The 60,948-nt window shown below is 44.9% G+C and overlaps 2 protein-coding genes across 4 annotated transcripts; both read right to left on the bottom strand.

The window, feature by feature from the left end:
- Positions 1 to 20,113: 20,113 nt before the first annotated feature.
- On the bottom strand, positions 20,114 to 25,148 carry LOC125137483 (uncharacterized). Its single transcript, XM_047798144.1, has 3 exons — positions 25,127 to 25,148; positions 22,891 to 23,647; positions 20,114 to 20,795 (listed from the first exon to the last, which is right to left on the bottom strand). The coding sequence occupies exons 1-3, from the start codon at positions 25,146 to 25,148 to the stop codon at positions 20,408 to 20,410; spliced, it is 1,167 nt and encodes a 388-aa protein (XP_047654100.1). The 3' UTR covers positions 20,114 to 20,407.
- PITX2 (paired like homeodomain 2) lies at positions 25,020 to 45,020 on the bottom strand. Of its 3 annotated transcripts, none has more exons than XM_047799016.1 (4): positions 44,466 to 45,020; positions 40,560 to 40,615; positions 28,698 to 28,903; positions 25,020 to 26,271 (listed from the first exon to the last, which is right to left on the bottom strand). In XM_047799016.1, exons 2-4 carry the CDS (start codon positions 40,603 to 40,605, stop codon positions 25,708 to 25,710), a joined length of 816 nt encoding a protein of 271 aa, XP_047654972.1. In that variant the 5' UTR covers positions 40,606 to 40,615; positions 44,466 to 45,020; the 3' UTR covers positions 25,020 to 25,707. The 3 variants fall into 3 exon arrangements, with proteins under 3 accessions (XP_047654972.1, XP_047654973.1, XP_047654971.1); XM_047799017.1 differs by lacking the exon at positions 44,466 to 45,020 and adding an exon at positions 40,691 to 40,802; XM_047799015.1 differs by lacking the exons at positions 40,560 to 40,615; positions 44,466 to 45,020 and adding an exon at positions 29,732 to 30,576.
- Between the last annotated feature and the right edge of the window lie 15,928 nt (positions 45,021 to 60,948).

Below are 60,948 nucleotides of genomic sequence, written 5' to 3'. Positions count from 1 at the left end.
AATGTTAATGTTCAATGATTTAGATCATTGAAATAAAATAACTGAGTTATTGTCATTGAATTAATGCCAAGCTTTATACCAAAGATGCTAAAAATGTTTAAATGATAGTTTTATTTTATTTGTAAAATAATTCATTCGATTCATATTTAGTGATTTTCTACCTATCCTGGATAGTTTCAGGATCTGAGGTTACAAAGATATTAAGATCCAATGTAGCTCATAATTTAGAAAATTTCCCCAATAATTTAATTATATTTATGCTTAAAAACCCAACTATGTATTTTTCAATTCAATGACTTGTATTATATTTATAGTTGTCAACCGTCATCACAACCTACTTTTAGAACATTTCCATCCCAAATCCCCTTCTTCAAATCCTTTACTGAAAGGAGTAGCATTTTTGCTTTTTTCTTTCTTTTTCTTTTCTTTCTTTTTTCTTTTTTTCTTTAATCACTGGGAAACTGTCTTAACAGCTCAGAGCTAGAGAAAAATTTTAGAGTCTTTCAGTTTAAGAGCCATGCTTAGAATATAAATGGTCAATTCTGGCAATTCCAAGTCAGGTATTTACTACTATTTATTTGTATGTGGATGGGCCAGATGTTCTCCAAACTTCATTCCCTAAACTCTTGCCTAAAACGTTTTTTAAAGAAATGCAGTCTGAATACTTGTGCTAGTGAATTGATAGTTGATCCTTATTTTTACTTAAAAATGAATAAAGAAGAGAGGTGACTCATGAATCTCAGGTAATGGTCAGTGTATTCCATACTGAATCTCTCTCTTCTTTCTTATTAGACCATCTAAAATAGTATGTATTTATTTCTACAGCTTTTATCTACTATAATAATGTATCAAAGTCTCTATGACTAAAATATGAAGATGCCTAACCTTTGTTGCACTGGTAGTGTCATTTCAAATATTATCTTGCTATGAATTGACGTGTAAATATAAGAGCCACAAAGGAAGAACCATAATTAATATACTAAGGCTAAGGATTGCACAAGTTGAGGATGGATTAATTTTCTTTGAGGTCAAACACTGAAAACTTACTTTAAGCTATGACTTAAAGAAAAGGAATATTGAACTTTCATAAATGTTCTATATATCAGTAATTCTGCAATCTCTTGATATTAGCATATGATTTATAGAGACAGCTGAAAAAATAGAAATCCATTCATTCTACATTAAAATGTTTATTTTCTTTTAAAATCATGAAGTTAAAAATGTAAATAATCTATACTTCAATTTAAAAAAAACAAAATGATGTGAAGTGAGACTAGCCTCCATTATAGGAAATAAGTACATAGCAATAAAAAATTATACTCCATGTTCAAAGACATTCAACCTTACAGTTATTTATACTAGAATGTTCTTAAAACTAAATCTTCAAACATAATGTAACAGTGCCTTTAGAATTAAAAAGCCCTCAGTCTTTCTAAGAAGGGAACTAAATGTAATAATTTTTCAGTATTTTAAATAGTTAACATTGTCACACATAAATAACCAACCAATATGAAAAGTGGGTACTCCTATCATTATGAGAAATATACTTTCTTAGGCATTTTTCGAAAAGATTATAAACCCGGTTCAACTCAATTTTTAAAGAAATTGAATTTAATTGCAGTATATGCTGAAAATGAGTGAGTGTTCTCTAGTCTCCTTAATGATAATTAAGATTACCTCATTTACTATCACAGGAAAAGCAAGTTTATACCTATTTGGAAAGCCTTGGCCCTTGGCTCTTTGTGTATTTGCAACTTATAAATGTTAATCCCAGTGGATCCCAAGGACTGGTGAAGGCTCATAGGCTAGGAACAATTTTGTAAAAAGTGAAAAAAGCAGACATCCTCCCTTAGTTTTAAAGCAAAGAACTGAAGAACTTTGAAATAAAATCTAAAAATCTTGGCATATTAACTAAGACTTTGAAAGGCAAGTATCCATGTTTAAATGTTGATGTATTTATGAATACTCTGCCGTATATATTTTTCTACTTAATCTATACTGGTAATATAAAATAAAAATAATGATGATGGAAAAATAACTTGGGAGGCTAAGCCTGGCGGATCAATGATAAGAAAAGATCTCGAACATGAGATTTTTCTAAGACAGCAACCTGAGAAGGGGCTTTCACATTCCCTGGGAAGATCTCAGGACCCCAAGCCTGCGTAACATCAAAAAAAAAAAAAAATGTTTACTTCAGACTTAAGGTTGGCATTTTAATGTGCATTATTCAGTGAACATAGATCACTGTCTTAATAAATTTGAGAAATGAAACTATTTTTAAAGTATTTCACAATTATCATAATCTTCATCTTCAAAGCACAAAAGATAAATCAGAGTTTGTATAACATTCATATATGCTCTGTATAAATATTAATCCCAATTTATAGACAGTAAAACTGAGAAAAATTCTTTAATAACTTCAGAGACAACTGGAAAAAAGTATAGTTTTGTTTTCCACAATTTTGTTTATAGAAATATTGTTACATTAGACAAAATTACCTAATAAATAAAGTATTACAGGCATGTTGTTGTTTTTATAATTGCAAATATTTTCCTAGCAATAATTCTTAAGATATCTTTTAAAGATGACATCAACTCATATTCTAATTTTTTTGCTTTTTTTGTTTTATTGAAGGATAGTTGATTTACAATATTATGTTAGTTTCAGGTATACAACATAGTGATTCAATATTTTTATAATTATACCCCATTTAAGATTATTATAAAATATTGGCTGTATTCCTTGTGCCGTACAATATATTCCTGTAGCTTATTTACTTTATACATAATAATTTGTACCTCCTTTGTAGTTTTTTTATTTTTATTATCTAGAAAAAATAATACAGTTCTTAAGAGATGTCAAAAATATATTACTTTAAGAATTAAGAATCCCCAGATCTTTTCCTGACTCTGTCATCAACAATTATATGACTTTGCTTGGTTGATTGAAAGCTTAACTCTTACATGTGTGGCGCATAATGGATCCTGCAGATGTTTCTCAAATAGCAGAGAATGAAATGACTCTCATAGAAGAAAATGAATTATGCTTACCGTCTTTGCACTTTGATATGCAAGTTGTCTTTAAATCTTACAAATCAATCTAATCCACAACATTCTTCTTTAAAATGAGGCCAAAACTGAATCAGAATCTTAGCTTTAGAAAATACATCTACCCCAGAAAAGTTTGGTTGTTTTTTTTTTTTTAATCTTCAGAACAAGGGAATAAGTGGTATCTTCCTTCTGTAGTTGTCTTTCTGCTTTGTTTCTTAGATGCGCACGTAATTGGGAAAATACTAATTACATTTCAAGGATCTGCAAAATATCTATTGTGTTGTCTGATGAAACTTCTACAAGACTTTGAAGGTTTGTGTAAGGGAGTTCCTAGAAATTTGCTGTTTATTGAAGGTAACTGAATAAATATATCTTAGATCAGATTGGAAAGCAGCCTAGTGACATTTTGCGAAATTTATCCAACATCCTAGTCCAGAATTTTTCAGTATTACATTTTTTATAGGTGATAATCTAGCCTGTGTTTCAACTCTTCCAATGAAGAAATCATTCTTTTGTTAGATAACTGGAAGCCTCAAAAAATACTTCTGTGTTATTTAAAATCTACTGTTATATAACTTGTAGCCTTTTCTTCGTTTCTCCCCTTGGAAGGAACAGAGGCTATGCCATTACATGTTTCTTGTGCTAATGCTTTAAACACATGTACAGATGTCATGTCATCCCTAAGTCTACTCAGATTTTCACCAGGTGTTCTCATGTACTCTTCATGTTATAGTTTGTTAAGTCTTCGCTATCCTGATAGTCCTTAGTGCTCTCATTGTGTTTGCCAGTGTCTTTCAAAGTATATGACTCAAACTACATACAATATCTTAAATTGTTATAAGTCTAGAAGTGAACTATTACCATCTCTGACATGGAACCTTTGTTCAATTGATGCAGTCAAAAACCATAACATTTTAAAGCAGTCATTTCAACTTTTGCCTTATAATGAGATTGTAGTTTACTGTTTTAGTTGTCTGTTGCTTTATAAAAAAAAAAAAAATACCCCCAAATCTAGTGGCTGAAAACAACAACAAACAGTTATTATCTTTCACAGTTTCTGTGGCTCAGGAATTTAAGGGCAGCTTAGCTGGGTAATCCTGGTTTAGTGTCTCTTACGAGGTTATGGGTAAAATCTCAGCTATATCTACAGTCCTCTGAAAGCTTGACTGGAGCCGCCTCCAGGATTTGCCTCTAGGATGGCTCACTTAGATGGCAGTCAAGTTCATGCTGGCTCAGATCATTACCACATGGCTCTGTCATTAGGGCAGCTGGAGTGTCCTCATGAAATGACATGATCTCTGACTTCCTCAAGAGTGAGTTGTCCAAGAGAGAGCAAGGCAGAAGCCGCAATATCTTTTATGTCCTGGTGTTAGAAACCATGTATTGTCATTTCCATAATATGCTATTGATTATACAAGCCAATGTGGGGAAGGAAGGACTACACAGGGGCGTGAATACCAAGAAGCAAGAATTACTTGAGCACCATATTGAAGGTTGACCCAGGAGTCTATCCTCTATCTCTCATTGACTAATATCTCCCTCCCACAGCTAAATGATACTCACACCTCAAAGCCACCAAAAGTTTCAACCCATTACAGCATCATTTCAAAGGCTAGAATCTTGTCATCTCAACCAGACTCAGATGTGGATGAAGCTTTCTAGGTGCAGTTCCTTGAGCATAGCTCCTTGAGAACAGTCCTTTGAGCTGAAGACTTGTGAATTAAAGAGAAACGATCTCTGTCCACCCACTGCCAACCCACAGACACACACCCAACATTCAGTGGTAGAGCAGGAATAGGATAACCGCTATAGACTTTACTGTTCAAAGGACAGAAAACAAGAGGAATACAGGAATCACCAATCCAAGGTAATTCTGTAGTCCAGCTAGACAAATATTGGAAGTTCTTTCACTAGAACTTATTTCTACTGCTTCTTGGGATGATTTGCCATGACCCTTGGCTCTGATCTTTAAACTCTTGGTGTCTGCCTTCTGGTCAACTTATTTTTCAGTGAAAGGTAGCCTGTGTTTGAAGCTGTGTAGTTTTCTCAGCCTGATTCCTGCCTTTAGGTCCAAAGGCATCTTTTCCTTTTGTTTTTATCTCTGTTCTTTTTAGTCCATGCAGGTGATGTTTCTAACAATTAAATATTTTAAAATCTGTATAGGTCTCCTGTGAATCTTCCTGGGGTTTACTCCATTATACAAAAGCCACACCTACAAATCTGTTTGAGATAATCCCTTATCTATTTAGAGTTTCTACTGGGATTACTGATAGACAGTACCCTTAAGCTTCTTGGAAGTCCTAATGTCTGACTGAATAGCTCTCTTGAGTCATAATCTTAGATATCACCAAGATCTTAACAAAAGATTTGACAATCGTATCCTCAGCTTTATTTTTATACTATGATAGCCTAACAGTGCCTGGATTTGATCTTCGTTCAGAAGCCATTTCTTTGTTTTTGCAATGTCTCCCATCTTGAGAGGATGGCAAGTTTCAAGACGAACAAGTCTTGGCTTTTTTGGTTTAGCAATTCTTCCTTTAGCTTACCTTCCTCTTCTCTCATTTGACCATAACCAGCAAGAAGAAGTCATGCAGAACCTTTAACACTCTGACTGAAAAACTCCTTTACTAGGTCATTCATTTTGTTAGATACATTTTCCAGTTCCCCCATCACTGCAGATGACAGTGTTGCCCAACCTTCTGCCATTCTATTAAAACTATCCTCTTTGCCTCCAGTTTCCAGTAATATTTTCCTCAGCAGCAGCCTCCTCAAAGTCCATCGGGCTTATGGAAACAATCTGTTCTTCGACTTCCACTAACACTTTCTTCAGTGTTTTGTAGATTCTGCCACTGCTTAATTCTAATACCGCTCCCATTCTTTTAAGATTTGTTATGGCAGCAACCTAACTACAAATGCAGTATCTACTACTATGTAGCAAATTACGGCAAAATTTAGTCGCTGAGAAAAACAAGAAACCTTTGATATCTCAGTTTATGTGAATCAGGAATTTGGGAGCAGCTTAGCTTAGTGGTCCTAGTTCAAGGTCTATCATGGAGTTGGTTTCAAGAGAGTAGCTGGTAGGTTCTGCTTCAGAGACGTCCCTCACATGGCTGAAAAGTTCATACTGGCTGTTGGAAAGCAGCCTCAGTTCCTTATTGCGTGAATTTCTTCATAGGGCTGCTTGAGTGTCCTAATGACAGGGCAGCTAATTTTCCCCCAGAGAAAGTGATCCAAAAGAAAGCATAGCAGAAGCTGCTCTTTTTGTCCTAGCCTTAGACGCCACACATCATCACTTCCACAAATCCCATTAGCTACATAGGTTAACCTTATTTATTATGAAAGGGAACTGCAAGATGTGAATTACACAATCCTGCCACAGTAGCTTACTAAAGCGCAGCATCTCTCCATTCCTTATGCTGCTCAAAAACCTCACTCCCATCCACTCAGTGTTGGTACAAGTTTAGCTTTCAATGATTGCCACATTCTAGCCACAGTTTAGCTCGTCAGCCTTATCATCCACTACTTCCTCAGACTGGATTATTCTTGGTTCATCAGACTCATCCCACAGCTGCTAAGTCCTTTTTAAAAATTAATTTATTTTTAAATGATTTTTATATTTTCCATTATAGCTGCTTTACAGTGTTGTCAATTTTCTGCTGTACAGCAAAGTGACCCAGTCACACATACATATATACATTCTTTTTCTCACATTATCCTGCATCATGCTGCATCATAAGTGACTGGATATAGTTCCCAGTGCTATACAGCAGGATCTCATTGCTTATCCATTCCAAAGGCAATAGTTTGCATCCTATTAATCCCAGAGTCTTTATTGTGCTTTTTCCTCTGCCTGAAATGATCTCCCTCCACTTCTATTAAAACCCTACCCATCGTTCAAAGTCAAAATCAAAAGGAATCTCAAATATGATGACTTCATCCTCCCAACCAGAAGTATGCTCACTCTCTCCCAAAAGTCCAGGGTACTCTGTACAACTCCTAAGGTACTTACTGAATTCTAACTTAGGTTTCAGTTATATGTTTACATGATTTATCTCTTCTTGTAAATCCTCAGCTTTCCACCTACATAGTTGGTATCATTCTAATGGGTAGGAGTTAGCACATCTGTGTTACTTAGAGGTGGTTGTTTCTGAGGTGGAACCATCCTGGAATGGGTTGGGTGAGTATTACATGTTGGTTTTGTTGATGAATAGAAACACAATACAGTGTGGCTGAGAGAAAAACCTTTGGAGGGCAAACAATCCCGGATTTAAATTGAGTTTTACCAGTTTCAAGTTCAGGCAAATTAATCTCTTGGCACCTCAGATTTCTCACCTGTAGAATGGGAATAGCAGGACCTCTTTCGTAGCATAGATGTATTATCAAAATTAAGTGAGGTGTTGGATATGGAATGCTTTTTTTTTTCTTTGCTTTTTAGGGCTGCACCTTAGGCATATGGAAGTTACCAGGCTAGGAGTCGATTCAGAGCTACAGCAGCTGGCCTGTGCCACAGCCACAGCAACATCAGATCCAAGCCGCATCTGTGACCTACACCACAGCTCACAGCAATGCCACACATCCTTAACCCACTGAGAAATCGAGAAATCGAACCTGCATCCTCATGGATACTAGTCAGGTTTGTAATCTACTGAGCCACAAAGGGAACTCCCTAGAATATTTATCTTGATAAATGGTTATTAGCTTCCTACCCTCTGTTGTTTCTAGCACAGTCTTATAACAGTGTTCAATAACTTTTTATTAAATAAATGAATTATTTAGAAAACAAAAACATATTATGAATTGTATTTTAAATATACCTGTACACTTACAATTAAGAAAAACATTAGAGGAGTTCCCATCATGGCGCAGTGGAAACGAATCCAACTGGGAACCATGAGGTTGCAGGTTCGATCCCTGCCCTTGCTCAGTGGGTTAAGGATCCGGCGTTGCCATGAGCTGTGGTGTAGGTCGCAGAAGTGGCTCGGATCTGGTGTTGCTGTGGCTGTGGTGTAGGCTGGCAGCTACAGCTCCGATTAGACCCCTAGCCTGGAAAACTCCATATGCCGTGCAGGTGTGGCCCTCAAAAGACCAAAAAACAAAACAAAAATTAGTATAGAATACAGGATAAAAAACAGAAAAGCAAAGTGAGGAATCAAGATATTACTTTTTTTTACAAAATGGGCAAGAAGAAATTTAATTTTCAACACAGACTTATAGTCTTAACTATAGAATATGCTGGGAATTCCTTACAGTTTTCAATGGGAAAAATCTAATTACCCATTTTTAATTATAACAGTTCACATCTTAAATTACATATAAAAATGTTTGAATACTGTAACTTATGGGAGGCCCAGCCAAGCTCCAGAATCTTAGCCACTGGGGAATTTCTGTTCTGGACCACCCACTGTGAAAGTGAAAAGTTGGTACCTTTGCCAGTGTGGAAATTTCTTCAGAAGAGAGCTCTAAGCTGTCACAACCATTTCCCCCCAGGAAGACTGAGGGGGAAAAAATGCAAGAGAAATTACTGGACAAACACTACTTGTCCAAGTTTCAAAGTAATAATCAAAGTTGGAATTAATGCCTTTAACACTGCAGCTCTCCAAAACTTAAGTCTGTTTATATAGATTTGGGCTGACTTGTTTCAGTCCGCTTCTTTGGAGGACACAGTCTTACATGAACAAAGCTAGAATTTCAAGGCAAGTCACGCTATTTAGTTATAGTTTCATTCGGATTTTTGTTCATTTTTTGTAGTCTTTCTCAAAATGTCTTTAGAAACAAGTCATTCAGATAGTAATAGTGAAATGGCATTTGCATTTGAAATCTTCTTTCAAGTTTCTTGGAATACCTTTATTTCGAAAGCAAAAGAGACACCCCCATGGTATGAAACCTGGAGAAGGTACAGAAAAGTGCACAGAATGAGAGTCCTTGCTCATTAATTTTCTCATTTCAAAAAGACTAATATTTAACACCTTTTATGTTAAAGACATTATTTCATCTATAACTAAGAACAGTCTGAAAATTGAGTTTCTTGGACTAATGCAGAACAGATGTATGCGAAAATGCTTGAAATATAATATACCTTCAATAAATAATTATTGTGTTGGCAAAAAAGTGGGGCAGGTGTGTGTGTGTTTGTGAACACAACCCTCCTTCACCCCCTCAATATTTCCAAGGCAGTGTTAGCAGAAGGCCACTAGAAGATGAGATTTTTCTACTTACACTGCAGTCTCTGAGGACTCCAAAAGTCTATCACAAATCCTGGCTCCAAAGGCACTTGCTTCTGCTCTCCTCAGGAGAAGACTACTTATGGAGATAGGGAAGGGGACACTCTATTGAAGCAAGAATTCTTTGGGTTGCAAGTAGCAGAAACCCAATTTGAACCACTGTGGGCCAAACGGTAAACATTTTGACTCGAGTAGCAAAATCTCAGGAAGGGCTTGGCTTTAGCTGGACCTCCAGGATTATAGGAACAGGGACATGGCTGGACTTTCTCCAGCTAGCTCTCCTTTATACTCCTCTGAGTAAGTTTTCTGTCTTACTAGATACTGCAACCTTCCACCCTGAGAGCCTGACTTTTGACATCTCATCTCTTCATCATGGAAAGGACTCCTTCTCTTCTCTAAATCTCATTTGAAAATTCTCAGGGAGGGACCACAGATGCCAGCTTAGGTCGTATGTCTCCTCTTATGAACAGGGTGACCAGTTCTATCATTGGCATCCTCCACTAGAACAACGTAGTTTGAGGAAAGAGAAGAGTAGTTCCTCCAAAAGGAAGACAGTTCTGTTCCCAGAATAAGGAGTGTGATGCTGGACAGACAAAAATGTATTCTTAAAATTATACTTTTGAAAATCAGGATTATATTGACTAAATCTGAAACAAAAATCTTTTTCAGTTGCTTATTTTCTATAAAAGTATTTTTTCTGTTTATCTCATATTTTTGTCTCAAATGTTTTTCTTGGGAGTTCCCATTGTGGCTCAGCAGTAACGAACCCGACTAGTATCCATGAGGATGCGTGTTTGGTTCCTGGCCTCGTTCAGTGGGTTAAAGATCAGGTGTTGCCTTTAGCTCCAGTGTAGGTCACAGACCAGGCTCAGATCTGGTGTTGCTGTTGCTATGGCTGTGGCGTAGGCCAGCAGCTGCAGCTCGGATTCGACCCCTAGCCTGGGAACTTTCATATGCCATGGATGCAGCCCTAAAAAGACAAAAATTAAGGTTTTCTTACATAGCACCATTAAGTCCTACCCTTTCCCTCCTTCAAATCTGTGCTTCAGAGTCAATTCCTCGGATTTCTGATAAAATGAGGAGAATTGACTACATTTGTTTGTCTTTATTTTCCCCAAAATGCAATTAAAATGGCAGCAAAAAAACAAAAAACAAAAAACCCAGTGCAAAGAAAGGGAGAGACGATAACAGATGAAAAGTTGCAAAAACTTTCTCAGAAAATAGGAGATAGGTATGGTATGTCTCAGTTATCTATTGCAATGTAACATATTACTCCAAAACTTAGCATCTTAAAATAATAAATATTTATTACCTCACACAGTTTTGAGGGTCAGGAATCTGGAAGCAGCTTATGTTGCGGTCAAGTTTTCAGCCAGGGCTGCAGACATTTGAAGAGCTAGAGAATCTGTTTCCAAGCTCACACACATGGCTGTTGGCAAGAGCTTCAGTTCCTCACTATAAAGCTACTCATGAAATAATAACTATAATGAGGAAAAATGTAATAATGTGATAGAGAAGCTAACAGATACCGCCATATTCAAGTGATCAGTGTAACATCACCTAATCCCAGATTCTGTCTAAGCTGACACTGTGTGCCTACAAACCCAGCATCGCTTCTGGGCTATTCCTGAATATCACAGAAGATATGCAATCTGAATCAAAACACATGAAAACATCACACACAAACCAACTGAGACATTCTTTAAAATAACTGGCCTAGGAGTTCCTGTTACGGTGCAGCGGGTTAAGAATCTGACTGCAGGGAGTTCCCATGGTGGCTCAGTGGTAACAAATCCAACTAGTAACTATGAGGACAGGGTTTGATCCCTGGCCTTGCTCAGTGGGTTAAGGATCTGGTGTTGCTGTGAGCTGTGGTATAGGTCACAGAGGCAGCTCATATTATTGCTGTGGCTGTGGCATGGGCTGGCAGCTATAGCTCCGATTAGACCCCTAGCCTGGGAACCTCCATATGCCTCGAGTGTGGCCCTAGAAAGCAAAAAAAAAAAAAAATGAGAATGAGTGTTCCATACCCAACACTTAATTATGATGTATTAATTAGATGTATTAATTATGATAATACATCTATGCTACGAAAGAGGTCCTGCTATTCCCATTCTACAGGTGAGAAATCTGAGGTGCCAAGAGATTAATTTGCCTGAACTTGAAACTGGTAAAACTCAATTTAAATCCGGGATTGTTTGCCCTCCAAAGGTTTTTCTCTCAGCCACACTGTATTGTGTTTCTATTCATCAACAAAACCAACATGTAATACTCACCCAACCCATTCCAGGATGGTTCCACCTCAGAAACAACCACCTCTAAGTAACACAGATGTGCTAACTCCTACCCATTAGAATGATACCAACTATGTAGGTGGAAAGCTGAGGATTTACAAGAAGAGATAAATCATGTAAACATATAACTGAAACCTAAGTTAGAATTCAGTAAGTACCTTAGGAGTGGTACAGAGTACCCTGGACTTTTGGGAGAGAGTGAGCATACTAAAATGAAAAACAAACAAACAAACAAAAAAATCCAAAAAGAAACCTGACTGCAGCAGTTCAAGTCCCTGAGGAGGTAGGGTTCAATCCCTGGCCTGGTACGGTGGGTAACGAATCCAGCATTGCTACAGCTGCAGTGTAGGTAACAGTTTTGGCTCTGATGCAATCCCTAGCCCAGGAAATTCCGTATGTCACGGGTGTGGCCATAAAAAACAAAACAAAAAACTGACCTATAATTTTCAAAACTATTAAATTTATGGAAGTATGTTATGCAGGTTGATATGGGAGCACACAGTAAGGATACCTTGAAGTAATCTGATGCCGAGATGTCAGGGAGGTCTCTTTCAGACTAGGGATGTCTAAGCTGAGTCTAGAGTCAGCCTAGAAAAGGGACAATGGAGTTGAGGAGAGGCAAGAAAGAAGGAAACAAGTTGTAGTGTACAAGACAAAGAAAAAAATCACTTGCTCATATGCCAGCTGGTGTGTGTGTGTGTGTGTGTGTGTGTGTGTGTGTGAATGTGTGTCCTTAATATCGGCAAGAGTTTGCTTCTTTCCCTATCCTATCTAAAATGTCACATTTAAAAATATCTTAAGAGGTTGGGCCTATTGCTTTGGTCTAAGAAAGGTACCTTGAAACACCAGTGAAAAGAGCAGATCAATTTTTACCTTTTTTTTTTTTTTTTTTGGTCTTTTAGGGCCCCACCCGTGGCTATGGAGGTTCCCAGGCCAGAGGTTGAATAGAAGCTACAGCTGTGGGCCTACGCCACAGCCACAGCAGTGCTGGATCCGAGCCGTGTCTGTGACCTACACCACAGCTCATGGCAACACTAGGTCCTTAACCCACTGATCGAGGCCAGGGATCAAACCCATATCCTCATGGTTCCTAGTAGGGTTTGTTAACTGCTGAGCCACAACGGGAACTCCCCAACTTTACCTTTGATGGGCTTAGTCACTATAATCCTTTTTTTTCACACACTATTCATCTCATCAACTAAGCAATATTATTTTCATACTACCTTTCATGTATTTCCTTAATATATATGTCTTTCTTAAATGGCATTTTCTAATCATGTCAACAGAATGTGAAGCAGAAACTAAATTCTTTCGAAGTGGCAGTTTGCTTAATGGTTGGGAGAAAAAGCCTCGTGTCAGATTGTGCCTGATTTGAGTCCTATTCTAGGCTCAATTCTGCCACTCATGAACCAGGGAGCCTGACGCAAGTTATTTCTGAGCATCGGTTTTCTCATCTGTCAAAGAAGGGAGTAATAATATCTACTTTATAGGGTTCTTGTGAGAACTGGTTGAGATAATATATGAAAAGCACTTAGCTAACTGACTCATAGAAAATACGCACTAAACCAGATCTTCGGCACCACTCTACAGTTACATTTAGAAAAGGTTATGTATAAAATAAGGTCAAAATATAATGGTAAAAATATATGTAGAGTGCTATGAAAATAAGACTGGCCCATTGTTTTAGGAATATGTAGGTCATTTTCTTTTTTTTCTTTTCTTTTCAAACCCATTCTGCAGCAGCGAACTGAGCTGCTGCAGTGACCATGCTGGATCCTTAACCCATTGTGCCATAATAAACTCCTGTAGATCATTTGTTAAAATGATGATTATAGTGCCTGAGCCAATGAAAAACATTTGTCTTTTTTTTTTTTTTTGGCTTTTTGCCTTTTCTAGGGCCACTCCTTCGGCATATGGAGGTTCCCAGGCCAGGGGTCTAATCGGAGCTGTAGCCACCGGCCTACGCCAGAGCCACAGCAACTCGGGATCGGAGCCACGTCTGCAACCCACACCACAGTTCACGGCAACGCCAGATCCTTAACCCACTGAGCAAGGCCAGGGATCGAACCAGCAACCTTATGGTTCCTAGTCGGATTCGTTAACCAATGAGCAACGACGGGAACTCCTTTTTTTTTTGTCTTTTGAAGACCACATCCGCAGCATATCGAGGTTCCCAGGCTAGGGGTCTAATCAGAGCTGTAGCCACTGGCCTATGGCACAGTCACAGCAATGCAGGATCTGAGCCTTGTCTGCAACCTACACCACAGCTCATAGCAACACCAGATCCTTAACCCACTGAGCTAAGCCAGGGATCGAAGATATTAGTCAGGTTCGTTAACCACTGAGCCACGATGGAAACTCCTACTCTGTCACATTTTGTAAGTTCCCAGTCATCCTCCCTTGATTTTTTGAATCCACAGTCTATCTATTCCTCCCTTTAGGGCCTTCTAAGAAACAGCTAAGCTAGGGTAGTAATTCTTCAGTAGAAACTGGGGTATTTAAAAGCCCCATAAGCACTGCAAAACCCACTTCACTATAACCCACCATTCCAATCGCTGCATTTACTTGTTTGTTCATGTATGTATTTGTTTGTTCGTTTATTTGCATAATAATGCAAAACCTTTTTCTGGCATAGTAAGACGTTTTAAATGCTTCATAGATGTGTTGTCAGAAGTGATGCCGCTCTCCAGTTGGTATAGTGATATGTGTTTATTGTTTACAGCAGCAATTGGAAAGTAGGAGTGGATGGAATAAGTGTTGTAAGGAATATTTTGCCACCGGTAAATTAAAAAAAATATTTGGGAGTTTCCATTGTGGCTCAGCAGTAACGAACCTAACTAGTATCCACGGGGATGCAGGTTTGATCCTTGGCCTCTCTCAGTGGGTTAAGGATCCAGCATTGCCGTGAGCTGAGGTGTAGGTCACAGATGTGGCTCAGATCCTGCATTGCTGCGGCTGTGGCACAGGCTGGCAGCTACAGCTTTTACTTGACCCCTAGCCTGAAAACCTCCATGTACTGCAGGCGTGGCCCTAAAAAGAAAAAAAAAAAAAAAATGAAGCTCTCTGGTTAACAATTAGCAGAAAACAAACAAACAAACTATAGTTTGTTTAGCTTATGACCTTAGTCAATGTCTGACTGGGTTAATACTTTTTCATTGTTTGAGGGTTGACTAACATTTTTAACTTCTCAAGTAACTATAAAACTGAAAAAATAACTTTATTTTTTAATATATATATATATATGTTTTTGCTTTTTAGGGCTGCACCTGCAGTATATGGAGGTTCCCAGGCTGGGGTCCAATCGGAGCTACAGAAGCTAGCCTACACCACAGCCACAGCAACGCAGGATCTGAGCCACAGCTCACGGCAATGCCGGATCCTTAACCCATTGATGGAGTCCAGGGATCAAACCCCCAAACTCATGGTTCCTAGTCGGATTCGCTTCCACTGCACCATGACAGGAACTCATATCCTAGTATATTTTGATGCACTATATTTTATTGTATATTCTGAATAGTAAAATTGTTAAAAGTGTAAAATAATTGTGAGAATTGGAGATCATAATCTCTTAACTAGTTAAGTGATCCTAGGTTAGACAGTATAAGGTGGAAAATTCTGTCAGCTATGTGTCTTCACGCCTCCCGCCACACACACCCCCCCCCCACACACACACCCTCCTGTCTCCCTCACCACACATATGCCCCAAGCTATATTTTTTTCTAAAATATTTATTTCAGTAAAGCTATACTAAGAAACATTAAAATGTGTCTAGTATCTTATGAACCCTGATGAAAAATAATGAACTATATGATTCATCATCCTAAAAATGCTGACATAAAAATGATGGTAGTGATGATAGAAAAGATTAAGATGAAATTTCTTCTAAAGAATCCTTTTTTTTTTCTTTTTGGGACCGCACCTGTGGCATATGGAAGTTCCCAGGCTAGGGGTTGAATTGGAGCTGCACAGTCACAGCAACCCAGGATCTGAGCCACATCTGTGACCTACACCAGAGCTCATAGCAAGGCCAGATCCTTAATCCACTGGGTGAGGCCAGGGATCGAACCCTCATCCTCATGGAGTTCGTTACCACTGAGTTACAACTGGTCGAGTTCGTTACCACTGAGTTACAACAGGAACTCCCTCTATAGAATTATTTTACATGTCTTATTTGTTGAGAAATAAGTTAATTAGAAATTAATTAGAATTAATCTGAGATTTAATTCATGCCAATTCAATAGATTTTAATGTCATCGAACTATGATTTTTGAGTACAAAGTTTTAATTGTACCGTTTGATAAATTGGTGTTTATTGAACATCTACTATTTACTAAGTATTATGCCAAGCTCCCACAAAAAGTGTAAAAGAAAGTGACCCTCTTGGATCTTAACTAATATTAAAATATGCTACATGGTAATTGACAAAAAATAGTTTTCAGGTATGGGAACAATGAGTGTCCAGAAATGAAATTCAAAAAGTAAAAAGGGAGAGAAATGTGAGATTTAAACTTACCCCAAGAAAGATGTTGGAAGAAATGAGAAAGGGAAAGCACTCAGAGGAGGGTGGAAAAGGGGCAGCTCTTCAGTGGAGGAAGATGTCTTTCCACCAAGTTCTAATCTGAAAGTTACAAAATGACAACAGAGTTGTCTTACAACCACAAAAGAAAGGAAAATCACCATAAAATACTGCTAAGCCAGTGACAATAGGATATAAAGTAAGAAAAATAGATACTTTTATACGGAAAGATGCAGAAAGGAACTCACATAAACTCTACATGGGACTGTATCTGTGCTCTCCTGGAACACATGACTTTGACGATGTGTGCAAATCCACAGGTGGTAGTTTCAGGCAGAGAAGGAGCTTCCAAATTGAGAACAGTAAACTGAACTGAGATTTACCACTTTGGCAGTCATAATGCAAAGGGTAATGCTGCCTGGGATGAAGGGAGTGTGATCGCCAAACCTGCCAGGATTCGCAGCATGCAGTGGAGTTTTATTAAAGAACATGCATAGTCCCTCTGTTGCTTTAAAAGACAGATTTCTATGTTGTACACTGCTTATTGGTCCTGATGCCTTTATTGTTCATACAGGCACTCCGCATGCAGGAATACAAATGGTTTACAGGTAGATTACAGCGTTTCTTATTTGGAAGAGTAAAAACTACAAACAATCTGAAGCCTTAATTCAACAGCGGGGAAAAGCAGAGGACAATCCAGGAGTAGCCAGCAATCTGGAAAGAGGTTCCTGAGATGGGAGAAGGGCAAAAAGGAGGATATGAAGAAGGCAGGAAATAAAGGACAGGTGAAGAAGAGGCGTGTGGAGAGGTACTTAAATTGCTCACATCCAAGAAGCCTTATTGATAGCTCTTCCTATTCCCCTGTTCTCTGACAAAGGTGTGGTGTGCGAATGCAGGGTCCAGCAGAGACTTGGGGTGGCCAGGCTGCTCCAGCCACTGTGGCCTCATCCTCCCTCCACCTCCACTGTGGCACCCCACCCAGATTCCTTTCTTGTCAAACTTGTTTCCAATCACCCAAGCCCTCTAGTCTATGACCTCTTGGTCAAACTGTCTGTTACCCAGGACACAAATAGATTGAGGGTGTCAGATAACATGGTAATTTGGTGGGGGAGAAGACAGTTTGAGTGAGCACTGCAGTACCCTTTATAATACCCCTTTCCCTAACCACACACACCTTTACAAGTAAATGCCCTTTATCTATCTATGTTTCTCTGTGTCTTCGAGTCACTGGAGGGCAACTGAGTGTGATTCATACCTCTTTTTGCTTTGATGAGTTCATTCTCTCTGAGGAGCTAACTGTAGAACATGTGAGTCAATTCTTTTTCTTGGGGAAGAGGGTTGATGCAGCTGGGTGATGACAAACTTGGGCTGTACTGATCTATGGGAATCACATTGAATATTGTGTGCACTGAAGTTAGAACAGTGACACTACATGAAGCATCTTGTAACCACATCTTAAATTCAAAGCCGTTTCTTCTGGAACTGATTAATGTCCAACTAATACACATAACATAGTACTCACCATATGCCTGATGCCTACCGATTCCCTGAAAAACCTTGTTCCCCCGTGTCTCAGTTGCCATCTTCCCCTCGTCCCCTGAAACTTTCGGGATCACTGTACAGGCTGTGAACACACTGAAGGAGAAGCAGTGGCCTTTGGAGAAGCTAAGACATGAACACGAGCATAATGGAGTGATGCAGACTTCACCCCATACATCCACACCATCACAGCTACTTTATCACACACCTAAAAACAAAGGTTCGGGTGAATGCTCTCAGTAAAAATTATGCTGCTTCAATGAACAGGTCAGAGGGAGGATGCAAAGGGGGTAGGTTACTTGTTCAAAAAATATGGTCTGAGAGATTATTATGGGTCTGCCACTCTATTTTGAGTAAAGCAGCTGTTTGGCATAGAAATAAACCAATCTTCTTAAGAGGTACAAGAATTACTCTGAACACGGGTTGGCAATTCCTGAAAGATAACTCTTTTGTAACATCACATCCTCCTCTTGTTTGCACTCACTTTATCTCTTTTCCTGAAAGAGGGAGAGGGAAAGGGGAGGATGGACCTAGGGAGAGAAACAGGGATGCAGAGAGGATCACCTTCCTATTCAGGGATTTTGCTGGTGTTTCCAGGTGAGGGCACAAGAACTCGGGAAGTCCACTGCTTCTCCGGCTCTGTTCTCTCTTCATAAATTCTGAATATTCCAATCCGTACGTGGGTCTAGCACATAAATCAGTGCTGAAGTTCCATTGTAAAGTTGTATCATTTATGCTTAAAGAAACAGATAGGTCTGAGCAGGAAAAAGGCAGGGCCCAGGCAAGCGGGACGTGGGGTGGGACCTGAGCCTGGGATTTCAAGGCCGACCGCAGGCCATGGCTTGCGCTAGGTCTAAGCCTGGGAACCAGGACCCAGGCCCCTTGCGCCGCCCACCGCACCTCCCCTCCAGCTCCCACCCTTCCCACCCTGGGTTGTCCGCTCCTGCTCCACTCCCTACCCACCCGGCCCTGCCTCCCAAGGTCCGCCCGGAGCGCCAGGGCTGGTGGCTGATTCCCAGAGGCGACCGTTCAGCCTGAGTGTTCGACCCTGAGGGCTGCGTCTCCTCCTAGAACTGCAGTTGCTTGCACTAAGCTTTGGAAGAGAGGAAAAGCTGTTCCAGACCTTTCTGTGTACCACAAGTGTTAAAAGGCCTAAACATCAGCCTACCCGGCTGGTCTGAGAACCCCCAACCCTCCTGCCCCGTCTCGGCTTCAGCCGGGGGTAGGCGAATGGTCCTTGGGCGGTGGCTGCCGGAAGGGTCGGTGCTTCTTGCCGGGGGCAAGGCTGGGGCAGCTCTAGGCGCAGAGCTCGCTATAGGTGCTCTCTTCCAGGATCGGATAGATGATTCATTTTTATATGTAACGTTTTACCCCATTCTATAGCTCCGGGGGGTTAATGTTCAACCCCAGGGCTTCGGGAGGCAGCTCGAGGGAGGCAGGCTGGGACTATCCATTCAAGGTATAAGGCCACTGGGGAGTGAAGGCGCACAAGCCCCAGAGAGGGGGAGGGCGATGTGGCGGGGGGCTCCTCCAGCCTGGGACTCCCTAGGCTGACATCAAGAGGGCAGGGACGCGGGGCTGTCAGTGGCCCGGGCCCAGCGCGCGTCCCTGGAGGCACAGCCGGGAGGCCGCGCCCCGGCCAGGCCGCGACCGCCCACGACGCCGCCGCCCAGGCTGGGAGAGGCGCGTGTGGGGGCGGCGGGAGCGCTGGCTGGCGCTTCGGCCCAGTGGGACGCGGAGGGCGGGCTGTGCAGCCCCGGCCGCCGGGCTCGGATGCAGGTCCCGGGCCGCGCGGGCTGGGGGCGCCGAGGAAGGCGGGAAGTGGGCGCTCGGCGGCAGCTGCGGATTAGATTTCAGTGTTGTTGTCCGGAGGGACGTGCAAACACCAGCGCCGGGACCCGAGAGGAGTCCCCGGAGGTGCGTAGGTTGCCCCCTGGGCCGCCGCTTCTCCGGGTGCCTCTGAAAATACCGTCAGGGTAATGCGAGGCGGCACGTCTTGCCACCGCGCTTCTCCCACGTCGCCGGCCAAGAAGGAACATTAAGATAAAGCAGCTGTTGTGGTCAGTAGACAGCGTAGGACACGGTCGTGCCTGTGCCGTGCGGGCGGCCGGGGAGGCCCAAGGCGAGGCCGCCCTTGGGGGCACGTCAGGCGGAGCCGCGGCCCGCAGGTCCTTCTAAGGGCTGGGTCGCGTGGCTCGGCTAAACCCGGGGGTCCAGAAGGTCCCGGTTCGCTGTCCAGGCTGCTATCTCCTGACAAAGGGCAGCTGAGAGGCCGGCGGAGCTGCACGGGGGAAGGAGGGTCACCAGCTGGGGAGGGAAGCTGCGCGCCCAGAATTTGCAGGAGGGATTTTTTTCCCCCCTGTCAGAGAAATGACAAACAAGGCCCTGCCTCGGCAGATAAGACTGGCTCCTGCGATTTCGCGGATTTTAGGCGGGGGTGGAGGCATTGAGGTCTGTAGAACCCTGGGAATGAACATCGGCCGAGGCCCAGCGCCCTCATAAGAAGGGTTTTATTTTACTTTCTTTTGTTTGATATTATCTTATTCTCTAACAAAGTGACCTGTTGTCTGTCGCCTTGGAATCGGCAGGTAAATCCCCGTCTGTGGCTTTCAGGACGGCCTGCAGGGTCGTCCCCATCTGCTCTCCCCCCTCCTGCGCCTGCACGCAGCGGGACAAATCAGTCAGGGGAGACTCTCCTTCAACCCAGCGCAGGCGGCTGCGTAAAGTGACATTAGGGAAGGCCCTGCCAGTTCATCCGGGAGGACCGAGAACGATGCTACCAAGCTTCAACTGGGTGCAGGAACTTCACCCAGATACCCGCCTAGGGAAGCAGAGTTGAGGGGGCTGTTGACAGTAGTAGAACGGAGGAAAGAGCCCAAGAACCGGGTTGCCACTAACCGGGATTCCAAGTCACATTCCGTATCTGCTCCACTGTCTTCTCCGGGACAGTGGAAGCGGCTCTTGGTCTCATCTCCCCAGAGGGACAAGGATAAATGTTCCAGCCCAGGACTGCGTGCAGGAGGTCCAGTGCCGCTGCAAACTGTTGATGGAGGCAGAAAGACTTTGCTGCTTCTGGTCAGAGGAGGCATTGGTAGAAGGAGTCTTGGAATTCTAAGGAAACCACCCCAAGCCTTAGTCCTGGTACACTGGGTCACATCATCAGCGGGCCATTTTCTAAGTTGATGGGACAGGAAAACAAACAAGCAGGCAAGTAAACAAAAACCCCACTCTGGAGTGGATAAAGAAAACAGAAGAGGGAAAATATAGGAGGAGAAAAAGACAGAGAAAGCAAAGAGTGGGACATGTGCAGGAAGAATAGAATAGGGGAACTGGCACTGAAAAGTTCCATCAAAGTCAGGGGATGCAGGCACACACCCTGCTCCTACTCCAGGAGGGTCCAGTGAGTCTGACCCTCTCTTAGCCCTGAGGAAGGAAAAAAAAAATGCGGCCCCCCTGCATAAGCCCCTAAAGTAAACACTTTTATCATATATTCAGTAAATGTTTTTAAGCTTTTTTTCCCCCTTTAAAAGTAGAAGGTTCTTTTAGTCATTCCTTGGCTGAATGACTTTAGCCTCCAGTATCTCCTAGTTTCCGCAACTGCCACTGAACTGTTAACAATGCATTGTTACAGCAGCAGTAGCAATGATTTTTTTAAAGGTACTTGAGTAGAATTAAATCCATCTTCAATGGGATATTTTATTTCTTGCAGCCCTTCTCTAATCTTCAAATAAAATCTAAAATCAACATTTACATAAATACATAAAATACTCAGCACATAAGTGAATGAAGTTGTGCATCCCCCACACAATTCTGGTTTCTATCTTTCCAAATAGAAAGTCAACAATGAGAAGGCCTCCTTTGGGGGACTGGGGTAGGGTGAGTGATTAAAAAAAAAAAAAAAAAGTTTTAAGATCAAAGTAAAAACCTGGAAAAGTAAATTAGTATTGTGTCTAAAATCGTGTTTCTACTTTAACCCATTAAAAAAAAAATCTCCTCTTCAATTATCATTCTCTCAAGCTCAGTTAAAGTGAAATTGTCAGATTAGGGACGCTGGGAGAGGAAGACTAGTTCTCTAAATGTCCTTCTGAAAATCTGCTGTAAGAAATTTCTCCCATTTACTTCGAGACCTCTCTTCCCTTCTTTCCTCCGTCAGCCACGTTTCTGGCTTCCCTGTGTGCTTAGCTTAACTGCAGCTTGCAAGGGGGTTTTATAAGACAATCAATAAGGGCTCTATATTCATAAAGGCCTCTGATCTGATTTTTTTTTTTTTCTTTCCTCTCTCAAAAATTTAAGTCGGCGAGCCTGGGACTCTTAGCGTAGCCGCGTCTGTGAGCGGCCCGGGGCTGGGGAGCCCAGGCGACGGCGGCGAGGGCGCCCGTGGATTAGGATGTGGATTGCAGGACAGACCTTTGTTTGGTCAAATTCTCGACGGGGGTTGGGGGAGGAGGGTCGTCCTTCGAGATCGCGCCAGGTTTTTATAGACTCGCCTTAAAAGAACTCGCCGCTCTTCATAGGGTTAATTTATGGGGGCTTTCGAGGAATATTGGGACTTTAAAGACGCTCTTTATTTTTTTCCCATTAATTTGTTGTTGTTGCTGTTGCACTCATAAAGGGACTCCTGGGTTTCAGCACCTCGCAGGCAGAAGGTGGGGGTGGGAGAAAGAACCGGGAGAGAAGAGGAGGGTTTGCCTCCTAATCAAACCTCCTGCAAGGCCCGGACTGCCGAACGTATTTTTAAAAAATTAAATTTCGAACCATGTCGTGAGCAGTAAAAGTCAGATTTAGGAACTGGGGGTAAAGTGAGACAAACGTGGGCTCTATCCACCTTTCCCCAGATCTCCACCACGTTGAATTCAGTATTAGGGGAAGAAAGAGGCTAGGAGTCTTATTTTTTTTTTTTTTAACTTAAAAACCGAGGACAGGCCAGAAAAAGGACTAGAGTAACAGGTGAGGGGGGTTGCAGGGGGAGAGCCCGTAGACTGCAAATTGTCAGCGCGGGGTTCCCGTCTTAGGCCCACCCCACCCCCACCCCCACCCCCACCCCCCAGCCTATGGGCGCACATTGGTGGGCGGCGGGGAGCTGAAGGCCTGGGAGGCCTGGGCTCCTGGGGCCCCGACCTCCCGCTCGCCATCTTTGATCCCAAGCCCAGGAGGTTGGCGTTCACGCTATAGATTACCTTAAAGGTTCCTTTAAGCACTTTAATACACAACTAGCTCAGAAATCATTAAGAGACCTAGAGAAGGAGGAAAAAAATACCTTCACACTCACCGGGAATAAGTGTTGACATGCAGCAAAAATCGATTGAGTGGAACCGAGGTGGTGGCAGTAGCGATGGCTGGAGGGGGCACCCGCGTGGGAGCGGGGAGGGGTAAGGCAACCGCGTACACCGGCTCGGGAACTAAGCTTTTCTCATTTGAGGGGAGAAGGAGGTGCGGAAAGGGGCCGGCAGGCGAGCGAGGAGGGGTGTGGGGAAGAAGAGGGGTGAGGAGGGTACTTCTCCCTTCTGGAAGTCCTGGGAACGAGCTGAGGTGGGAGAAAGGGCCTCTCCGCGGTCCCAAGTCTCCGCCCCCGGCCCGCACCACTCGAGTCGGGGAAGTGACAACTCTTCCCAAACCTCGACTTCCATTTTTGTTTCCTGCAGATTGATTGATTTCCTCGAAATACAGTTCTATTTCTGCAAGCAAACTAGGCCGAGATCCACCTCCTGCACCCAGCGCTCCCAAGTCTCTCTTGGACCTGCTGACGCAAATCCTCCCAGCAGGTCTCCTTAGCGCTTCCAGCCCCCCGTCCCCAGATCCCTTCTCCCAGTCCCCTCCCCCGCTGCCCCTCCCCCCATACCCGGCAGAGGCTCCGGGAGGCCCGGACGGATGAGCCCCGCGGCTCCAGAAGCCAAAGTCCGCCCGTGGGGACCGTTTTCCTCTCCACTGCTCCCAAGTGAACAACAAGGACGGAGGCGACCCTCGTCCAAAGGGCTTTTTATCTGCCCTCCACTGCCGCGTGATCCCTCCGCAGGTTGGAGGCAGAGCTTAAAGAAAGAAAGAAAAAGTTAATGTGCATTAAGCACTGATCTTAAATCGGGGACATTATCTGCGATCTCTTAAGTGGCAGCAGCAGTTCACGCAGAACAAAGACTCAGTGTCTGAGCTCCAAAATCTTATAGGTAAAGTTTCAGTCAGTTAAAAGCAACCTAAGCGCAAAAACACAGGTTTTTCTGGGCCGCAGGAAAGCGGCGTCTCCTTTTTGCTTCTGATTCCCCGGGGTGGTGTTTGTCCTGGCCCACCGCGGGGGACGGGGGCGGTGACCCCAATAGCAAAAGGCCTCAGAACTCCCCCCCACCCCACCCCCAACACACCGACCTCCCTTGCTCCACGGTGATGAATTCTTTGGGACTAAGTCCTATTTGCTACTATTTGTTACAAAATCAAATTTCACATAAAAAAAAAAAAGCTGAAAACCACCAACAAAGGAAGAGTGGTGCTTAAAGTTCTTTTAAACACTCACACCGACCTCATTCCCCGTTTAGTTGTCAGAAGATGGGAGGGAGAACAGGGCTGTAATTCATCTTGATTTGCTTCATTGTCCCGCCGTTTGCAAACTATAATCCTGTATAATTTCAGGAACAAGCAGGTTTAGAATTAATGGGTCAATATTATTTAAAACAAAACATGGGGAGCATGACCTTTGCCTCAACTACATATTGCTCGACAAGACTCAGGAAACTCCACTCTAACCTCTCAACCCCTGGGCCCTTTGAAAAACTAAAGGGCTGTGGTTATTAGGAGTGGTTGTTTCCCACCACCCCCTTCTTTTAATGTCTCTAAAGTATCTGGAAATAGTAATGTAATATAACATGAAGAATCTCTCTACTTAAGCCTGAAAGATAAACGTGGAGGCCTAAATATTTTGAACTGGAGGTGTTTCCTTGTAAACTTATTATAGAGACAGTCCTCTTGAGAGTAATGTATATAAACTGTACATGTATACATACACACATGCTTCTCCAAAACGATTTACTAGATGTTCAGGTCCCCCCTCCCCAAAGGAGTAAACTTGAAAGTCATTCCATGCTAACCTACTTTCTAAATATCCTTCTCCTTTGCTCTTTCCTTCTTATGTTATTTGCTAGCAATAATGGAACCCTTTGGGTTTAAGCCAAAGAAAAATCTGGGAGACAACAGCAGATTCTGAAGCCTTCCTCCCCCACCCCCCCAAGAGTGTCTTTTTTTTTTTTTTCCTTTTTAGTTTCTGATGAATGGCTATAATTTATTTCTACCAAATTTAAATAAGTACTGCTGCCTTGTGTGTTTAACTAGGCAGAGGGAATTGGTTTGTTTAGGAAGTGGTGACTGAGGAACCCTGGCCAGGTGACAGAGGAGGGAAGAAAGAATCCAGGCCAATTTGTATGCAGTATATTTTACTCCATGAAATAAAACACATTTTTCATATTTGCTGAAAAGTAAAACAATAATATTGTACGAAATGTTATACACAGGGTAGGTTGTACATAGCAGTTTCAGAAACATCATTGCATCCACCAGAGAAACTATTCTAAAACTGATATTCACACATTTTTTTATAATAATAATATGTTAGAAACATACAGTGTGGCATTTAGTATATACATTCCTTTGCTTGCAAGCGAAAAATCCTAATCGCTTCTGTATAACATGCTTTATTTTAAAGCCTAACCTTTAAAAACACTGTTGTGATATTACTAACAACTGCTTTTTATAAAATTAATTTGACATTTCCATATATATACATCCTTTCAGTCATTTCAATGTTAACAATGCTAAACTTAAAAAATAACAAGCTTATAGTAATGTTAAAATGTCATATCCAGTCAAACATTTGTGTGTGTCCTTGGAACTGTCGGAAATACTTTTAGTGAAAGATGTTAGAATTTGAGGAAATTCCTTTGAAATCAAAGGAGCTCTCTTTTAATTCAGTGGTTTCCTTTCCTCTCCTATATCTTCTCTCTCCCTTTCTTGAGTGCCCACGACCTTCTAGCGTAATTCCCAGTCTTTCAAGGGCAGAACTGCCCCATCCGGCACGGTCCTAGGATCCCCGCGCAGTGGGCACAGCTCACACAGGCCGGTCCACGGCGTACTGGCAAGCACTCAGGTTGGACGCCGGGTTCTGCACGCTGGCGTAGCCGAAGCTGGAGTGCTGCTTTGCTTTCAGTCTCAGGCTGGCCAGGCTCGAGTTACACGTGTCCCTATAAACATACGGAGGAGTTGGCGGTGCGTAAGGACAGGCGGGCGTAGGCACCGCGGAATTCAGCGACGGGCTGCTCAGGTTGTTCAAGTTATTCAGGCTGTTGAGGCTGGAGCCCGGGACTCCTGTCACCGCTGAGGGCACCATACTGGACGACATGCTCATGGACGAGATGGAGTTGGGCGGGGAGAACATGCTCTGCGACGACAGGGGGTTGACGTTCATAGAGTTGAAGAAAGGGAAGCTCTTGGTGGACAGAGAGGCCGACGTGAGGCCCTTGGCCGCCCAGTTGTTGTATGAGTAGCCTGGGTACATGTCGTCGTAGGGCTGCATAAGCCCGTTGAATTGCGGCCCAAAGCCATTCTTGCACAGCTCGGCCTGCTGGTTACGCTCTCGCTTTCTCCATTTGGCCCGGCGATTCTTGAACCAAACCTGGGGGTGGAGGGCAAGGAAGCAAAAAGACGCCACGGGTCAGATTGGTAAAACCTTGATCCCGGAAAGCACCAGCGGGGCCACCCCCCTTCAACACACACACACGCGCACAGCCTCCTCGCTGCCACAGTCCACCCCCCCGCCCCGCCCCCCAAAGTCCATGAGTCGCAAGCTGCCAGAGCTCGGTCCCAACCGCCGAGGCCCAGCTGGGCCTGAGAGGCCAGCCTCTGAGTTGTTGAGTTGTGCCGAAAACCCCAGCCCACGCCCGGCGGCCTGCGGGTGCCTTGTTCACTAACCCAGGGCCAAAAACACTTACTGCAAAATAAACGCGGAGCAGCGGGCTCTCTGCCCAACCCTTCCCCGACCACCTTGCAAACTTGCTTGCATTCCAAAGCCACAGGCTCAGTGACATGGACAAGGGGCTGGGAGGCCCGCGCTCTCTCCCACAACTCCTCCCTCCCCTCTCGGATCTCCGCTGCTGCCCCCTACTCCACAAAACGTGCGCCCTCAACAGGCACCAGGAGGGCGAACCCCCTCCTTGCCTTGCCAAATAACCAAATAAAAACCGAAAGACCACCTCCCCCGACAGCTCATTAAACTCCACGACCCGGGCGTGTAAATCTCCGGGAACCCTGAACAAGTCTCTTTGCAGCCCTCCCCTCCCTCAGTCGGCCCTTTTGCACCCTCCGCCTACCCCAGGCCAGGCCCGCAAAACCGGCGCTGCTCGGGCTGGGCCCGGCCAGGTTGCTGGGCTTTGCGGGCGGCCGCCCAGCCCGGCCAGCCCCCACCTGCGTCCGGTGGCCCCGACGCAACCCCGTTCTCAATCCACATCGGGCCCGCCCGTCGCCCCAGACGGCGGCTTTTGTGTATTGGAGCGAGGCCTGGCCCGAGATTTCCGAGCTGACACCGGTGATGTTTCACATTACACATCTCAGCCAGGCCCAGCAGCCTAATCCGCTTTTTCCCCCCTTTTCCCTTTCATTCTCGATTTCCTTTTTACCCCCCTTCCTCTATGCGCCCGACTGCTATAAAAAGCACGCTGCACTCCCCGCTCGGCCAGACCAGCAGCCATCCTGGAAGGCATTGTTGGAGGGAGCCGAGCGCTGCGGCGGCAGGGGGCTTGGGAGGGACGGCCGAACGGGGGCGGGGGAGGGCTTTTCCGAGGGATTCCTGAGAACCCGTAGGTCGTGTTTTCTTTACAGTTTCTTGCCATTTCTACTCTGGGCCGTCTAAACTTTGCCCAGGCGACACGAGTACGTGAGAGGCTCGTTCCCCAGATGGGCAGGAGAGCTAAGGAAAGACTGACCTTGCGCAAAAACCACGAGGCCCGGGCCTGAACGTAGCTCTGCGCAGTTAAACTAAAACCACTTGCAACTTCATCCTGGATCTTATATCCATCAGCCTAGCTTCGTTCCCTACACAGATGCCACCTAGAGAGTGCCTCCATTCCCTCTGCTTTGGGAGCGCATTTTGCTCTTTATTCATTTCATCGTTATCTCTATAAGTGTTTTCTTCTTCCTGTTTGCTCTAACTAGGGGCTCCTTTTCTATCCAGAGTGTTTCCCCCCCCCCCCCAACAGCAAAACCTCTGGATCCTGCTACGTATGTTTTCTGCTTCCAGAATCCTAACAAATTCGGAGTTTTCTACTGACCAGCAAAAACCAGGATGTTGCTACCAGGTAATTTATTTTTAAGTTCATTTTTGTCAACCTATAAAGGACAGATTTGCTAAAAAGGTAAGCCCTTTCTCTAATAAAACTATTATAATTGTTAGGAAAGCTATGGGTAACAATCTTATGAGAAAAGATAAATAAAACCAAATCGAGAAATCCTTCTTCTTTTTTCTTTTCTAAGAGGACTAGCAGGATAGCAGTTGTGTTATTAAAATTGCTTACACGGATCACAAAACCAGGGGACAGGGTGGGGGAGAGACCTGAACGGCCCAACAACCGCAAAGGCAGTGTAGGGGCCGAGAACCAAAAGGAGAAAAGGCTGGGCTAGGCCTCGCGAGAAAGTTTTCCTGAGAGGGCCAACCTTTGCGTGTCTCCGGAGGATTTTCCTTGTTAAAGGCGCACAGGTTGGAGCCTGTCATCGGCTTCTGGCCTGGGAGGGATTTTATTAGCGCTAGTTTGGCGAATGCAAGCCAGGAACACAATGCGCTATGCAGGGGAATGCACGCGGCCGGCTTGGGAGCGCGCTGGGTGGCGGGGCGGTGAGCCGGGCCCGCTCCCGGCGCCTGCGCCAGGCCGGCGGCTGGTCTCGAAAGGGGGAGCTGTAACCTCGCAACTGGGGCGGCCGGGAGGCCGTCAGCCTTTGCAAAGGCACCCCACCAGAGTCCTCCCTTACGGCGCCGCCTTCCACACGCCCTCCCGATCTACAGGGCCGGCATCCCTGCAGCGCCTTCCCCAGCTCCGTGCGGACTCCTACCCGGACTCGGGCTTCCGTAAGGTTGGTCCACACGGCGATTTCTTCACGCGTGGACATGTCCGGGTAGCGGTTCCTCTGGAAAGTGGCCTCCAATTCCTGCAGCTGCTGGCTGGTGAAGTGAGTCCGCTGCCGCCGTTGCCTCTTCTTCTTGGACGGGTCTTCAGCGCCCACATCCTCATTCTTTCCCTGCTGGCTCTTGTCTTTCTCTGAAAACGAAACACAGAGATTCCCGTCAGCATGCCCACCTGCTACCCGCGAACCGCAAGTGAACCAGGCGGCGGAGGGCCGGGGAAGAGATGAGCTGCCTGGCGGGGAGGAGTGTGTGAGCGGCCGCACGGTGCGCGGAAAGCGCTGCGTCTGCGGGGTGTGCAGATGTGAGTGTGAGTGTGCGCGCCCCATCTCCTCCCCTCCACCAGCGCCGCACGTTTTATTTACATGTTTATCTCATTGCGACGGCACATTCATTTTTATAGCCCTTGCTTTCAAGTATATTTATACGCCTCTGCGCGGACACAACAAATCTCCCGGGGCAGCCACACGCGCGCGTTTTACAGATTCCCCTTGTAGAAAGCTCAGATTTCGATGAAGGCTAGGAAAAGTAGATTTGGGATTCAGCGAGGCACCCAAGTTCCTCCGCTCTTTAGAAAAACCTCCTGTTCTTCTGGTGCGTAGTTTAACAAGTGTTTTTCTAACAAGCGGAGCTTCTTGGGAGCTGAAAGCCAAGACCACCACAAGGACCGGGTAAGGGGCGGCCTCTGAAGGTCCTCGAATGGAGGTGCCGAGATTTTTGTGATCCAGGAACCAAAAGGGAAGCCAGGGTAGGAATAGGGAGAGCGGCAGAACGGCTCGCGCGATTCGCGCCACCCCAGCCGCGCGGTCAAGGCAGAGCGAAAGGGACGCGGGGGTCAACAGAACCCTGGCTCCGGAAGTTCTGCAGGGAGCCAGCTGAACGACCACTCCCACCACACTTCGGAGGGGCCGACTTCCTTGGAGACGAGAAGGGCCGAGCTGTGCGGGGCCGCGCGGCGCCTTACCTGCGGCCTCGGGGCTGGAGGTGTCAGAGATGGTGTGCACCTCCAGCCTGTGCTTGGAAGAGTCCAGGGAGCGGGTCTGACCGGGAGCCAGGACCGAAGCCATGGCCAGCGGCTGGGGATGGTGACAGGAGGAGGAGGACGAGGAGACGGCCAAAAGCTTGGTCCCAGCTGCTCGGTGCTCCAAGTGCAGCGGGCCTTTCATGCAGTTCATGGACGAAGGAGCGCGCCGCCCTACCAGTCCCGGGCTGCCGCCCCGCCGAAGTCGCGTGGCTGCCGCCTCCTGCTCGGCTTCGCGCTCTAGGCGCGGAATTTCCTCGCCGCGGCCGCCGTGGGCAGAGCCAGGGTACACAACTCCCGCAGAGTCCTCAAGCCGAGCCGCCCGGGTTCCCTTCGGAAGGCTCAAGTGAAAGGGTCCGGCGGCCGAAAGTCAGCGGGCAAACGGAGACATGGGATTGTGGGTAGGAGAGCGCAGCTCCGAACGTCTTTGGGGAGCAGGCTTCCAAGCTCCAAAGCGAAACAAGAGTGGGCAAAGACCCCTTTCCTTCCTCCCTCCCCCAAGAACCCCTCCAATAAGGAAGGCTAACGCCGATAGCGCTCTGCCCGCCCCCGGCGCAGCAGCACTGACAGCGAAGTGTCAAGAGTGACAGGGACAGGTAGCTGATACTAGATCTCCCGCGACTGCTGCAGCGGCGCGGGCCTCTGGGCGCACCCTCCGCGGTGCGCACACGCACACCCCCTTGGGCCGTGGAGCTCGAGCCCGGCCTCGCCGCAGCTCAGTTCCCAGCACCCAGGCGAGCGACGAACCAGATCTGCGGCTCCAAGCTTCCCTGTTGGCCTAACATCTTAAAACCAGAGGCGGGCTTCCTGGTGCCGAGACGTCACTCCGCCGCGGCCCTCCCCAACCCTCCCTGCCTCCGCCTCCTCACAGACCCTTCGCCCGCCGGAGTGACGTGGCCCCGCACCAATCAGGAGGCCCCGAGCCGCGGCGGAGGGCGACTCCTTGGCTGCACCTATCAGCTGTGCGGGGCAGGACTAGTACCTCGCTGTACCCGCAGTCTACACCCGCCGGCTCTCGGGAATTCTGCTCCGGCCCGGCCAAAGACGATTCGGCTTTTAGTTCTGGCGAGGAGGTGAAAAGATGAGGCTGGGAGTAAAAGGCTCATCAGAAAGAAGCGGAAAGGTCGAAGGCTGAGAGGTACAAGGATCAAGGCACCCGGCCCCCCTTCCTTTTGTGTCTCCTTTATTTCCAACCGAGAGGTGGTTTTCTCCCCCAGTATGGAAAGGAGACATACTGCTTAAAAGCAGAAAATTTTAAAAACACCAACAAATCATCTCTCCGATCTTAAATTTTACAAACAGACTGTCAAGTGAACGCTGCGGAGCTAAGCTAAAGAAGCTTTACTTTAATTGCAAAGAAGACAGAGCCCTGAGAAGAGAGGCTAATAAATTAGAAATCGAGAAGCAAATGGACCCGTCAAAAGAAAATTACCTTGACTTTAAACGAACAACTGTTTGGTGGGTCACTCTGGATTTATACAAGAATAAAAAGTCGCCTCAGATCACGTTCTCTGTAATGCTTATTAGTCCCCAGACAGAAAACGCACAATAGAATAGAAACCCTAACCCAGCATTTTCAAAATGCTGAAAGCTTATCCATTCTACTTAAGGTTGATTAAGACACATATCCTAGAGCTTTCAAATTCCTTATACACTGTATTAAGCTTGTCCTAACCCCAGAGAGAGCCACGCTTTAAATTCGACTCTCTTGTTTACTTTATTATCAATCAGATTCAAATCCATAAAGCCTGTAGAATCAACAACCTTGAGCTAATTATATATATAATATACTTTAATGAATTTCCATACAATTAAGAATGTTGCCAAATAACCAATTTCAAGGATAATTTTTAAGTCATTTTCTATTCCTAGGGAGCTCAAGGCTGTCTTGAATTATTACAGTCCAAGCAGGCAGAGGCAATAGGTTGGTGGGCTAAGGGCAAAAACCTAGGAGAATACTCAGCTAGAAAAAGCCAAGTCTTGTTCATTTATTTAAAACAAAAGGAAAAAACACCTTTGCGGACATCTAAATCTTTACTATTTCCAAAGAAACTAAAGAAATCCAAAGATATCATTCAAAATAATTTGTGAAAGTCCTTTTGTCCTCTGGCTTAGGTCAGCTGAAGAACGCAAACTAATCTCCTCTGGGTTTCTGCATTGGCGATTGCTTTATTGTGGAGTTAGTGTTATCATCCCTGAATGTGTATTTGTTTGACATTACAGTCAATGATTTGCAGTGCCAGTATGAGGTATCTTCAGAAAACTCCCTCCTTGTCCTTGTTCCCAAGATTGGGAAACTTATTAAGTCTGGGGCAGAGCGGATGAAGCTGACTACAAATATATTTGTAACCTATGTGTGTCTCCTTTGCCCAGCTCCCACCTCCCACCTCCCACCCCCAAACCCTATCTACAACTCCTCCCCCATGTTAAACAAGCTTGAGAGCAGTCCGAAGAACCAAAAGAGAATTCTTCAGTCTCTCCCCACAAGTATCATCCAACTTTAAGAATTTAGCTGCAAGGAGGAACTTTCTTCAGAGTAAGCTTTAAATCGGCATTTTTGGTTTTAACCTTTTATTTCAGTTCACCCCATTCCACACATACACACACCTGCTCAGAGCAGAACACATCCCCATGTGGCAGGCCTGCATTAGCTGAGGCTCATACATCCAGCTATATTAGGTCCTGCAATCTTATCACTAAATTATACATATTACATAAGCAGCCTATTGGTAAAGAAGGTTAAATTAATTTACATTCTGCTCATTATCTGGTGCTTAAATGACGCATTTTATCCCTGAGATTTGGCAGAGAATCTCCTTTCCAGACCCCACAGTGTTTCACCGAAGACAATGCTCTTACATTTGTAGTGGTTTTTAATCTGATAAGACTCTAATTTGCTTAAGTCTTTTAAATAAGGGTTTTAAATGTTTCTAGTCATTTTCTTATTGAATTTCCTTTAATTCCCCCAAGATCATAAAGTGTATATGTAAAGTAAATATTTCCTCCCATTGCACTGCGAACCAATGACCTATAACTGAGTCATATGAATCCAGCTCTTTTCTGCCCAACATGTTTACTAATCATATTCCAGTATCTTCTTTGAAATCTCAGCATAGCTGAGATCCCCACAATATTACACGCTCAAGCCTTCATATCACAAAGAAACTCCATCTCATCAAAGAAGGAAAGCTTCTCCTCTATTGTGAGCATACTTTCTTCCTTGTTTCTTCAAAATTCAAACCCTGGAGTTGCAATTTTGGTGGAGGCTCTGAGTGGTTTTCAAAATTCCTTACTCAGAAGAGCTGAGAAGCTCCACAGAGCCGTATATATTTCCAAGTCCATCCTTCACTAAACCCATGGAATTCTGATTTAAGTTTAGTGGCTCTGTTGACTAACAGAACTTTCCTCAAGGCAAATACCCATGTATGAAGGACCCAAACCAGCCTCCAAAGTGGGTGAAAAACCCAAGGCAAGTGACAGCTCCTCATAGTGCCAAAGTGTGGGAAATGCTAGAAGTGCTGGTGATCAGCCTAAAAGCCTAAGAAGATAAAGAATCTTAAACCATTTTGATCCACTGCAAAATCAAGTGGAGAATGAAGATAAATTATTTGAAGAACTCTGGCTAAGTACAAATAAAATCACATATATGAATGCATATATCTATCTAGAGACAGAAATACACATACATAATATGCAACCCCCCAATACCCCCCTCCTCAAAGGGGGGGGGGATTTCTGTGTATTTTTCCAGGCAGAGTTTCAACTCTCTCCTGAGATTGAGTGACACCCTTTCCAGGCCCAACAGGGTTCACTCCATGGGTGGTAGGAGGATGCCAACATGAAATGTCTAGATAGGAAAAGCAGGTGTGTAGTAGGGAACCAAGAAAAACTTCTCAGTGAAAACTGTAGTGGTGGTGGGCAATTTTTAGATTTAATCTAAAAAAAAAGAAAAAAAAACCCTGGTGGGTGTACACTTATATAGGTATAGGCAGTAAAGATAACAAAGCAGTTGGAAGCAGGGAAATCTTAGGTATTTTGTGAGTTCAGCACTATGGTTGCCCCCCTTCCCCCTCCCTGGGCACTCACTCTTCTTTAACTGGTTTTAGAAATTACTATGACTTTAGCCTCCACCACAGAAATTGTCAATCCAGAGGGGAAAAAAAAAAAAAAATCAGTGTAGTCCACTTCAGGGAAGCTGGAGGTGCTACAGGGCTGCGGTGGGGAGAGGAAGGGAAGCCCAGTTTGGATTTAGGTTTTCCACTCATTAGATACCAGGGATCCTTTCCATCGGGGTTTTCCTGCTAATTCTATCAAAGAAAGACCCTTGAGGAGGGAAACATGTGACACGGGGTCAGGCATGTTTTGAGCTGGTATTTGCCACTGATTACCAGTCTTAAAGTCTTATTTAATTTCACAGTTTTTAGTGTTAGTTGCACAAAGGCCCTCTGGCCATTGCAGTGAGATGGGTTGGGCAAGGCTGCCAAACTGACTGCAGTGGCCAGGATAGGAGCTGGGACCCAACCAAGGGATTATGACTTTTAGGGGGAAAATCTGGCCTCAGAGCTCACCTGGACAATAGTTCAGTTGGTCCCTGCACTGTCAGGCCATAGAGGGGTGGGAATCTTGTTCCGAGTCCAGGCCAGCTCAAGGACGAGGCCTGCCTGGACTCAGCTCGGAGGCACGTGATAGGCATGAGTGTATGTGTGTAGGAGCATGCATTGTAAGGCACAGAGGTCAAATGGAGACCTTGCACCTTGTCCGAGAAGGGCCCTGCCTCCCCTCCTCGCCTTGCCTGTCTTTCTCTGCACACACACATCAAGGCGAAAAGGGCTCTTTGCCGTCCCCCCACCCCAGCCTTAAATCCAAAGAACCCAGAAATTAAAGGCTTTACTGTAGCTGATCTCGCCCCTCCCCATTCCCTAGATGGAATTAAAAAAAAAAAAAAAGTGCAGATTTGTAAAAAGGAGCAGATTCTCTTCTGAATCAGAAGTCTGTGGAGGGACTGAGCAATAGCCACCCTCTCTGGATCCTTGCAAGTTGTACCCATATTTCAGTCCCAAACAGAACCATTTGAGGTTTGGGGTAACTGGTTGGGGGATTCTCTTCACCCCACACTGGCAGGTAAAGAGAAGAGGGAGGGATTAGAGCAGGCCAGGGAAGACAAGCTGCCATCACCAAACCCACGTGCTGTGATGCCTGTTAATGCTATAGGTTTATTAGGTACTCATTTAATGCCAGAATGCAACTATTCATGGAAAAGTAAAATAAAGAGAATGGTATACTTGTGTATGGGGGTAAGAGAGAGATAAAGGAATGAGATAAACATCAATATCTAGGTCCAGAGAGACAGAAGTGACATGGGACTAACTAAAGTCACTTAAAAAAAAAAAAGTGAATTAAAACACTTCTCTGCCTTTCTCTTTTCTCTGTTTTTGCTCCCCAGCTCATGTCCATCTCCCTTTCTGTTTCTCTTGCTCCCCTTCTTTCTGTCTTCCCTCTCCCAGACATGCTGGTAGCTAACATTCAGCATTAGTTGTCATGGTGATCATAAATCACATAAATCCAAAAATACCCACCTATAATCTGAAATGAAGCTTTTATTTCCCTAGTGAAATAATATTTTAAAAGCTGTCAGCTGACAAAAAAAAAAAAAAAAAAAAAGGAACCCACCTCATTGTAGTAACCCAAGTAATATATTACTCCTAAAGGTTTAAATTAAAATGTCAGCCTGTTAAAAACATGCTGGGAGAATCTTGGGCACTCTTCATGTCAGATCCTCACAATGAAGTTGACTCCATCACTCCTGATCGCTCTTTAACACATATATGCAGTTGTGCTTGCTCTCTCTCCTTCTATTAATTTTTTCCCTCCCCTCCCCACTGCCTTAGTCCTCACATACTGTCTGTCTCCTTTGGGTTGTAAAAGGAAGGAGTCTCCATCTAGATCAGTAAGGAGCTCGATCCTTTGCCTGGGTCTTCTGAGGGTCCTGTTATCAGTTGCTTTCTTACATCAAAGAGGGGTGCCTTAGGGGAAAAGAGGCTGGTCAGGGCCACAGTGGGGGAGTCTTTATGGAGGAATTGGGAAGACGGAAACGCACAGGGAAGGAGTGGGGGTGGAGAGGAAGACTGAGTAGTGGAGAACTGAGCTGGTGGCCAGATTCTCCGGTTAAGCCTAGTCTAGCGCAGGAAAGGTACGTATATTCTCCCACTCCTGCCTTTTCCCCTCTGGGAGAGGAAACTTGCCCATTTGAGGACCTTGGGTGGGGGTGGGAGGGAGGAGGGTGGCGGCCGCAGTTGGGCCTTTTGTCTTGTACCTTGGGCTTGTTGTCTTTTGCCTATCTTTGGATTACAGGGTATTCGCCTAGATGAAGAGCCATTAATTACCCATTCAGTCAATATTAGGAAGACGACAAAGCTTTTTACATAGGATTAAGAAGACATCAGATTGTTCCATTAGTATATTCCTGCTCACGAATAAGCTTTCGTTATACATTTCCTTTTCCCCCGAGTCGCTCTAACAACTGCTGCATATATTAACAGCGGGCGGTGCGGGATAACAGCCCAACTAGCCTAGCGAAACTTTGAGCGTGCACCGCTACTAGACCGAGCAAAGCGACCTGTAAAGAAAGAGGACTTCTGCGAGCGGGGATCTGCAAGGACCTTTGGATAAATGCTTTTCCGGGGGGGGGGGACCACGAAAAAGAGAGGCAGCTTCTGCAGATAAACTGCAGATCTGGCGCAGGTGGCGTGCGGGTAGGAAAAAAAAAATAAAAGGAAATCTCTCCTTCCCTAGCTCCCCCCGCCCCTCAGACCTCACTCCCCTTGGCACGCCCGGGTCTCCTGCCCCAGCTTCGCACCAAGAGCTGTCCACTCTTCTAAACAGCCTCCCTCCGTGCCTCGCGTTTCCCATCGGGCTCAGGCCTTAGCGGCCTCCCCACGCACCACCAGTTTGCGTTTTGCTAAAGGTAGTCAGGACTGCTTTCCAGGTCTCCTTGTCAGTTTTAAAGTCGCTTCCTAACGGCAAAGGGAAATCGGATGATTTGCTTTGGGTGGCGGAGGTGGGGTGGGGGGGAGGAAGGTACATTAGGAATCCCTGTAGTATATTCTTGGCAAACATTTGGTGATTGAATGAATGGGGCTCTATGGCCGTCAAGGCGGTGGGGGTTACCCTGGGTTCTCTGAATAAGACCGAGACCCAGCTGCTGCCACGGGACATGGTTTGTGTGTCGCCACTAGGGCCTTGGAGTCCCTGTCCCTAGAGAAGGAAGTCTGCGCACGCCAGAGGCCCGGGTCGAACACTTTGAACCCAACCACTTCGCCAAAATGATTTAAAGAATTAATGGCATCGCTGGGGGAGACGACGGTACCCTCTCCAGGTCTGGCTGTGAAGCCAGGCGCGGGGACCGACGGGCGGTAGCTCGGGGGATTACAGCCTCGAATCCAGAGCCACTGCCTCGAAACTTCAAAAGTTATTGACCCGGGGAAGACCAGTTCATCCTCTTCCTGAAGGTCAAGACTATTTTTTGAGTTTCACCAAATGGGGGCTCCTTTAGGGACACCCAAATCGAGGAAAAGAAAAGGACCACTGCTCTAGGGGGACGTTCTCCGGGGGCGCTGTCCCTTCTGTGGGGCGGGGTGGGGGTGGTGGTGGTGGTGGTGGTGGAAATACTTTGTAACTTGCCAGCTCTTCCTCTCTTCACTTGTCATAGCCATCCACTCCTCTCTCCACCCTCTCTCAAGCTCCTGGCTTTAGGGAGGAACGATTTTGGGGTTCAAGCCAGGCTGTGGGTCATCCCAGTGGGGACGGACCGAGAGGACAGGAAGGGACGCAGAGCCCCGGCCTCCCAGAGGTCGACCCTGACAACCCAGGGAAGGTTTTCGGTCTTCAAGGCTGAGGCGTGTTGGGGCGGTGGTGAGGGGTGGGGAGAGAACATCATGGGCCTTCTCAAAACTCGCTTCTCATTGTAAACACTTTTTTCTTTTAAAGGCAAATAAAACCTATAAAGAAATTAAGGAGAAAACATCTCTTTTTAAAAGCAGGCTGTAGCTAGGAGTTTGCATATTCAATAAGTTCAATTCACTTATAACCAGTAAAGGGGGCTCTGGCAACCTTCCTTCCTCAGTGCTAAAGCTTTGTCCACGTGCATGTGACATTTTGGGTCTACTCTATTCCCTAAAAGCCAATTCAATCATGATTTTCAGCATTTTTTTTCCCATCACGTGTCTCTTCTTAATTAATGGCATCAAACATGTTTGGGCAGCAATTTTCCTTTTCGGTCCAAAAGGTAGAATACAGACTATTGGCTATGTGGGGAAAAGCCTCTCCTTGCACTGAAATAATCTGGGCCTGAAAGTAATGGTTAAGAAAACAATCGTTTATTATTTCTAGCTCTCTCTCTCTCTTTAAACTTATTAATTATCAAAAGCGCTGGCGCAGGGGCGCCTACTCAGACGGGGACAGGAGGGGACAGGGCTCTCCGGCTCTCTGCCACTCCTTGCTCACGCAGGAAGCCACCATCCCACCTCAGGCTTCTCCTCCAAGGGGCCCTAGCACGCGGGAAGGCCACCTGTCCTCAGAAACCTTCGCCGGGGTGAAGAAAACCCTGGGTGGGAGTGGGTGGAGATATTTTGCATCTCTCCGCTCCCAGCGCAGCGAGACATGTCAGCCCGGGCAGGGCTGGCCACAGCCCGCGCGGTGCGAAACGAGATTGGGGAGCTCCCCTCTCCCATAGGGTTAAAAGGAGCCAGGGCTGAACCCGCACAAAGCGTTTTCCGCGGGAGTCATCGCTGCTCTTGATTTTTAACCATATCCCAAACATACTCCGGTGTAATAATTTATTTTTACGACCGATTATCAAACAGAAGAAGAATTTAACACAATCTTAATGACAGAAATCACCCGACGTTATCTCTGCATGGCCCCATATAACCCCATGGGGTTAATCCCAGACAAGTGAGCGTTTAACTGGCCCAGCAGGTCGACTAGCGACGTTGCACAGTGTCGAAGCCATTTTGCTCCACACCATTTTAGACGTTTTATTCCAACAAATGATGCTTTCTCCCAGATTCACTGGGAAACCCCAATGCGGGGGCCTTTGTTTTCTTCTTAGAGATACGGTTTGCTTACTTGGCACGGTCCTCTTGGCCCCTTCTAGCACACATTACATTTATATCCTTACACTTCAATCCGGAAAGAGGGGGTTAGGGGCCAAGGGCTAGGGGGGCCTTTATCGCCTCACACTATCAAAGGTCAACAACCTCCTAAGGCCGGACACTTATTTATTAAGGAGGCTGGAAAACACGGAGAAGAGAGGAAGGGTAAATTTTAGTTTTCATGTATTCCAAAGGAAAGGTTGTTCCCATATTCCCTCCCCGCTCAAGTACACACACTCCCCCCAAAGGATACATTTTAATTCATCAAAAGTCTGTACGACGGGTAGGAGACGTTTTAAGTTTTACACACGCCTGCAGACACTGAGCAGCAATGGCACTTGACTCATCCTGACTGAAACCAGACTATCAACCACATTACCAAAACCCGAGGCCCTGCAACCAGCACAACAGGTAGGTTCGCGGTCGGTCGACACCGGCCCACACTCCATTCCATCCTCCGCGGCTGCGCGTAGTCGCTGCCCTCGGGCTCTGCAGGGCTGTCAGCTCCGCCGCCTCGCTGCCGGGGCGAACCTACGCCCCCCCAAGCCTCGCGTGCTGGCCCTTCGCGGTAAACCCCGCACCCACAAGCCCTGGCCGGGCGCCACCAAGGGCGGCGGGGACACGGTGGGCCCTGCTCGTGCTGCCCGTGCAGTGGGACATGGAGAGCGATAGAGGTCGCTGTTGGACCACTTTTCCACGCCAGCAAGCGGCGCCGAGGTAGGTCGGGGTGTGGGTAGATTAGGCCACACATCAGGAGATCATCAGGAGAGAGCGAGAAAGAGCGAGCGGGAGAGGTGATGGGTCTCAGGAGTGCAGTATAATTTGGAGAAAAGAATTAACGTTCCTTGGACGGCTGCTTCCCGTCCCAACCCGAGGCCAAGTGTCTAAGTTCGGAGCAGGCGCGCCCCTTCTGGCGGCCTCGCCGGCGCGCGCCTCACCCGAGACCCAGAGGCCCGGAGGCCCGGAGGCGGGTGTCTAGCGCGCGGCCTGCGCCTTGCTCCCGGCCTTACCACTGGCGCCGGGATGCTGCCGCGGGAAGAGCTTGCTGCTGGCTGCCTCTTTCCGGCTCTCGGGAGAGTCTGTGAACTCGACCTTTTTGATGTCGGAGTCTTTGGAGAAGAGGCATTCAACGGCCGCTGGCTGCACGCCTGGGCCACGAGCGCCCGCCCCACGTGCGGGGTGCGAGACGCCCCGGACGGCGGCGGAAAGTAGCGGGGGTCGAGGGGGGTGGGCGAGGGGGGCAGGACGGAGGAGAAAGAAGGACAAAGAGCAAAGACCCAGTTAGAGGAAAGAGCGGAGGGCCCTCCGGCAACCCGGAGCAGGGCGGCCCTTTCTCTCGCGGCCTCCCCTGCTGCCCGCAGCTCCCGCGGGGAGGCGAAGGCCGGGAGCTGCGAGGCCTGGCGAGCGGCTCCCTCCCTGGCCACAGCCCCCCGCACCCCCCCCCCCCCCCCCGCAGGGCAAGGCCACCGGCGTCCCGGTTCTGATATCCATCCTGCCCTGGCCGGCCCCTCCGGGGAAGCGCCCCTTGCGCGGCCTCGCTGCGGGACCGGTGCCCTCTCGCCGCCCTCGCGTGGCGCGGTCTCCCGTCGGTTGACCCTGGCAGAAGAAAAGACTCTTACCTAATTGCACACACGCCGACACTAGTTTTCTGCAGTTGGTCTCCATTCCCCGTTATCTGCAAAACAGAAGAGAAGGAGGGCTGTGAGAAGCGGCGGCTGGCGAGCGGGCGGGCGGGCTCAAAAGAGGCTACCTGTGGGGCTAACAACTTCCACCGAGCTCCTAGGCGCCTTCTCCGGGCTAGGTTTCAGGCGTGTTTCTGGAACCTGACAGGCTCTAGCTGCCCAGCCTCCTCATCCCCACTGCAGCCCGGGTCCAGGACGACAGACTGATTGTTTACCAAGGGGGGAGGGGGAATCTCCCCCCAGAGTTGCAGCGCAAGGGCCCAAGGGCTATGGGTGATAGAGCCGCCGTGTCGTGGGAACCCAGGCTGTGGAACTATTCACAAGGGTGTCTGTGGCAGGGGTTAAAAAGCCCGTCTGAACACGAGGACAGCCTTAGCAGATGCAAAATTTGGGGATGAGAGGAGAGGACTTTCTCTCTGGGGAGCTGTGTGCGAAGGCCAGCGCAATGCTTGGCCGTTAGTTGAAGCTCCGTAAACATTTATAAAGTGTCAGAGTCAATTTGTTCCTGTCCTAGATAGCAGCTCCCCTCGATTTTCTGTAATTCTGAACAGAACAAGACTCCAAGGCTCTCGGCCTAGGGTGCTCCAGGAGCGAGCTGGCTTCGAGCCTCTCCTCCATCAGGAGCCACTTTTCCATATTTAGCCACACTTTCCCCTGGAGATACTCACCCGGCCATTTATTTACCCTAAAGTATGATTTAAGATCTCAGAGCAGGGGAACGGGGTAGACTGAGTGAGTCGGAGGAGAGCGGGGGCAACGTCCCCGGAGGGTTTTCTACCCGCCAAGGGTAGAGAAAGAGCTCTGAGAGAACGGCTCCCCCAATTTTCCCTCTTCTCCCCAAAGCAAATCTTTTCGCAAATTTCCAACCACAACGCAGCGAGCCGAGCGTTTAACGCGCGCCTCCTTCTCTGCCACAGGCAAACCGGGAGAGGTGGGTGGCGAGGGGCTCTGTCTGGGTGGGTAGAAGAGCCGCGGCTGCTTTAAAGACAGAAGAAAAGAAAGACGGTCCCAGCTCCCCAGACCCCTTGGATCACCGCGCCTGCCTCGCTCCAAGCTAACCAGGGTACGCCGGCGGCGGGAGGGCCCATCTCGGCCTGGGTCCAGGGCTGGGGCTGGGGGCGGGCGTCGGCCGCTCGTTCGAGGGGCAGAGGCTGGGCGGGAAGCTGGGGGGTCTGGCTCTGGCCTGAGGCGCATTTCCCTGCTCCTCGGTCTCTCCTGGAAGGACCTGGGGCCCAGGGGCCTCCCGCCAAAGTCTCAGCCTAGAGGAAGGGCTGCCCCGCGCGGCAACGTGGGGATGCAAAGGTGGGGACCGCTAGGCGGTTCCCCTAGCCGCTAGCGTGGACGCAGGCGGGGGGCTCTGCCGATCCTTGCGGGCCCGGGGGCCCAGAAGTAGCAGTTTGGCGGCTCCAGATTTAGTGATTCTGCAGTAAAATCACAGGATTAGTCCCTGATTGAGATGTCTGTTCGTGAGATATTACAAAATTCATTATCACAGCTTTCTACTAACTCGATATGAAGTAACACAGATGGGATTTTATTAGTCCAGACTTCAAATGTTTACTTATGATAATTTCAGGGGAAATTTGCATGTCATCATCATTTTGATAATCTTTTTTTTTTTTTTTAAACTTCTGAACTGGCTGCATTATTAGCCGGTAGCCAGAGCTTTGCAGATGGTAACTGCAAATAGTTTTCATTTTCTAAAATAGTGAAATATACAAAAGAAAGAGATCCAGTCGCTGAGTGTAAAGTAGGTCAATTATTACACATTCTCCCCCCACTCCCAAGCTTCAGTGCTGAAGACCAAACAAAGCAATACAAAACAAATCTTCAAGAACTCCTCTCTAAAGACTGAAAAGAAGGTCAAGGCATGTTTCTTAGCTCACTCCTACATGTCCTTGTATCTTGGGGATTTATTTTGCAGTCAAAATCAGTCCTGAGACCTGCATTTTTTTTTCTCCCCTTCGTATAATGACCAGGCCTACTGGAATAACTGAGTCTAAGTAACTTGGGAAGATAATTTTTAAAAAGAGACCTTCAATTCTCGCCTGCTGATACTTAAACTTGCCCTGTCAAGACAAGTCTTACAAGACAAAGTTGCCCACAGGTTTTAGGTACTGGCTTCAATGGCTAATCTCAAAAATTAAGATGAGCAACTTTTCCTGTTGGGAAGTTGTTCTCACTCCAAAAGTTCATGTGCTGCTTGGAATGTATGTGCCAGGGCAATCTTGTTTTGGCCAACTTGAATTTTCTATTGTGAGCGCACTAAAAAGCACTACACAGCTTATGAACCACACTGAATGAGCACTCTGAACCACACTAGCTAAGGCAGGCAGGCAGGCAAGCCCTAAGAAATAGAAATTCAGTTGAAAATAATTTCTGTGGGTTGCCATAAGATGAAGTTGCAGGAATGGTACATAGTCCTAATAATTCCACATCCTTTCACATTTCTCCCCCTTTCCATTCACATTGTTACCCTCTAACAAAATCTTTAAAGGAAAGTTTAAAAATAAACATGGCAAGAACATATGTTTTAAATGAACCAAATTAGTGAGATTAGTCAGTAAATTAATTTGCAATGGGTAATCATTTAAGGAAATTAAAATACTGCTTAACAGAGTTCTGTATTTTACCAGTTTAAGCCTTCTTTTAAGCCAATTAATATTGATGCTTTAGGAACACTTGAGGACAAATATGCTCAACTTGAGGAACAAAGCACCTGAATAATTTAAGGGTAGTCTTGCTGAGGTAGAGCAAAACATTCCATAAATGAAGTCGCTATTTCATTTTTAGGGAAAGTTCGATTATTGAAACCTTGGATGCTTATTTTATGTTATGTCAACAGAAATCTTCAATTTATATTGCTTAAGAGCTTTGTTTCCTTGATATAATTGCCATTTGAATTTTAGATGGATTTCTCTCAAAATGATATGAAAAGCATCTTTAATTCTTATTAATGGCCTAAAAAGAATGCAAGGAAATTTCTCTAAATCGAATTAATTTCTCATAAAATATTTTGGAATGTATGAATCCCTACATTATTTTAATTCATGACAGTAAAAGTTTTTTTTAAATTTAGTTTACTTTAATAAGACAATACTTGCACAAATAAGAAAAGACTGAAAAAAAAAATCCACTGCCCTATGACGGTTTGATTTCTAAATTGCTTAGGAAAGTCAAGTCATTAAATTAGAATAAGAAGAGGAACATATTTCTCAGATTCAGAATCTTATTTTTTTTTTTCTTACTGGACAGTTGGAAAATAGTCCTCTTCCCTGCACCCATTTAAAATGTATCTCCTGAAGTGCAAGATTGGACTTGACTGGTAATCAATTTAAAGGATTTATAATCCGAAGTAATTGTTTGAGCTTGGCATCCAGGCCTGGCTCCCAGGTAATTCGCTTGGGCCTGAGAGGTCACTAACTGCCAGTTAAGATGAAATTTTTTTTTTTTTTTTTCCCCAATTGGTAACAATGGGAAGGGGGCTAATCTTCCAGTAGCTGAAACTTTGTACCCGGCCCTTTATCTTGAGAATGCTAATCCTCAGTCTAAGGATTTGTCCCTGCAGTGTTGGCACCGAGATTTAAGGGAAGATACCTCCTTTTAAATGCCAGCCCTGGTCTCGTTTCCCACTCGACTTCAGCACCCCATAGATTGTTCGTGTCTGTGACTGGGGACGAAAGGAACAGGGCTTTGCAAGGTCTGTTTGCCAACTGCGTTACCTCGGTGGGAAAGGCAGCCCCAAGAGCCACAAATCACCCAGGGTGAAGATTCTCCAAAGTGGAACAAATTTCCAAACTCGCATTATCTCACATCCCTGCGGGAGAGACGGCCTCCACTTACCGGCTACCGGGCGAGAGCTGCTGTCTCCGCGTCCCAGAGATTTCCAGCGAGCCGAGGCGCGGGCTGCACGGCCAGCGCCCGAAAGCCGGGCCGAGAGGACTGCGGGGCTCCCGAGGGTGCCAAGTTCCGAGGGGGTCCAGGGGTACGAGGTGGCCTCCGGAATCTAGCCGTCACGGGCAGTTTCTTTCTGCTCTTCTCCAGCTTTCTCGCTCGCTCTTGCACTCTCTCTCTCCTCCCTCGCTCTCATCCCTCTCTCTTGCTTCAGCCCGGACTCCGTGTGGGGAGTGACGTGACGTCAGCAGAGATTCCACCAAACTCCTCTGCACAGTGGCGGGCGGGCGGGCAGCCGAGCCGGCCGCGCGGCGGCCGATCAAGAAGCGAGAGCAGCGCTCCGGCGAGAGAGAAGGGGGGAGCCGGCAGGGGCGACCAGAACCGGGGCAGGGGAGGGAAGTGGAGGCCGACGGGCTCGGGAGCCGGAGGAGTCGCGAAGAGCGAAAGGAGAGGGAGCCGGCCAGGGCTCTTAGGCAGGAGCGGACTGAGCCGCAGGCGCGAGCTCTCCCGCTGTGGAAAGGAGGACGGGAAGGGAGGATGGGAAGGTGGAGAAGAGAAAGGAATCTGCGCCAAACAGGGAGCTCTAATAAGTCAGAGGGGGAGGGCAAGGGCTTCGGGGACACAGAAACGTACTCCTGGGGGGGGGGGGGGCGAACCTGGTCGGGGAGGGAGGAAGGGATAAGAAAGTGGCCCAAGAAACGGAACAAAAGGCAACATGCGTGTGTTTGGGGGGCGAGGCGTGTGGGGTGTGAGTTTGAAGGTGCCTGCTTGTGACCTGCTTTCAGGCCTGCAGGGTTGCGGAAAGAGGTCTTAGAAACTAGGGGTTGCAGGATGGGGGAGGGGGAGTGGGGACAGACCCGAGGCTGGAGGGAAGGTAGGCGGGGTGGGGCGAGAGGATGGTTGAGGAGAAATCTGGTGAGGTAGAGTGGCTGCGGTTGAGTGGGGTGGCAGGGGTGGGACGGGGTGGGGGTGTGGGGAGGTGGAGGGAGACAGCTTGGAGGGAGCGAACTGGGACGAGTCAGTCTGGGAAGGCCGAGATATCTGGCCCAGCGCCGTCGGCGGGGACGCCACGCCCGAGGTCAAGGCGGGTGGACGAGGCGCGCAGCACCCGGTGTCCGCCTGCAGGTGGGCACGGCCGCGCACTGACCAGTGTGCACGAAGGGATTGCGCTGGACAAGGCTCGGGTGCTCACAGAGTCTAGAATTTCCTCTGCTGTACCTACACTCAACAAGTTCACTCCGGGTCACGGATATCTCATTTTTTAAAATGACGAGGTTAAGGTTCCTGGCGAGCACGGTATTAAATTGCAAGGGATGGTGGTGGGGGTGGGAAAGGGAAGCTACCCTTGAATCTACATTTGCTCCTAAAAATCGAAGAGCACGTGGAATTAGAAAGGGTCATTCCTTTCCCCACCCCAGGAAAAGTGTGCCCTACTTTTAAGCCCTGATTTTCCAATTTCTTGACTCCAGCAAGGGCTTGTATTTTGGTAATGAGAGGATTATTTTTGCCCTGTCCTGCCTTTGAGTGGAAGGACTATAAATATGATGCGCCTGGAAAACCAGGTGCGAAGGCTTCTGCCAGGCATATCTGACAAAGTTCTTTCAATCTCAAGGGTGTCCTGTTAATGTATGTTTTTGAAAAGTGTCAGAAAACAGCCATTGCTCCTGGTTCAGTATTGCCACCGATATTATTTACTGCCTAGGAGCAAAATTCTGCCAGGCCCGCCATTGGAGAGTCTTCCCTTTGGCCCTCAAGAGAGGATAAAGTCCCCTCTAAAAGTTGTACTGCTCTTCCTGAGTCAATGTACCAAATCTCGCAATTTTAAGAACATATAATGACGTTGGGAGAACGTGTGTGAATTATATACATTTTGGAAAGCCTGGCGTTTAAAATAACCAAGGTCACCATATAGGTGACTGGGCTTTCCCTACATTTGGGGGCTGTCTGGAACATGTTATGTGTTTTCTTGAATTACTCCGTGTTTTGAATTCATTTGAGTTAGCAGTAAAAACAGGCAAACAAACTTGCTCAATTTGTTTTGAGTGCTAAATCCCTTCACTTTGAAATAGCTAACAGTCGACAGATGGACTCATTTTATGGAAAGGGTTAGCCTCTTCAGCCAAGAAGAAAACTGATGAGAGGTCTACATGTTTAAGCCATTTCTAACCTCCACCTAACATCCATGAAAACTCAGACTTTCTCTCTTTACCAGTGGAAATTCAAGACAGTTTTATTTAAGGGGAGAGAAATGAGGGGAAAATGCCCACGTGCAGTTTTTACTTTTATTTCCTGTCTCTGAGAATTTCTATTTCTGGTTTCTGAACTCTTGCTGAGGCAAGACAATCAAATTTCTTCAAGTTTCACGACTGAAATCTAAGGTCGCAGCATCCCCCATAATGTAAGTCCAAGAAAGACATTTTCGCCTCTGACCATCAAATATTGTTGCTGGCTTTCCAGCCCCCCTAAGTTATGGGTTAATATCTCCCCCCTCCCACTTCTTTTCATTTTATAGAGATTAAGAGATGCTCAGAGCAGAACAGCCTCGCCTCCATCTGGAGGGACCGATGGGGACTCTCACGGAAAAGTGGGGAAGAGTGAGAAAATCAGAGATAGGAAGATTCAGAGAATCAGAGACGCTCGGAGAGACTAGAGAAAGAGAAAGGGACTGCGCGGGAGAGACGCGCAGAGGAGCGCATGCCACTCCCTCCCCTTTTCCAGATTCAGAGGTTTGCAGACCAGGGCTGGGATGGAGGGGCTCCGGGAAGCTCACATTTCCCTCGCCCCCCTTCCGTCTGGAGTCTCGCCCGCCAAGGTCTGGTTAACCCCAGTCCGGGCCGCCACAGACAGCGCGCTGAGCTTTTGGGTCCCCGCCTCGCCCAGCGCCAGTGCAGCTGAAGTGAGCAGCTGGTGGGAAATGCAAATGGCTCCTGGAGAAAGAGAAGATACAGAATGATTCTCATTCCCTCCTCGAGTCTGTGGAAGGAGCTGGACATACGTTTCACGCTCCTAATCCTTCTTTTACATTTTTAGTCATACTCCTATTAAACAACTAATTAATGCCCAGAACCACCAGGGAATACATTAGGCATGCAGCGGGGAGGCAGGGTGCTGGGGGGCTACAAACCACAGAGCTGATTTAAGACGTGGATTTCAGGTTTTTCCCTCCTCAGAGCAGAAATGGAAGTGTGGGCCGTGGCGATTGTATTTAGATTCCGATTACTTCAAATTAGAAGGGGGTGGAGGGAGCGTCCAAGCAAAGCAAGCAATTCCCTGCCCTGCAGATGTAAACAAGATTGTAGCATCAAAGGTACCAGCTCCTTAAGGGCCAGATCGCCTGGGCTGGGAGCCTGGGGTTGGGAGACACTGACCTTATGTATCAGTGAATTTCAAGGATGTTACACTTTTACATAAACAACTCCGGAGCCGGTTGCCTGGTGAAACTCACTGTTCTAGAATATCTTAAAAAAAAAAAAAATTCCCCCCAGAAGGAGGTATACATCCTTTTTCCTTTTCCAAAATTTTGAACTATGTCTAAAGATAATAAGCTTCCAGTAAACCAGTGTATTGGACCATTTCCCTTAGCCATTCCTTCTACCTTTTTGATTATCTGATTTAATGTGTGTGGGACACAGAGAATTAAACATACCCCCCAATAAATCAGCATAAGAAGACTGGTGCTGGCTACATGGATTCAGAGAATTTTTGGTGAGATTCGGAGTCATGCCCCTCCCGCTAATATTTTGAAGCAAGTGACAGAATTGTTAGAATAAGAATCAAAATTGTGAAGCTCAGGGAAGGACCTAATGTTTTGTGATCAAAGCAGGGCAAAACCGGGGACAAATGTGGGGCGACCTCTGCCAACTCACTCTCACCCAAGAGTGAGGATTTGGGAAAGGTACAGTATTATTTTCAAGCCCTCGGTGACTGGCTGCATGCTACCATTTACTTTCTTCACTCTGGATTATGATTTCAACCCTAGCAAGCAATTTCCCCAGCTTCTTATCTGACAACAAGCGAGTATGTAAATACCAATGGCTAGAGATGTTTAACTGCCTCAAACATTATTGATTTGTTAGCTGTTCTAAATTTTCTTCCCACTCTAGGTCTTGTTTCCGAATTATCTATTCGGGCCGTTTGATCTGTACCTCCGATATTACAATAACAATAATTGTTTTTGTTTTTTTTTTTACAAAAGGCATTTAAGATGAACCAATTAATTTGCATATAAATTAAAATGACTATGCGTTGCCTATTCGGTGTTTTATAATCATTCGAAATTAGTACTTAACCACTCGAGCTAAAAGACTATATAAATGTCTGTATTGATTCACTAATGAATTACCTAATTAAAACGTCTCGGGAAGTTGGGTTCTGGAAAGACTGTTGAATCAAGACACATTAGGGGAGTGATGCCTATTGGAAGGGTAACAGGGTCTGGAACTCAAGAGGGAGTTTCTGGTGGTTCCGAGCTTTAATTCTGAAGCACTGGCCTTCCTTCTCTGTTGTTAGTGCTTTTGTGCTTGTTTGTAAATAAATGAAGTGGATGCGGCGCTCCGGAGGCCGCGGTCGCTCAGGCCCTTTGCTCAGGCAGGACCTTCCTGTTCTAGTTCTGACCCAGAAACGCTTAATCCTGGGAGAAGCTGGGCCGGACCGGGAGGTGTGTGGCCCCGCCGGCGGCCTGGCCAGCCTGCTCCCCTCCTCCGGCCTCGCCGGCTGGCTGTCGGGAGCAGGCTGCGCTCTCACCGCCCGATCCGAGAACTGGAACTGGAGCCGACATTTAATAGATATGCTAACTGAGCACTTACCTTCGTCCTGAGAATAGGAATAAAAGGTAGCTCTTCTTAAGAGAGGCGGTGCAAAGGCACGCTAGGAGTTCAGAAAAGGCTGGCGGCGGGAAATCTGTAGCCTGGGGGCTCGCCAACATCCCCTTTCATTTCAAGCACTTATTGATTTGCTGTTGTCATCTTTGGCGACGCAGAAGGACACTTGAAAGAATTTCTGATGGGGCTCTGATCTGGGAAAGGAGGTGACCTGCCCAGGCTCTCACCAAATTCTTAATTACCACATCAACTGCTTTTTTTTTTTTTATCCCCCATCCCACCTCCTTCCCCTGTGGCCACGGAGTTTGCTTATTCTGAACTTTTTAATTATTCAGAAACTTCCTCACCTCTTATTGGCCTCCTTTTTGCAGCGGTTTTTTATCCGAATCTTCCCCCACCCCCTTCCCATGGTAGGGTCTGGATATTGATCCCTCTGACCTTTGGCACATCTGGGCCTTCCCAAATCTCTCAATCTTTTTAGATTTGAGGTTGGAAGGCTCCACCCTCTCCACTATGTGCACACACTCAGAAATACCAAGACTTAGATTGCCTTCAAACCCAGAGGATCTAACAGATGTTCCCTTTTCAGTTGTCTCTTGAAATCTGAAATGCCTGCCTGACTTGAACTTGGATACCCTCTCTCTCTCTCTCTCTCATTCCTTTTTCAAAGCAGTTTGAACATTTGTGCACATGTGCCTGCAACATCTCTACCTATAATTTTTTTTTTTTACCAAACTGTAAATAAAGAGGCGCTTATGCAGTAGATTGGTATACAGACTTCATTAGGAATCAGACTCCCCAATTTCAGGATTCCTCAATCAACACTGATTATCCTCCACACTGAATCATCTCCTGCAGGAGACCCACAGGAATGTGTGCTGTAGAGCAGCAGGTAAAGCCACAGTAAAAAAGAATAATTTCAGGATCATTTCATTAGAATGCAAATTATGTTTCTGGGTTTTGTTTGTAACCACCTAGTTTCAGTATATGCAGAATTAGGAAAAATAGGTCAACATGGTTATTTGTATTAAAATGGAGAAATTTCTTGGGCTTATCACTGAAAAGGAGACCCCGCCCCCAAAGGCTACAATGTTCAGTGGTTTAATTTCATTTGTAATAGTGGGAATAAATAAGATACAAACTGCCTTATATATTTTATGTACATGGACCAATCTGAGTTCCCTGAAAGTTTCTGATGGCAACTTGAGAAAATAAAGCCATAGGGACAAGATGAATGGGGTGAACCCCTTGAGCTGACTGTTTCTGCAAGCCCAGGGGTAAAACATTGTTTTTGTATGGTCTTTTTAGACTATCTATTAGAATTTGTTAGTTCTTATCAGACCTCACATCATTGTTTGAATCTACATTCACTGTGGGTAAGTTCAGTTATTATGCTGATATTATTTTTATGGCCACACCCTCGGCTCATGGAAGTTCCTGGCTCAGGGATTAATTCCAAGCTGCAGCTGTGGCAACGCTGGATCTTTTAACCCACTGTGTCAGGCCAGGGATGGAACCCTGGCCTCTGCAGCGACCTGATCTGCTGCAGTCAGACTCCCAACCCACTGTGCCACAGCGGGAACTCCACTGTGTGGGTTTTAAAATAGACGTTTCTGCCAGCAAAATCTTGGTTTTCAAATAACGGAAATCTTTAGTTTAATATACGAAGTACTGAGTTTTCACCTCCTTTAGAATTAGTACACTGAACTGGTGGTGACTGTAACTGGAGGGTCAGAATCCTCTAAGGGAAAGAAATAAGAACTTTCATGCGGAACCTTTCAAAAAACAAAAGGAAACTGCAGAGATAAGAAATATATTACCTGGAGGATGGAGACAGTCAGAAATGTCTTAAGTGCTAGAGAAAAGAGAATTGATTGAATAAAGGACAGTAGGAAAACCAAACTCCAGTATTTGTTCTGGGCATTCCTGTCTGTCTTGTCCTGTCATTCCAGGAAAGAGAAAGATAAATTCAGGGATGTTTGTGAATAGTAGGAAAATTAATGCCTAGGTGGTCAGGTTGGCCTGAGCCTAATAAGTTAGGAATCTAGTTTAAAAGAATTCTTTCCCAGAAATTCCAGGAGAGGATAAAATACCTAAATTGAGATTTGAATAGTTTTACCGTAGAACCAAAGAGAGAAGCAAGTCAGGAGTGAGTAATAAGAACTTCTATGTCGCAGGAACATACAATTTGAGTGGGGAGTGAAATCTAGAAAAACCTGTTAGGAATCTGGTTATTGTGCTAAACTGTGCCAGGCTGAAAGGACAAACGAGATTTTACCTATCCTTACCTATCTCTGTCTACTTAGCACCCTTACTCCATTACTGCAGTAAAGTCCTTTGCAATTTTAAGTGAGGTGACTTGTGCTGAAGAAGAGCTTGCATGGAGGGATGTTAGGAAGCAAATGAAAGGGAGAGATAATGATCCCAAGGACACTGTGTCTGTGGGAGCAACGCTGGATCGTAGACTAGTTGTTGTTAGTAGAATGTTAGCCAGGCAAGAATGCCAGGGAGCCTCTACAAGGTCCATTTCATCACAGCAGGCCTGTTCCTGATCCCAAAGATCATTCCCAATTCAAGTTTGTCCCTTTGCCAAAAATGAGCCAAAATTGGCTCCATTTTAGCCTTTCCTGGGAGAGATAGATAAATGTAACTGTATGTATAGATTCCCAATTTTATGAAGCACAAGAGAAGTGAAAAATGGAAGAATCAATCCAGTTTTCTGTTTCCTGGCAAAAATTCTCTTATTCCTTTGTGATGTGTGTAGAATAAGAAAACATGGAGAATGGGTTCATATAAGGAAAAATGGTATGTGAGTTCATTTCAAGGAGGATCTCACCTTGTACTGTCTGAGGAATCCAGACTCTCTCTTGTAAATGCCATGGTACTGTTGAAAGAAAAGTCTGAGGGCACAGTCTTATTTCCCGTCTCTATCCTGTGGGTCTCATTGTGTGTTTTTTTTTTTTTTTTCTTTCTAAAGTGGGAAGAGAAATGAGGAGCCGTAGAAAGTAAGAACTAGACAGAATCTATAGGATTCCCTCCTCCCTCAGCCTATGTTTAAATTACTCCCCAAAAGATAGCCAGTTATCCTTTTCAGCAAAGAGCCCCCTAAGTTCCCTTGGGAATGCATTTGGATGCTTCATAATTTCACACATTCACTGTCTCTCTGTCTGAAGAGAATGATGTGATGTCATATGGCTCCAATGAACAGAGGGCATTTCTTCTAGACTCTTCCAAATATTTCGTATATCTTTTACCCTCAAAAAACTACATGAAAATATTACTGGCCTCATTTAACAGATGGATAACTGTGTCATAGAGACTTTTAGAAGTTATCCAGGGTTATGCAGCATGGTGCCGGAAGAACTAAATTAAAGACAAAGTCAAAAAATTCTATGTTCAAGGTTTTCCTTGCAGACATGTCAGTTCTTGGGGCTAGTTATTATCTTTCTGTCTGAGTAAAGTGCACGTTTGATTGTAACTCTATCTGTCCTTCTGTTTGTCTGCCTGTGAGTAGTTTATCTTTTAATCCATCAATTTATCTCCTTGCTACTTTCTTAATACACCATAAGTTAACCCATGTTGATAAAATTTCACCCTTACCATGAGTGCTACTTGAGCAGATTGAGATGGTTGTCATATTTTTCAAATATCACATGCACCTAACAGTACTGCCACTGTTTAAGTGCCATGATTTTGTTTTGATCTAGAAATTATACACATACTACACTTTCTGCCACAAGGAGATCACCTCTACTTATTAGCACTTTTGATATTTATGCTGTCCCCTGGGAGGATGTTGCTCTTTTTGTTCATGTCCCTGTTGACATTATAATAACCGCCTTTTTGTTTAGATGTGTGTTTTCTCTCAGGTGTATTGAGTTGTGGTTCCTAAGCCTGACTTCAAGAAACTAAAGTCACCGATTGGGTTAAAAATGTTGAAATTTCCTGAAAGAAAATGTTGGACTAATCCTGGGACAAGTGTGATTTTCCATGCATTGTCCTTATGCGGATATAAATGTTCTTTCTTTTTTTTCCAATTCACCTGTTTCAAAATTGGAGGAAAAGTTCTTTTTCCTGAATGTAATTTATGAACCAAAAGCAATAGGATTCTTATTCATTTTCTTTTTTGCTATTTTCTCTCCTTATTCTCCCCTGAATTATTTCTTCTTTTTTTCTCAGAGATGCACATTCGCTGACAGCATTATCTTCCTCTCTCACAGGAGAGCAGCTGTGAATTGTTAAAGCTGCATCCTCTGGGTTCTTATTCTTTTTGTCACAGTTGACAACTCATATTTCTTTCCCCAAAGCATTAATGTCATTCTACTGGTTTCTGATTTACAAAAATCAAGTAGGATCTACAAAAGTCAATGAAAAGGAAAATTATGTTTTTTATCTTGAGTCATTTATTTATTACTTTCTTATATTTTAGAAAGGGTACACAAATCATATACCCTTTCCTCATCTTCCACCCTTGCTAAGTTCACAAGAATATGTGGAATGGAAAGAGAAAAATCAAGAAAGGGAAAGGAATGACTCAATTCAATGAAAATGAGAAAAAAAAAGCAGAGGCAGAATATAGGACTGTGGTTCAACAAGATGATTCAGTTAATTTGGTAGATTCGTTTTGTGGTAATTTGTTAAGCTGGGTTCAGGATGATGGAAAAGTGTTTCTAGATCTTAATGGGCACACACTGAATTAGAAAAGAAGGGCTAATCAAATCTTTTAATTATATGCAAATAATCACAGAAAGGAAAAAAGAGACAAGGTTAAACAGATGTGATAGGGTGCAGGGTTGGGGCAAGATGGGAGAATTTTAGAAAGCAGACTGGTTTGCAGATTGACTTCAGGAGACTGTCTTTTGAACCTTTTGTTTCGCAGATGAAGTGGTATGCAATTTTAATTGAAAATTTACTTCTAATTTCAGCTGAAGTTAACTTCTCACCTCCCTAACCATTTTGTTATGCATTATTTATGTTGTGAGGAATACCATGATCTAAAGATTGCTTATTGTTGTTTTTTCCTTTGAACATATCTTTTGGAGGTTTGAGAAAAGTAAGAAAGTACATGATTTTCAGAACCTTCCAAGGATTACTTTACTGAAAAGCTAGAGTCCAATCACTGAGCTAGTCCTGGCCATAGAGGGCTACCAGAGTTGGAAGAAAGGAAAGGATGAAGATTTGGATTGGTTCAAGGCTGTGCTCACTTTGCTTTGCAGCCAAACCAGCAAATCTGAATCTCACGCAGGTAAGGCAGGGTATTTATGGGAGTTCCTCCAAAGAGGATGTGTCACAGAATTTCCGGGTTTGGGGGTTTATGGCCCTTGTAGAAGGAGGAGTGCTCCAGGATGGAAGAGCTTGAGGAAGGATGCTGGAATAGAAGTCTTCGCGTTTCCTTACCCTCTGCCACCACATACTGGAGTCCTTGCTACATGCACCCCGCCCCCGCCCTCCCACCCTGTTCCAGGAATCCAGGCCTACACCGGCCTGGCCGTGGCCCATAGATAGTGAAAGGCAAAGACATGGTATGTGGAGTCAAAGAATTGGGAGAAGACAAAAAAAAAAAAAAAAATCAGCATTTCATTGGTTGGTTCCAGTCTTCTTTGTCGATGCTTGTTCAGCAGTTGTGATTTTTGTGTTTTTGTGAGAGGATGTGGGCTCAAGTCCTTCTACTCTGCCACCTTGTCTCCAGTCCACAACATTTCTTCGTAAAACTTAAAAAATATATATATTACATTCTCTCTTAAATAGGGTGAACTACTGATCTGGATAAAATTCCTTGATTTTAATTGATTCATTATGTTGATTTCCTACCTCAGGTTATAAGCAGACATCTGAAAACCGTGAAATTGATGTTATTCTAGATCTTCAAAACCCCTGATAACCAAAGGGGCTGTAATATAGCAGCCACATATTTTTAAAATTACTATTAGATTTCAGTTGATAATCATTACTGTTGAGTTGAATGATAGCTCACTGTTTTGGAAGTCATTGATGGAGGTTTCCATTATTATTTTGAACTATGGTTTTTTAAAATTTTTTATTCTTGCCAGAATTTTTTCCTTTTTATTTCAGTTCGTATCTATCTAAAAAAAAAAACTTATGACAAATAAGCTGTCAAGAAACACTTAAGAAAGCTAAATCAGCTCTCTATTCTACTTGAAGTAAAATGATTAAACTTTATGGTAGAGTTTTGTTTCATTTAATGTTTAATCCTTTTAAAATAAAAGAGGCTTAAAATAGTCAGGTAACTATGAATATATTCTCCCTGTCTATACTCTGTATTCTATACGTAGAGAAATTAATATGTGTTTTAAAATCCCCAATAGAAGGTCGGTGTAAAGCATTATTATTTTAAACAGGCCACCTATATAATGTGTATATAAATATTTATGCGCATATATACATATATTACAAATCAACATTTCCTATAAGTCCTATCTGCTTATAGTTTTACAACAAAAACAAAGAGTAGGATAAATAATAATCAAAATGGGAAAACTCTGACTCCTTTAAAGAACTCAAATATAAATTCTTTTATATCACTTACAATTTGTTTGTCGAAGATGTCTCATTCCCTAGTGAGCTCATGTAGTCCTTTTTAAGATCTAGCACGAAATTTCACTGCATACTTTATTTAGTATAGGATAATGCTTACCTATAAACTAATGCTTTATATTTTTACAAAGCATTCGGAAGTGTTGATGAATTGTCAAAGAACAAGCAATCCAGTTTACATTCTCCCTGCCTCTCCTACCCCTAATCTCTTCATTCGTAGAGGTGATTTTCCTATAATAGTAATAGCTAGTTAGAATATGTTTAATAAAGGATTGACTCTTAATTTAAATAAGAGTAAAGTCCCCATGGTAAGATTCTTAGTAAGGGTTAGAAGAGAGCTTTCTAGTTTTCCTCCCCATGAACACCTTGGCACAGTTACACGTAATTAAAAAAAGTATATGGCTTTAATCTGAAGCTGACTCTTCTTTGGAATAATGTTGAGAGTTAATGAAAAGCCTCCTTGTCTCAGGTCAATTAAAAAAAAAAAGTAACTGGAATTCCCGTCGTGGCTCAGTGGTTAATGAATCTGACTAGGAGCCTTGAGGTTGAGGGTTCGATCCCTGCCCTTGCTCAGTGGGTTGAGGATCTGGCGTTGCCATGAGCTGTGGTGTAGGTCGCAGACGCGGCTCCGATCCCGCGTTGCTGTGGCTCTGGGCATAGGCCAGCAGCTACAGCTCCGATTAGACCCCTAGCCTGGGAACCTCCATATGCCAGGGAGCAGCCCTAGAAAAGGCAAGAAGACCAAAAAAACAAACAAACAAACAAACAAAAATTAGTGACATGGTCTTAGTAGTATAAAATAATAGGTTGAATTATTTTTAAATGATGTATTATGTGCCAATTTCAGTCACTAGATTGTTTTGGCCGTGGGAAGGTAAAAATAATCCCTTTTCATTCATCCTACTATTCAATGTCAAAATAGCTGGCTAATTTTTTTTTTTACTGTACTTAAACTGTATTGAAAATACAACAAATTTGGAATTTATGAACAATTTTATTTCTCCCTGTGAACATTAACTGTTCTGGATTATATGCAGTATCTTTTGCTGCTTGCTTTTCACATTTATTTTTATGAAAAGGAATTGGAAATCTGATTTATTGTCCTCTGTCATAGTGAAGAGAAAACTTCTCAATGATTTGGCTACAGCTTGCTAAGCAGGTTATCTTGTTAAAAAACAGAGCAAATTAAAAAACACCAGGTAGAATGACAGGGTTCATTAGTGAAGGTTTAAACTCAGGACTATTTTATTTATTTTTAAATTTTCTATATATATATTTTTTTTGGTCTTTTTGCCTTTTCTAGGGCCACCCCCACAGCATATGGAGGTTCCCAGGCTAGGGGTCTAATCGGAGCTGTAGCTGCTGGCCTATGCCAGAGCCACAGCAATGCCAGATCTGAGCCGCATCTGTGACCTACACCACAGCTCACGGCAACGCTGGATCCTTAACCCACTGAGCAAGGGCAGGGATTGAACCCTCAACCTCATGGTTCCTAGTTGGATTTGTTAACCACTGAGCCCACGATGGGAACTCCCAATTCAGGACTATTTTAAAAGACTGGCAGTTTTACTTTTTTTCAAGTACACATGTAGTAACCTGGGTTAGGCTTCTAAGTGCTGCCTCCTTGGGCTAGTTGTGCTGCCTCATCTTAGTTTTTGCAACAAGGAAGAAATAAATATGTAGATTAGCAGATAGAGACAAATACATGAATCCAATTGATAGCTCTAGGAGCTCACTCAGATAGTCACACTTTCTAATCAACTGTCTATATTTTTATCGTTTTCAAAATAGTTTTAATAGTAACGATCATCAAAATAAACCATATGCTTCATTTGCTGTTTAGTCAAAGATTTAAGATCTTACTGGACACGTTCTTTAATTTTAACAATAATCTTGAGAAGTAAGGAATGAATGTAACTATGTCCATTCTAAAGAAGAAAAACATGAAATTAGCTAAATTTCTAAATGATTATCCAGACTCCTTGCACAATTCTTGCTGTGCAGTATATTTATGTAAGCTCTGGGAGGCCACGGGCTAAATATTATTAATCTCTGTGTTCCTAGCACAATTCCTTGAGCTCAGCAATGGCTATTGTGGAATGAAAGAATAGATGGATCAAACTGACGAACTCTCCTTGTGATTGGACTGAATTGTTGGCAGCCTGGTTCTTTTTTTTTTAATTTTAAAAATTTTATGTTTCATTCAAGTCACATTGCCCGTCTTGAATCTATTATACAATTCCGCAAACATGCCTTATCTGTTGGTTGATGGGACAAGCCAGCTCTTTACCAGAGTGTGAAGTGGGACTCTTTTATGTTCCTTTCCTTACAGCTATTTTTGCAGTTAAATAATTTGGGAATTCAGACTAAAGCTTCTCTCATTCTCAAGATTGCAGTAATAAGCGTTCCTTTTGATATGTATGTATTTTAGTTGATGATCATAGCTCATACATGAGAGCTCACACTATGCTGAGTGATTTATTACATTAGTACCATTATTGCCCCTTTTTTTTGCAGATGAGAAAACAAAGTCTAAAAGAGGGATAATAACTTGCCCAAGTTTTCACAAAAACAGAGAGTGAGCAAATAGTTACAAACTGGGGTGCAAACCTAGGCCTGTATGACTATAGCATCCAAAATTTCACACTCATTTTCAATTGCCTCTGTTTATGAAGAGTTTAATTTTAGCACGTGCACTTTTCGGGAACATCATAATTATACTTAGGAACCATAGGGGTATTTTCTTGGATAACAGCTGTGGGGAAGGCTGGGGCATGAAAAAAGTATCAAACATTAACAAAACAGATTATTTCAGGAAACATTCATTATTCATCTTGATATCTTGGGGAGAAGGAAGTGGTCACAATAGGTGAATTAGGGGAAGCTGAATGGGACAATAGAATAGGCTTCTCATTCTTAAGACTATGCACAGCCATTATTTTATTTAAATCACCTCCAGTAGCAGATTAGAGTGAGAGTCCAGCTTTTAGCCTGGCTTTAGTGAGAACCAGAAGAGTCTACGTACTATTGCATTTGGTCCTTCATGCGTTTCCCAAATATCTGATGAGATTCCTCTTCTGAGCCCAGAGAGGGGGCCCAGTGTCATTGCAAGGGAGTTTGAAATCAGCTTCTCTGCTCCCACCCTGGTCTCCTGTCATCTTTTTGCTCCTATCCAAATATTCTTTGAATGCATTCTACAGTAAGAGACCAAATAATTGCAAATCTGCCTCAGGCAACATTTTGGTGTGGATAATTTCAGCTTAAACAATAAACAACTGTAAAGGACAAGTTTCTTGCCTGGAAGGGTTACCAACAAGAGGGAAAAGAAAAGTACGGGAGAGCAGGTGGAAAGTGAACTTTAAACACTTTACAACTTTGCTTAAGGTCAGATCTGTTTACTTTCTCCTGGGCAGGGCAAACAGAGGGAAACAACACAGGCCAGGCAGCCGCCACTAAATGCCTTCCATACCTTTTCGCGTTGGGGGGCTTCACCATTTTCTGGTGGAATATACATTCTTACAGTTTTCCCATTTCCTCCATGTGCAAACAGGTTCTGCATGGTTAAGTGAATTGTTCAAGGACTCACAGAGTTGGGGGTCAGTCTCAGATTGAACAGAATCTGGAACTCATACACTTTCTTTTCCAGCACAATGCCAATAGCATAGCACAAGATCAGGTGTACCGAGGGACAACTAGGCAGCTCTGCTTTCAATCAGTTGTGCTGTTTCTTTCTTCTTTTCTTCCTTCTTTTTTTTTCTTCTTCTTCTTCTCTTATTTTTCTTTTTTGGCTGCCCCGTGGCATACGGAGTTCCAGGGCCAGGGATCAGATCTGCACCACAGTTGTGACCCACCTCACAGCAGTGCAACACCAGAACATTTAACCTACTCTGCTCAGCCGGGGGTTGAACCTGTGTTTTGGCGCTGCAGAGACACCGCTGATCCTGGTGTGCCACAGAGGGGAACTCTCTTTTTCTTCTTTTCAACAGGACAGACTTTGTATAAAACAGGTTAATTTTGTGGGGGCTTGTTAATTTTAGCATCGCAGAGAGAGTCTATGTATTGTTTTAGTAAATGCATTAGCTTTTTTATCAATGTACATATTTATTGAGAAATCCTTGTTCCTGGAAGAAAGAAGGCATTCAGCAGCATTTTCTGATTGAAAGACTAGCTGTGATAACATCACTTGTCTAACTATGTGCAAGCTGGGCTTTAAGATATTCGTGGAATTTCTGTAGAATCATAAGGTGTTGAAGTTGGAAGAGCAGCCAGAGAACATATGAGAAACCCCTTGGCCTTCTTGGCAACCCCTCATGTATGGATAAGTATAGATAAGAAAACTGAGGTCCTGAAAAGATAAGAGAATCATCCAAGATAACATGCATGCTTATTGACACTGTTGGAACAGGTACCCCGTGCTCTTTTCTGGCACGCTCTTCAGAGCAGTACTGTTACAACCTCTGGCTTTAGCATTTTTTCTTTTTCTTTTCTTTTTCTTTTTTTTTTTGTGGGGGGAGTTGGCCATGCCCATGGCATGTGAAAGTTCCTTGACTCTTGTTGCTTCAGTAACGACTTGGGAGCCTTAACCAGTTGTGCCACAAGGGAACTCCTTAGCAATTTGCTTGATGAGGTGAGGAAGTTTGGAGGTTGGGGTCCTAAAACAATGTACATCTCCATTATATTTTCCAATTTTTCTGACTTGTCCTCCTGATTGAGTATAGTAGGTTGAACGGTGGCTCCCTAAATATAAATCCATGTCCTAACCTCTGAAACTTGTGAATGTCGATTTATTTGGAAGAAAGATCTTTGAAGGTGCAATTCAGTTAAAATCTTGAGATGATTCGATCATCCTGGCATATGTTATAGACCCTAGATCCAATGGCAAGTGCCTTTATCAGAGAAAAGCAGAGGGAGACTTGCGACTGGCTGAAACGAAGACAGAGGAGAAGACATTGTGAAGACGGAGGCAGAGATTGGGGTGGTGTGGCGGCAAGCCAAAAACACCAGGGAGCGCAGACGACCACCAGAAGCTGGAAGAGGCAGGGAAGTGTTCTCCCCTG

This window comes from Phacochoerus africanus, chromosome 10, assembly GCF_016906955.1.
Source record: "Phacochoerus africanus isolate WHEZ1 chromosome 10, ROS_Pafr_v1, whole genome shotgun sequence".
Lineage (NCBI taxonomy): Eukaryota > Metazoa > Chordata > Mammalia > Artiodactyla > Suidae > Phacochoerus > Phacochoerus africanus.
Note: the sequence above shows the minus strand (reverse complement) of the source record. Positions and strands in the feature narration are given on the sequence as shown.

Excerpts from the sequence above, each read along its gene's own strand:
- LOC125137483 (XM_047798144.1), bottom strand. The coding sequence starts at position 25,148 with ATGATGTTTCTGAAACTGCTAT. Across the intron at positions 23,648-25,126 it reads GATGTTTCTGAAACTGCTAT|CTCTGCCTCCAACCTGCGGA; the intron begins GTACAACCTACC and ends TCTTTCTTTAAG. Across the intron at positions 20,796-22,890 it reads CATGTCAACACTTATTCCCG|AAAATGGCCCGCTGATGATG; the intron begins GTGAGTGTGAAG and ends CCATCAACTTAG.
- PITX2 (XM_047799015.1), bottom strand. The coding sequence starts at position 29,942 with ATGAACTGCATGAAAGGCCCGCTGCACTTGGAGCACCGAGCAGCTGGG. Across the intron at positions 28,904-29,731 it reads CTCCAGCCCCGAGGCCGCAG|AGAAAGACAAGAGCCAGCAG; the intron begins GTAAGGCGCCGC and ends TTTCGTTTTCAG. Across the intron at positions 26,272-28,697 it reads TTACGGAAGCCCGAGTCCGG|GTTTGGTTCAAGAATCGCCG; the intron begins GTAGGAGTCCGC and ends CTCCACCCCCAG.